General features: G+C 37.5%; 5 protein-coding genes, 1 long non-coding RNA gene and 1 pseudogene across 8 annotated transcripts; 5 read left to right on the top strand and 2 right to left on the bottom strand.

Annotated features, from left to right (window-relative positions):
- The first annotated feature begins 8,811 nt into the window (after nt 1-8,811).
- Nucleotides 8,812-12,626, top strand: LOC145477817 (melanocortin receptor 5-like). Of its 3 annotated transcripts, none has more exons than XM_081455660.1 (2): nt 8,812-9,118; nt 10,905-12,626. In XM_081455660.1, the coding sequence occupies exon 2, from the start codon at nt 11,005-11,007 to the stop codon at nt 11,926-11,928; it is 924 nt and encodes a 307-aa protein (XP_081311786.1). In that variant the 5' UTR covers nt 8,812-9,118; nt 10,905-11,004; the 3' UTR covers nt 11,929-12,626. The 3 variants fall into 3 exon arrangements, with proteins under 3 accessions (XP_081311786.1, XP_081311784.1, XP_081311785.1); XM_081455658.1 differs by lacking the exon at nt 8,812-9,118 and adding an exon at nt 9,941-10,282; XM_081455659.1 differs by lacking the exon at nt 8,812-9,118 and adding an exon at nt 9,942-9,977.
- Nucleotides 12,627-25,901: 13,275 nt separating this feature from the next.
- LOC145477816 (melanocortin receptor 4-like) lies at nt 25,902-28,319 on the top strand. The gene has a single exon (XM_081455657.1). The coding sequence runs from the start codon at nt 26,637-26,639 to the stop codon at nt 27,594-27,596; it is 960 nt and encodes a 319-aa protein (XP_081311783.1). The 5' UTR covers nt 25,902-26,636; the 3' UTR covers nt 27,597-28,319.
- A 7-nt stretch (nt 28,320-28,326) lies between these two features.
- Nucleotides 28,327-33,607, bottom strand: LOC145477812 (carbohydrate sulfotransferase 11-like). Its single transcript, XM_081455653.1, has 3 exons — nt 33,290-33,607; nt 32,124-32,191; nt 28,327-29,865 (listed from the first exon to the last, which is right to left on the bottom strand). The coding sequence occupies exons 1-3, from the start codon at nt 33,399-33,401 to the stop codon at nt 29,041-29,043; spliced, it is 1,005 nt and encodes a 334-aa protein (XP_081311779.1). The 5' UTR covers nt 33,402-33,607; the 3' UTR covers nt 28,327-29,040.
- Nucleotides 33,608-36,439: 2,832 nt separating this feature from the next.
- LOC145467558 (3-galactosyl-N-acetylglucosaminide 4-alpha-L-fucosyltransferase FUT3-like) lies at nt 36,440-37,491 on the bottom strand (annotated as a pseudogene).
- A 1,065-nt stretch (nt 37,492-38,556) lies between these two features.
- LOC145467575 (uncharacterized) lies at nt 38,557-44,328 on the top strand. Its single transcript, XM_081451145.1, has 9 exons — nt 38,557-38,573; nt 40,609-40,705; nt 41,382-41,451; nt 41,561-41,587; nt 41,955-41,998; nt 42,173-42,229; nt 42,464-42,517; nt 43,291-43,498; nt 43,590-44,328. Exons 1-9 carry the CDS (start codon nt 38,557-38,559, stop codon nt 44,213-44,215), a joined length of 1,200 nt encoding a protein of 399 aa, XP_081307271.1. The 3' UTR covers nt 44,216-44,328.
- Nucleotides 44,329-46,272: 1,944 nt separating this feature from the next.
- Nucleotides 46,273-46,851, top strand: LOC145477831 (uncharacterized). Its single transcript, XR_014048151.1, has 2 exons — nt 46,273-46,385; nt 46,480-46,851. It is a non-coding gene; the product is annotated as an uncharacterized LOC145477831 (long non-coding RNA).
- Nucleotides 46,852-58,616: 11,765 nt separating this feature from the next.
- On the top strand, nt 58,617-64,756 carry LOC145477822 (uncharacterized). The gene is made up of 2 exons (XM_081455666.1): nt 58,617-60,195; nt 60,343-64,756. Exons 1-2 carry the CDS (start codon nt 59,952-59,954, stop codon nt 60,804-60,806), a joined length of 708 nt encoding a protein of 235 aa, XP_081311792.1. The 5' UTR covers nt 58,617-59,951; the 3' UTR covers nt 60,807-64,756.
- Nucleotides 64,757-71,741: the final 6,985 nt, after the last annotated feature.

Raw genomic sequence — 71,741 nt, forward strand, 5'->3', positions numbered from 1 at the left:
TGCCTTTGCTACAGGACGTGGTCGACGGCCAACAAGCTACCGTTAAATGAAAAGAAGACTAAGGCTTTGGTTATCACTGGAAAGCGCCTATCAAGCACGATGGATTTTATACCAGAATTCTTTATCGGGGACACTAAGCTAACCAATGTTTCCAGTGCAAAATTGTTGGGGTTAGAGATCGATAACGCTTTATCATTCTCAAGCCAAGTGGATAATTTATCAATAAACTGTCCCAACGTGTTGGGATATCAAGGAAGATCAGGAGTATACTGCCATTCAGGCAACGAATGATGTACTATAACAGTATGATAAAGCCTCTGTTTGATTACGCGAACGGCATTTGGACTACGTGTGACAAGGACAACTTAATTAAGTTGACATAGCATGCGTTGAGCTACAGAAAGCCCGCGAAAAATTAAGCCTCGTTTTGGTGAAGTTTCCATCTTGCACGACTCAGTCGTCGCCGTCGTCGTGCATACGCGCCCACGAGCAATACCGCTAGCCATGATGACCATGAGAAAATCCATTCATGGGTTTCCTTTTCTTTCCTATATGAGTACGGGGCTCCGCTTGGCCGGAGCTCCGATAAAAATTCCCTGACATCGTTTTTTTTGCGTGATTATCGGGCAACATTCTCTCCAGATTTTAGCTAACTTGCCGGAAACGAACTCAGAATGTGCACTTCACTCGCTGAAATTTTCGTTTCGAGATATGAAGGAGAATATACTTTGGGGCATTCTTCCGGTGAAAAAAGGTCATGTTTCACGGAGCTAGATAGTTCTTATCAACTCAGCGAAAAACTAATTGTTGTAGTAGAATTCTTCAACTAAAAGTCTTTGAAATAACGTTTTCAACTAAGTCCAGCTCTACATAATAAATAACATTTAACTTTACTCTTTCGAAAAGTCCTGCGCGGATTGAATTGTTGTTTGAAATTTACTTGCAGCTGTGTACACGCGTTTGTTCGTGAATCATTGTTTTGTTTTTAAGTCGCACAATGTTCAATTTACCATTTTAATTTCTTTAATGCTTTTGGAAATTAAATCATCCCACAGTATTCCTAAAAAACGAGAAAGCGTTGCTACTGTGTCGACAACCAACAGCCACTGCACACAAATTAAACGGCTAATAGTGCACGATAAACTCAGCCTATCAGATTGCAGCATTTGCATCAGTACACTAGTAGAATTCTACTAATGCATGTAAAATGTACACAGGCCTGTTTTGATCACGTTTAAGTCTGGCTGATGCAAGTGGGATATGATTTCTTTGTAGCTCGGCTAAGAATTGTTTACCGGTAAGTATAGGCAGTTGTTGTGTTGTTAATTTTTGGCTAGTGGAACCGTTTTTATCGATTTCAGATGATTTTAACGGCCTGGCTGAATTATATGTTGACGCTCGAAAAGCAATATAAAAAGGGATACTAAATGAAAAAGTTGCGGTTGGTATTTCTGAGATTGAAACTTGCAGTTGTTAATTTGTATGAGTTTTATAACTGCTTCTCAGTGCGGTTGATAGCAGTGTGAAGTATAATCAAAGGTTATTGCAATGTGTTCGACGCTATCAATTAACCGAAATGATTTTAACGTTCAAGAATGTGTTTGGGAAAAATAAATAAGGACAGTTTAGATTTAATTCAATCATGAAGGCTATAGTTTTCTGTGAATGATGTTTCCTTGTGTTATTGTCAAAAAGACAAGCAATAGTATGCTTGTGTATATAAAATGAAAGGTTACGTTTATTTGCGAAAGTACAGTGTTTACCAAAAGGGTCAGTGGTATGTTGCCATGGTGAAAAACATGGCTGCACAAAATTCTTTACTGTCATTGAGAAGTCTATGCCCTACACGCTCTCCGCATATTGAACACAAAACTTCACAAAATTATTACGAAATTAAACTAGGGTGCAATTTTTCTCTTCTGAATCAGGTGTAGTCATAACATAACGTAGCAATAACATAACAATGTTTTCAATGACGTTTTAACCTAATTTAAAATACGCCAAGTCATCCAAATATTACATTTCAAGCGTTGTGAGGCGATAATCACTCGGATAAACTTCCCCAGCAATTGTGCCATTCTAAAACGAGAAATGCAAAACAACAGTCGTAAAATACTTCCTCTTAAAAGTTTTTTGATTTTATTTCTCATCTTCCGTTGCGCCGGGTGAGGAATGGGGGTGCTTTCGTTTTCGACCCAAAATTCCGAATTGAATTTCTGGACATTTCCCGGGATCCCCCTTAAAAGCTGGGCCAAGCTCTGATTTATTGAAAACATTTTCACTTTAAATTCTTGAGATAAAGATCTAGTAGGACAGAAATTACTGAAAAACCTTTTGATCAAAGTTACCGTGGCCGAATAAAGGTTTCTAAAGATAAGAAAAATACCGCTGCATGTGATTTTTTTGCGTTTAATTTTGCGTGACTATATCGAGTAAATTCAAGATTTGAAAACCGAAAAGATTCTCTGTCTATTCAGTTAAACGGCAGATTCATGATTTCCTCTTTAACAATATGCACGCAAAAATTTCAGCCTACTGATTGGTCGAGAGCTTGTCAATTAATCCCAAACAGTGCAGATAATTGAAATTGTGCGCAGAAAGTAGAAATGAATTTGCATTTATCTTATTAACAAGTAATAAATTTTTTTTTCTCCACTTTGGAGAAAAATCTTCTCCAAAATCTTGTAAATCTTTCAAAGATTACAAATTGCACTCGCCCTTCAGGCTCGTACAAATGTTTTAGTCTTTGAAAAATTTACTCGTGCTTATGTATTCCAAATTGCATTCGAAATCATTTGATTACCAACACAGATCCAAAGACCGGAATATTCCGTTGCTTACAATCATGTCACTGACAAGGTAATTGACCACTGAGACTAACAATGCCACTAGAAATCGGAAAACTCAAACAAACCAACAATCAATTTAGTTAAAAAGAATTTGAATAGGCGAAAATTTCAAAACAGCCTTTTTTCCGGAGATGCCACTAATCTGCTGTTTTAACAGGTGAAAAGTTGTCGATACAATGTTTCTCCATCGACTGTAGTTGGATCCAATCAAAATTATGGTCCATAATGGTGGCATTGCTGATTACTGCATTATACTACCGACTACAATTTAATAAAAATCATTTCCTGTGAATAGGAAAAGAAACCGCCCAATGTGGAGATAATTGGATCAAATGAAAAATTTTCCGAAGGTTGCCAAAACTGGACGAGCAGGCCGAGAATAAAAGGCATTTCAAATTTATTTATTTCCAAATTGCCCTTAAATACTTATCAAGATTAATAATTAAGTTGGATAGTTCTGCAAAATTAACAAGTAATTGTGACATGCGATTTTGGGCTAACAATTATAGTTATATCTAAAAATAATGGTTGAAATAGGACCTAAAAGATCTGGCTGTGTATATATGCTGCATTTATTAGATAGGAACAAATGCTTAACCGGAAAAAACACCACTCGTAAAATCCATTCCAAACTACTTTCGAGACCCGAGAGACGTAATTCCCACATCCTCAATGCACAAGTGAGGATATTGATGACGTCATCTTCCGCTTTTTCAAGCTTGTTTGTGCAAACAGTCAGTTTGTTTATATAATAAAATGAAAATTTCACGGCGGCTTGAGGATATGAACTTTATTTTCTAGTGTTTAAAACAATATTTTATTCAATCGCTGTGCTCGTTCGTAAAATATTGTTTTTATCACTCGAAAATAACATTTATATCTTTGTGCTGCCTTGTAATATTCTCACTCATATTAAACCACTGTGTCCAAGGGAATATAATATTTCGACTTTTTCACTAATCGCGATAAAATCTGCATCAAACCAGCCTTAACGAAGGAAAATAATACCGGATAAGGGATTTAACGTTGTCAAGATTTGTCAAATAACGACCAGGATTATAATTCTCTACATGTGCATGTATACAGACAAGCATAAGGCTAATTTATGTTGTAATTAATTTCTTTCGCATCTTTTCCTTTCCCCAAATAATTAGGGCTCGAATAGCTTTGCTATTTCCTTCGTCATTCAAATTCAGTAAATGTATTGGAAATTCGTTTTAGATTTTCCAAGTATTAGGTTCGGGAGACTGAGTAACCACTGGTCCTACGCTTTCATTCAATTATTTTATCTATTTTATGCTATGCTTCTTCCACTGAAGGAACTGTACATCACAAGATCTTTGATAATTCATCAGAGACTTATTATAAAATTTTAGCATAACTTCAAGTAAACTTAATATAAAGTCACCAGACTTGAAAAGTTAATAGCGGACAGAAGTCCAACTTTTTTCACAACAAAATCTAAAGTGCGTGTCATATGATGACGTCATAAACGATGACGTCACATCATATTCTTTATTTTAAACTCGTAAATTCCAACATTTTCTACTGTTTTCGAAAGATAGAAACAAGAGTAGTTGAGAACTGAAAACCGTTTGTTGAAATCTTAAATATTAGTATAGATAATCATACGGTTTCGAGTTCAATTTGGAATTAATTTGCACGAGTGAGCTTTTTAAAAAACTCACAAGTGCAAATTAATTCCAAATTGAACGAGAAAAACGGTATGATTACTTATTAATAATATAAACATGAAAAAATTCGCGTGGAGGAAATGCCAGAAAGTCTTTCTTGAAACCATTTTTTCTCATTCGAGAAAACTTTTTTCAATTAAATTTTCCGCACTAAATTTTCGTCATCATTTTATGTGATATCATTGGCTTAGAAAATTTCCTATTTTCTTTTCGTCAATCACAATCTAGAATTGCGATGCTTAATTTGCACTGGTGTTACACTTTTTGCACTGGTGTTACACTTGACCTGCACTGCTCTCAGCCAATCAGAATCGAGTAATTTTTTCATGTATATTATTAAAGGAGATATGACCATTAAAGTTTCAAAGAATGTTCAGGCCAAAAAAACTGGCCCTCCTAATAATAATTTTGAATTTTAAGTTCTGTTTTCGAATTTGCTACTTAATTGCAGATGAATTGCCTTGGATGAGCAGAACAGGAATATTTAAAAAAAAAGTGAATCAAAGCTATTCAAGCAAGAAAAACATATCTTATGATCGGTTATTCAAGAGATCAAGTTATCCTTTTAAAAGCGAAAACAAAAAAAATCCAAAACGATACGATTTTTAGGGACACTAAGTTCTTTATTTTACCGAATTTGTAGCATTTTTCAATGAAAACTGGAGAAAATAAACCAATAGGACTGATTTTAAATAAACAATATAGTTCCAGGTGGGCACTGAAATATCTTTAATTGTTATAAATCCAAAAAATATTTCTCATATTGAGAAACGGTTTTCTGTACATTATGCCACTGGTCATGCCCGTTCGAATGATGTATTTTGTGGTATGAAATTATAAACTTCAAAGATCACGTGTATGTGACGTCATCAAATATGACGTCATAATTTGACATTTTGGCGCATTTTTTAAAACTGCTATGATCAAGACAGGTACATGAATCTGTGTACATGAAGTATGGGTTATTGACTAAGTGTGAGATCAAGATGGCTGAATATTGGCCAAGTTCTGTTTTTTGCGTGTATATGGATCAAGACGGAGTCGAGGTCCATAAACTAGCAAAAAAAGAACGAGGCCAATATCCAGCCATCTTGACCGAACAAGCTTGGTCAATAAAGGATTTATTATATGGCTTTCGGGAAACTTTTTTGCAGGACGCGGCGGGTAGTCCCGAGCGGGCAAGATAGCTCAATCTTGCCCGCTCGGGTAGCCAATTACAGTGCAGGATTTGATTCATCTTGCCCGCTCACGGAGCTAGCCATATAATAATTTGTATTTTTAACCTGATATCATTTATACAGGGCCCCTATGAATACCAGCCTTTCAGCTGAACGGGCTACCTTGTTTAAATAAAGTTTTACTTGTACTTTTTCAAGGGTGCGAGAAAGTTTGGCGAAAAACGAAGCAAAGTTAGTGTTCTTAGACGTACTTAGCGTTTTAAGGGGCGTAAATCCCCAGTGTGAGGTGCTACGAAAGTTTAATGAATCAAATGAAACCGCTTTAATGTATGAGCCAAGTGCCAAACCGTTACGAGCCGAAAACTTGAGCTCTATTTTTATTTTGATTCCCTTGCTTCAAGCGTATTGATTGCGTATGAAGATTTGATGGATTTTAGAGAAACTTAGCTCAAGCGTTCCTCGTTTACCAATGCGCCAATCTGTGTGAGACTCTTTTGATATTCTTAATACTACTTCTTTTACACTTCCTAAAGCGAGGAATGTTGGAAAATATTCTACTCGCCAAGTTCAAAATGGATTTTCTCAGCAACCAATAAAAATATCGAAAAAGCCTGACACACTTTTATATTCCATCACGTACTGATTAACATTACGCGCTTTTCACTTTTTGGAATAACCTGTCTGAAAACAGCTGTATATTTTATTCCATGTATGCAGCGTCCACAATTTCCTTTAGGCGGACTTGCATCAATATCGTTAGAAGAAAAACATATATTAAAAAAAAAAAATGCTAACTTGCGAGCTATTCAAAAGAGTTAACCGAGGAGAAATCAAAAGTATATCATTGTGAAGGTGAGGAGCTCTTTTTTTAAGTAATCGAGATAAAATTGTAGCCAATCTCTATACGGCAATAATATTATCGATTATAATCCATCGAATATTTTCACTTGCGCGCGATTGGTTTAAACGCATCACGTGACTGAATATTCCCAAGCTAAAACTGAGGAACTTAGAGATATTTCCAAAACCGCGATTGTTGCGAAAAATATTTGAAGAATAATGAACACAATGGCCTCCATTTGGGGCAAAAGTATATTCAGATATTTGTCCTTGGACATTATCTGTTCCTCAAAGTTCACAGTTCTCCGATAACCATAAAAGGAAAATGACGCCGCGCTATTGTCTACCTAAAATTCAAACCCAAAGTTTGATACGCTCGAGCTACGCTCTTGGAAAACTGTAAGCTTCCCGGAACAGATAATGTCGGCAGACAAATATCCGAACATATCTTCGCGCCAAATGGAGGCTATTGTTTGTTTTTCATGAAAAACTGATATTCTTGTCTGTAAAAAAAAGTGATATTGAATACGCTTTTTTCGGGTTTAGCATATGATACATTCAATAGAATTCAATAATGTTTTGAAGATTTTCTATAAATAATCCATTTATTGCGTTTGTAACGTACAGCGAGCTAATATACAGCTAGCTGAATCGAAATGCATCGAGGACCAGCTACCAGAACGGATTGAAATATATTAGCCTACTGCAATGTTCCAACTTTTTTAAACTCATTGTTAACCAATGTTCGAATACTCGCCAAATAGCTACGCCTAGCTAGTTCACAGGCATGCTACTTCAACTGAAGGAAACAAAAACTTCAACTAAACATATTAGGCTTAAAAATCCCATCAGCTGGCGGGAGGCAGACCAGTCAGCTATTGGTTACAACACGGAAGCTACCGCAAGCTATTATGCTTGTGGTACCGGCTATAGCTAATTATAATTTTAATCGACCCAAAATTTTCAGTTGTTTGGGAGTCCATCTTAATTTATAATAATTCTCCATTTTTGTTGGCTTATATTGTAAATTCGTTTTACATTGTCGAGTGTTTTAGCTCTGGAGATTGGGTAACCACTACCTACGTTTACTACAGTAAATAATTTTATCGATACTATCCTGCTTACAACACTACTGGAGGGGCTGCACCGCCATTAGTCGGCGCAAGGTATTTTATAATTCATCAGAGACTAATTATAGAAATCCTGATTGTTAGTTCGTCACGCAGGGGAACATCGGCTGTCTTCGTGCTTTTAACTTTTTTACTCCTTTTCACGGCTCAGAAAGAAAAATTTCCGCATAAATAATTAATTTCCTTTTACATGCGCCACACTGTGTGAGACTCTTTTGATATTCCTAACACTGCTCCTTTTACACTTCCTCAAGCGGGGAAGATTGGCAAATATTCTATTCGCTAAGTTCAAAATAGATTTCCTCAGCAACCAATAAGAATATCGAAAAAGCCTGCCTGCTGATTGACATTGTGCAGTTTGTTTGATCGTACGTGCTCACAAAATAGCAGGTAGTTCAGTTTAGCAAACATAGTCAGTTTGCTTTTGAAAACTTACGCACATAGACTGACTCTACATTTTATTAGCTCTATGGTGATATGTACTTTATCTATGATTTTAGTATAATCAACGCGCATACGAATGATTTTTCCGAGGGAGACACTCCTGAAGGTCTAAAGTAACTTCACATGTTTGCCAGTAACTCAGAAATAGCTCTGAATCGATAAATGTTATTGTGAAAGCTTTCAAATTTAAATATATTATTACACCGCAGCTGGGAAGCTGTTTAACTACGGAACATATAGCCATAACCCGGGTTGAATCACGTTTTGTCAATACAACACCAACATCGGAGCTCATATCAGTTTCCGTTTAAAAATAAGAAAATGACGTTATCAAGTCATTCTGCCATGATCGCGCTAAAAGCAGAAAATTTATGAAATATGCACGGACTTCCCTTTTCAACCTGCTGAACGAAAAAACAAACGCAATAATGGAACAATAGTTCAGAGGCTCAATGTCAAATAATTAAGATGTATAGCTTTTCTGTTTGTTATACAGAACAACAGTTTAGTAAAGATTTTCTCTGTTTAGTACTCAACTGTTTAGACAAAGATTATCCCACGAAAGCCTAAACGCGTGTGCGACAATCTCGACTGGCATCATGGGTAGTGATTGTTTATCGTTGCTTGCACGTTTGAAGTTCTCGGAAATTCGGCAAGAGGGAAGGGGAGGGGGGGGGGGGGGGCGGGGGCATGAATACACGTTTTTGTGGTGTTTCCTTCTATCACGCTGAAATACCTTGAGCGTCAGTCAATCACCATTACCCATAACAATGTTGGGCATTGACTCGTACGCTTATACGCTTTTAATCCACGGGACCTGTCTTAAAACAGCTGTGTACTTAGTAGTTCAGCGTCTAAAATTTCCTCTAGGCGGACGTGCATCCATTTCTTAAGAAGAAATAATATATATTTAAAATACTGCAAGCTGTCAAACTCTTCCAAAGACTTACCCGAAGAGGAATCAACAGTAGGCCATTGTAAAGGTGAGAAGCTCTTCTTTTAAGTAATCGCGATAACATTGTAGCCAATCTATGCGTCAAAAATACTATCGAATTTAATCTTCTCAATACACCTGCAACTTCTAATAAGTAAAATGTTGAATTTGGCCTATGTCTCTCCAGCCTATCATATCTTTTAACGCAGCGAACATTTCAAGTTAGACCAATGCTCGAATGCTCGCCAAATAGCTACTCGAACAATTACTTAGCAATTTTTCGAGTTGTATGTGTGAGGGCAAATTTCACTCATTCGCTCCTTTCTTCCCCCCTTCTCTGCTTGCTCCATTTCCTGTGAGACGTTTTTAAATGCGCTAAGCAGAGTGCAAAAGTTGAAGTTCAAATGATTCGCTTTTGAAGGAGGCAACTTTATTAGCCTTTATATCACTTAGTTTTTTATTTAGATGCAACTTCAGTTGAAAAGTAAGGTTGCTGACAATTACCCGAAATAACCATAAGGCCGGTTAAAACTACCAGGTCGTCAGTTTACAAATTGACTATCAGATTCTAATTTTGGTCGGACGCACACAAAACAAACAAAATATAAAATATATCAGAAAGAAAAGAAAAAGAGAGGCGAAAACCATACAAGTTAAAAGAGGAGAAATATCAGATAAATACATTTATGAGATAGTGAGACGTTGAAAAACTGTGATATTATCTCATTTTGTAATATTTAAAGAATTGAATATTAGCTTTGGCGAAAGCTCTGTTTCAGTTTATCGTGAAACTGACAGGTGCTTTAATATATCAGAATCAATAGCATTGCGGATATTAAATTTTCCATTATTAGTTCTGGCTTTGGGAAGATTAAGACGGTTGTAACTTGCTGCAGAAGGACTTGAAGGTAAAAGGTGGCAATTCAGATCGAAGTTGTCGGGTTGGGTGGAGATAACATTACTCACCAAGGATTCGCCTTAAAGGCGATGTTTTTCTTCAAGAAGCTGAATAGCTGAACAGCTCGATTAAACAGGGACCACAGGCTACTATACAAATATGGACTCACATAATTCGGTTGAAAGGGAAAATTTTCATGGTTCTTTCTTTGCACTGAGTAAACCTACATAGGATATAGATAAAATAAAACAGGGCAAAACGAAAGAATTTATGACCGGCAAAAACCGTTGGTTGCTTTTACTATATTGACAGGAGGTGATACTGTTTTACCTGCACTATAGTATTTCTGTTCGCTTTACATACTCCTGCGTAATTAAAGCTAGGACTTGATAGCCTCAGTATACCTTGATGGCTTGCCTTCTTAATGTTATGTGTAGTTTCTATTTTTTAGTCGACTACATGTTGTATAAAAAAAATTACGACGTTTCCTGAAAAAAATTAGGATGCTTTCTTACGTAAAATTGCAAAGAAAATACGGACTTGGCGTGACTTGCTACTTAACACACGCGGCCGAAATAGCATATTATAATTTGGCGACAACAGGCAATCTATTGCGTGTGATCGATCCCCGCAAACTAAATTGTGGTTTTTCAATTTCTCCAAAGATGCCCCAAATTTTACCTGGCAACACCAGATTTGGTAACACCAAATTTTATCCTGTGACAGACATCAAATTCGGCAATATCAGACTTAGTCTAGCGACATCATCAAATTGCATCTAAAATTCCGAAAATTTCGAAATATGGAAACAGATGCTTAAAATAAGAAAAACTTACCAACATAAATTAAAGTAAAATCACGTTTGCGAAAGCTAGTCGAAAAGATCCCCAACCCAGGCCACCTTAATGACTGTGATTGTTCAATTTTTTATCAACAGGAAGCTCGTTTGAACACTGTTACAACCCAAGCCGTGAAGCGATAGAAGAGGCTATTTTCCTGAAAAGCCTGAGATTGGACCAAATATTATCAAGAATAAAATGGCAAACTTAACAGGAAAGTTAAACCACACCACAATTCAAGAATGGTCTTGCGCGACACGTCGTTATGGAATTGATGAAAAAATATTTATTGTAACGTTAAATATTCTTCTATCTCCCACTGCATTTCTGGGGAATATCCTGATCGTTGCTGCTCTTCAAAAGGTGTCCACTTCCCTTCACTTACCATCCAGACTTCTGTTTCGTTGCCTTGCGGTCACCGATCTCTGTGTGGGACTTACTGCACAGCCTTTAATCGTCAGCTATTTAATGTCTGCAGACAATTCCAAACGTTGTTACTATCTTAGGATCCTTTTCTATACAATAGGTGGATATTTTTCTGCTGTGTCGTGCTTAACATTGGCAGCAATAAGTATAGATAGACTGCTCGCTCTGTTGTTTGGCCTAAGATACAGACAGGTTGTGACTTTGAGAAGGGCACGGGTTGTTGTGATGGTTTGTTGGTTTTGCTGCGGCTCTGTTGTAGTCGTATTTATTTATAGCGAACACATCGCTCAAGCCTTCACATCTTTAATCCTGTTACTGTGTGTCGCAGCCTCAACCTTCTGTTACACGAAAATTTATCTCAAACTTCGACATCAACAAAATCAAGTACAGGACTTTGTTCATCGAGGACGAACGAAAAAAGGAGGCACACCACTGAATATAGCTCGATATAAAAAGACTGTGTCCAGTGCATTGTGGTTGCAGATGACATTAGTTGTTTGTTATCTTCCATTTGGCATAGCCGTTACCATATTTGCCATTACTGGATTGTCTACGCCATCTTTTGACTTCACTTGGGATGTATCGTTATCTTGTCTTTTGTTTAACTCAACTTTGAACCCATTTCTGTATTGCTGGAAGATGAAGGAAGTAAGACAATCAGTGAGGAACACTATAAAAAATATCTGCTGCTCGTGAAGTTAACTGCGGTCTGATACTGAATCAAAAGCAGTTTATAATCGAACCTTTCTTTATGGACACCTCCATAATGGGACAGCTCTATACAGTTCGTTTGTTCCCATGAAAACCAGAATTCAGACTCAGAGCCTCTGTATAGCAGGGTTAAAAAATACATTGAAATGTAGCTGACAAAAAATGTTAACCTACTACTACAGGAGCAACAAGTTAATGAGCCAGTGGCAATGCAAACGTCGGGTTTGCATGCAGTTGTTTGACGATTCAGTAAGGCCATTTCCAAGAATGTTGACCGGATTTCTCCCACCACATCATGTCAACCCATTGAAACCTCTTTATCACAAACGCAAAACTGGGCAGAACTCAAGTAATGTCGTAATTATGAAGGTTTTGGTATTTAAGAGATATATGATCTATGAACGGTGGTTCCTCTGGCACTAAGTAAACAGTAGTCCAAGTATCGTTATGTGAGAACCAGCACTCTGAGGGCAGCTGAAAGGTCATCAGAATTGATGAAATGATCGACTTGGGTACATAACAGTTTGCATACATCACGATATTGTCATTTTAAAAAGGTATAGCCATCAGTTACGAGAATAAAGGAGGAAAGACAATAAGATTTTACAATTGGAAGTTGGCTGCAAAAATAGTAATATTCAGAAGAATTTTCCCAGACATTTGTTTCGAAAACGTAACTAAATTTGCACACTTGAAAGGTTGTAAAGCTAAGTGATGTTCTGAATTTACATTGTATTTGGAATTTATATGTCGTGTTAGTACATGATCAATCATTGAAGTTAAGCATGGAAGAATAAAAAAGTTGTAACAAATGCATGTAAGGATTCAAATCACGCTGGTCTTTGATTTCTTATTGCTAGTTTTTACTGTCATGCCATTAAAAATAAAAGAAGTAACCGCTCAATAAATGAAGTCAAGATTTAGATTTGTGCTTGTTTTGCTATACGCGCCTTATTTGGCAAAATCATTTTCAACTAAATTCATAGAGCTTGGTATGGGGAGGCCATGTTGGTGTATCTTGGAGGGGCACAAATATGGCGGCCGTGAAGTAACAGAAAATACGTTTTGCCATTTAAACGAAAAGTTATCACTCTAGAGCTCCTAATGCAAGGGCCGTTCATTTAGAAAAAACGTGGACGATAGGTCATCTTTGACATACGCCACAGCCGTCCGGGTCTCCATTTTCCGCAACGCAGAAACTTGGAAATATTCAAACGTGCTCTATTAGGAAACGAGGAGCCCTGTCAAGCTGAAACTTTATAAAACCTCAAGTTCTTATTAATTAGAGGGTCGTTATGTCTAAAGAAACTAAACCTTTGTTGATTTTTGACTGTGGAATATGACAACGTCCCATGAAAACCGGGAACTGGCCGCAGTACAAGTAAAAGCCAGTTTACAGGGCTTTTTCTAGACCATCACCCACCCCAGGTGATAGTTGTTTTTTCGTTCAATAGTGCCTCCATGTCCTTGGTATCCCTTGTTTGTCCCGGGTCTAGAGGGTGGAGATTTCCATTGAAAGGTGCATTATTTCAATAAACTTAAACGAAAAAATACTAATCAAAGGCCTTAACATTTCAGGCTTTGATTTCAGAACTGCTAAAGTTGTGTGCATAACTGCGACAATTAATATGTCTTCATAAAATTACTGACTTGCAGTTCGCGACGCACAGGTGCCACGGAAGGTGACCGTATGGAGCTTAATTTAAGTTAAGCTAAGTTACTTTTTACCCGGCCGGCGTGCAATCGCTGGGTACGATATTAAAACAAGAAGTAAAAGTAATAATATAACAAGTATATAACTGGATATTTATTTTTCTTCACGTTTTTTGTGTCATATGATTACTCTTCAAGTGTTTACTAACGTTATTGGCAGACATTATGTTCATCGTAATAATCTATCAAATATTTCATTTGCACGCGATTGCTCTAAACGCGTGACGTAGTAGAGCGTGTCTCAGAGAAAACTAGGGAATATCCACGTGACTTTCCCAAATTCCGAGTGTTGCGAAAAATATTTGAAGGGAAATAAGCACAATAGCCCCCATTTGACTTTAAAAATGTGTTCGGATATTTCTCCTTGGACATTATCTGAAAGCTTACAGTTTTCCGAGAGCTTTGCTCTCGGAAAACTGTTCGCTTCTCGAAACTGATCATGCCCAAGAGCGAATATGCGACCATCGTTTTGCCCCAAATGGAAGTTACTGTTTATTGAAGCTTACTGCTTGTCATGTTCCAGTAACGCAGAGAACATTCTGAATAAGACGAATATTCGAGTGTTCGCCAAATAGCTTTTTTAGTGGTTATTTCAGTGTTACTATTCACCTCTGAGCAAACGGAGAGTAACAAAATGGCTTCCCGTTTCCCTTCGGTTACCGAGAAGCAAATTTTATTGAGAACGAGGCAGCTGTTCCGAACAATAAAAAAATGGCCGCAATTAAAGTTTGGTTTGACTGTATTTAATGGTTGGTTGCTTAATCTCTCAGAACTCAAATTTTAAGGCATAAAAAGGTACAATGCCTTGTTTACGTGAATTTATATGAGTAAAAGAAATTAAACGTTTACTGTTTTGCGGCATGGTTTTAACAGCAAGAAAAAAAAGAAAACAACTGGGTCATTTTTTTTTAGCTTTATCGAAACAACGTCGAAACACATATCCAACAAAAAGTAATCTTAAAATATTACGGATTGTCAGTTCGTCGGGTACTGGACTGCTGGCTGAAGCAGGGATTATAAGGCTATACTATTCAGACTAGAATGGATTGGGGGACCAGGCTAGGCATGAGTGCGGCACTCGCACTTGACTGACCCTAAGAGAAAAGACCGGCTGCCAGCTGCCTAGCTGGATACAGGTGCCAAGGAAGTTAAATTTAATAGACTTGTCGTCATTTATTTGGTTGTTTTGCCATGTTGAATATCAGAAGGAGTCACAACAAGGCTTATCTCTCCCGTGAGGAGTTTAACTGAAGTCACTGTTCTTCCCAGCGTCCAGTCTCTGGATATATAATTCAACAAGAACAACAAGAACAACAAGAACAACAAGAACAACAAAAAAAACAGGTAAACTTGGAATATTTTTCTCCAAGTTTTTTTTTTCTGTCTAATTACTACATTATAATATATTTAGAAATAAGATGCACCACGGACTTTAATGTAATTGATAGGTAAAGTGGGCATTAATTGTCGCTGAGAAAAAAGCCTGACTTAATTAGAGTGGTCGAACACAGTTTTTTGATACTTGTGTTTCATTCACCTTTTTTCTCTAATACCCTTGATTCTTTGGTCACCAAAAATGGCAACACGCAAGTTAACCAAACAAATTTCGTTTTCTTTTTTATATAAGCTGGCGTATGTGCTGTTGCCATGTCAACAGAAATAAAATATAAACAGGCCTTAAAAATTATAATGAGTAGTTCTGGAGAAATTAGCCTCTTCCATGCGTTCAGTTATTTGGGGCGCAACGGTAAAAACGGCGAGCGAAAAAACAGGAGAGAAGCGCGGCGAGAGAAAGCGATAAAACAAAAGGTTGTTCCTGTATACCAGAATCTGGTATACCCTCTGATTGGTTCATTTTGACAGGTTTTGCCGACACTCTAGCGTTACTGACGCACATGGGAAATGCGAGGTGGCAACGGTCAGTGTAAAATGGGGTTGACGGGCCTCCACGACTCCTACAGTTCGTGAGATTTGTACATTTGCCGCTCTCTTTTCGGTCTCTCGACCTTTCTTTACTTCACACGTGATCATGAAGGGTACTTTATATTGTGTTATTAAGGCCCGACTGTTTGCCTAGAACATTTTGCAAGTACAGTATATTGCTTCTTATCACGGATATCATATTTATCTTCGTCACATTTTTCTCGTACAAAATCGTCGATAAAGAACGCCGTGTTTTCCAGTAGATTCCTGTCGATTTCCAGAGTACGTGTTAGCAAGCGTCGCGGAAGGAGTATCTCCAGTCGGCGTTCTAATAAGGGGGTGAATAGGGGTATGCAAACCCGCCGCTCCGTGTCTTTTTTTCACCAAATCCGTTGATCCGCCAATATTTTTGTTCAAATCCGAAACCACAAACACATATGTAAACAGAAGTGTAAAAGGTCAAAGGTAAACTGGTAAATGTGAATGCCATTGTTGATTTCGCACAAATAGTAAAGAATAAGGCAGCATGCTTGATGACTATAACACAGTGAAATTCCAATAACAGTCTCACACCTGAGTTTAAATGAGCTCCGTTTGAAAAAAAGAAATAATTTGGATGAACTCATTAACATACCCACCAAGGCTGAAGAAAGATCTATGTTCCAAATTTCATTTAGGACCCAAGATCCGAACATCAAGGTAGGCACAATCCGGAATCCGGCCCAATATTCAGAGCTGATCCAAGATCCACTGTGTTTTCAAAATCCGCGAATCCGCTCGATTTACCCCCAAAATCCACAATCCGTGCGCTTTTTAATCTCTTTCTTCAATCCCCGAGAATAATTTCTCAACACATCTGCTGACAACTGAAAACCACAAGACGGCGTTCATGTTACTGGTCCCTGTAAGCGGTCTATAAGTGGGCGAAAGGACCTTTTTTAAGTTTGCCCACAGGCGTTCTTTCGCTTTCTCTCGCCGCGCTTCTCCCCTATTTTTTTTGCTGGCCGTTTTTCGCTTTGCGCCCGAACTAATTGAACGCCTGGAAGATGGTATCAAGAAATAGGCGTATTTCCGAGAGAACTATTCCGCATTCAATCGCAATTTTCTGACTTACTACGCATGCGCTGTATTTCACTGGGTTCTTCGTTAACAAAGAAAAATCTGGGAATTGTTGGGTTCTTTGCATCGTTACGTTTTCTAACATACCTTTTTAAGAAAAGACAAACAGTTATTAAATACACTGTGCTCAATAATGAACAAAAATAACACTTATAGCGCAGGCATTGAGCAAATAAACTGATCGCTGTATCAACACCATGTTTGTTTTTGTAATCCAAACATCCGGATATTTTTTGAATATTTGGAAGTTTCCGAGATATTTAGAAAATATTAAAATATTTAGAAAAGGCTAGGTGAACATTGGTCAATATTCACAGAGACGAAGTCGAGATGAATATTCACCAATGTTCACTGAGCCTGAGGCGAATAATTGTTTTAGTATAATTTTCAGAGGTGAATATCAAGGTCTACAAAATAACAGACTAAAACATAAAACACAGACGCAATTCTTAAAGGCCTTGAATACGAGTTTTTGAAAAGATTTTTGGTCCAAAGGCAACAGCGGTCATTTTGAAACTTCTCCATCCTTTCAAATATCCTGGACTTGGAGTGATGTCTTTTGAATAAATGATAACTTTATTCAGCAACTGTCCGCCATGTTTACTTGTCGAGATGGCAAAGATGGCGAGCTTAGTAACCAAGCTGTAGCGGGGTGAATATAACGTCATATGATGAGCTTTTCGGACCAATCACGACAGAATGTCGAATTCTTATATTCACCTCTGGAAATTCTACTTATTAGAAATATTCATAGGTTTTTTTGGCTGAGCCCTGTGTTTCCTCGCTATTCCCTTGAAATAATGCTCAGTTTTACGCCAGAAAATTTCGGCCTAAGTGATTCAAACTCGGTGTATTTTTAAGACAAAAATAAAAGATATTCTTATTCTTAGTCTTCGAGATATTTAAAACATTTGTTGTGATATTTAGGAGGTTTTTGGAGAATTTCCGGAAAGATATATCTAGGCCATTTTACGTGATGTTTGTGGAAAGGCTTAGCTGAATCACATTAAAACTGTGTTCGGCCACCTTAATACACCCTCGACTTAAGAAAATTGCGCCTTTATTAGAAGGATATATATTTTTCAGTTACAATTAAAACAGTCTTATAATAAACAAAGCTGAATAATTTAAACTTGTAAATAGTGAAGTCAAACGTCAGACGCTCGTGATCGGTAAAAATAACTAACAAAAACTTTCAAATTCAAATATCTTATGATACTGCAGCTGTTTGAAGCTGTTTAAGAAACATCGTCAAAACACCGGTTCACTTAAGTTTCGTCCATAGAAGACCAGCATAGGATCTCGGGTTTCTTTGCGTTCGTAAAGGTAAGAGTTCCCATTTGCAAATTAGAAAATGACATTATCAAGTCATTCTGCTAATGATTGCGTTGAAAGATAGAAATTTATGAAATGTGGACCTCTTCTTTTCCTCCTGCTGGTGAACGGAAAAAAAAAACCCCGAAAGATTATGAAACAACAATTAAAAGCCAATACTGGTGGTCCTGTTGATACAACTAAGCTGGCAGAGTCGCTATACCTATGACTAGCTTCAGCTTTTTTGCTTTACATGTGACAGTTTCAGTATGATTTGATTTCCGGGAATTGTAAGGAGACCGGATAAGCTAAATTTTCGCTAAAGTAAATAACAGAAAAACCGTCTCGATAGATCCGTCAACTGTTGGGTCAGTTATTTCTTGAAGGGGCTGTATTTATTGGAGATCGTTTATACTATTACAGTAGGGGTATGGTATGGTCCTTGCGAGCATTTGCGAGCATGCGAACAGTGCGTTTATTTTTCCAAGCACGAGCAGTGATCAAATTTGCCTTGCGAGCAGCGAGCACTTTAGAAAAAACCAGATGGTGAGCAGCGAGTGCTTTGGAAATTATTCTCTAGTCGGAATCTTTTTTCAGGAAACGTTGTTTTGCGCCAAGTAATCTGGCTGACACCTCCAAAACAGGAAAATAGGCGCAAAGCTACAGGCAACATATACGTGTTAAGAGTCCCTGTCCATAAAAATGGAAAATAACTCGGCAAGGGTCAAAAATTCGATTTCGCTCATATTTTCATGGTAGATAGGCTAGGGCATGACAAAAACTACTGGATAGTTTTTTTGCCAAAATATCCTTTTATTTCAAAGAAATATGCAAATTACCAAATTCCGTTAAAATCGTCATTTAACGCACCATTTTATTACAGAAGTTTGAGAGCCTCGCATGCAAAACCACATCATTCTTCCGTCTTTAAAACACTCAAATATTTTTGTGCAATGTTTAAATGTGTACTGTGTTGATTTTAGGGAATGTTGCGTTGTCTTTTTGGGTGCAAAATAATTAAATTTCGAAGACATGTATTTTATTCACTTAAAAGTACTTCGTGAATATAATTAATTTTCACTATGTGCGAAACCTTCAAATGGATCAAGCTTCTGGTGGTTGAATCGCAGAAGGATGGTCTACAGATTCCTGTAAAAATTTCTTTGGGCAAATGATTGTGAGCGACGCGAGAGCTTTTCAAAGTACGTCAAAAATGCAAATATTTGACCATCCGTCGTCAAATTTCAATTTCCGGGTTAGACGTATATTTTAGCATGCGCCGCATGATTTGACATATGTTAAATTGAAATAGACACAGAGCTGATAATTTCGAAATGTTCTAACCTCATTTGCTGTAAAAGGCAGGTGCAAAACGGATTTGACGTGTTTCTCTCACCATTCGTCGCACATAAAGCAGAAGTTTGCTTTTGTTTACATAACGTCCGATGTACATCGCCAACTGTGAACTTATTTAACGGTCGAATACCATGAATCTGTGACCCTCTTTCGACACATATGATCACCACTGCATCTAAGTCTAAAACGGCTGAGTCATTTGTAGATAGTTGCTTGCTTTGCACTACACCAAAATATTACGTTTGATCATCATGGTTTGATGGCTTGAATCCTTGTTTGCAGCGGTTCCTTGTTCGTCACGCAATGCTGTCATCCCCTTTTAGGGGGTAGCGGTAGGACAATTTCTATCCTAATACGTAAGGCTCCGTAAGGCTTGGAATCACTGGGAGCACACAATCGTGTTGAGTAGGAAGAGATTGAATTAAGAAATGAAAAGAATGAATAGTTTACCATTGCCCCTGTTGTTATCTTTTACTCTACCACCGCTACCTACATGCCCTGCGTAATACTGTAACGCTAAACTCATACCCAGGTCTTTTCGCGCTATGCAATTATTTTTGGTTTACATGTAATACAGTGGGCTACCCTTGGGGAAATGGGTGGTGACCGCTTAATGGGGGTAACCGCTTAAATAGAGGTTGGTGTACCTTGAATATTTAATTTGTCACTGTCGGGCTATAAATTACTTGGTGAACATTCAAGACAATCATGATAGACGTGTGTCTGAATTATCACTCGTCATGCACCTTCAATTTCAGACTCTTAACTGCCATCGCCGTTTCCAAAACAAAGTTCTTAAATTTTGGGTGGCCGCTTAATAGGGGTAAAGACAATAATGAAACCCTTATCGGAATGACCAAATGGTGGCCGCGGAGGTAACCGGTCAATAGGTGTTTTATTTATAATATTTTACTCACGATAATTTTGAACTGTATTGACAACAACATACCAATGCCTCGCCACTAAGCAAACAAAATACGCCAAATAAAATGGCATGGCCAGGGCTATTTACTCACGTAATTACTAATTAAATTTAGTCTGTTTTTCTCACGAATTAGACACGTTGTGATTTCCTATTTTTATTTCAGCTAGTTCTTGCTTCATTGATCTATAATTTGCTTATGGCGATTTTCTTAAAATTCTAGTGAGTACAGGCACTAGCTTTATCAGCTGTTGTCTGAAACGTCAGAACGTACAACAAACATGATGTGGAACGACGCCTCGTACACTATAGAACGCGATTATATAAATATACACATATTATTATATATGTGAACAAACAGATGAACAATGATTAAATTGTTTCAGTTATCCCGAGAGTACTCTATACAAAATAGATCAAAATGTGCAGCATATGCCGTGACAGCATTGCGTGACGAACAAATCACGGCTGTAAGATTGTGCTGCGCCGACACGCTTATCAGCAATGGTCAGCAATCGATCAAACGCAATATTTTGGCGAAGCGTAAAGCAAGCAACTATCTACAAACGACTCAGCCGTTTTAGACTTAGATGCAGTGATGTTCATAAGCGCAGAAAGATGGTCACAGATTCATAGTATTCGACCAATAATAGGTTGACAGTAGGCGATGTACATCGGACGTTAACCTTGTGTAAACAAAAGCGAACTTCTGCTTTATGTGCGACGAATGGTGAGAGATCGACTAGAAACACGTCAAATCGGCTTTGGACCTGCCTTTTACAACAAATAAGGTTAGAACATTTCGAAATAATCAGCTCTGTGTCCATTTCAACTTATTATAGGTCAAGTCGTGTGGCACATGCTAAAATATACGTCTAACCCGTAAATTGAAATTTGACGACGATGGTCAAATATTTGCATTTTTGACGTACTTTGAAAAGCTCTCGCGTCGCTCACAATCATTTGCCCAAAGAAATTTTTACAGGAATCTGTAGACCATCCTTCTGCAATTCAACCACCAGAAGCTTGATCCATTTGAAGGTTTCGCACATAGTGAAAATTAATTATATTCAAGAAGTACTTTTAAGTGAATGAAATACATGTCTTCGAAATTTAATTATTTTGCACCCAAAAAGACAACGCAACATTCCCTAAAATCAACCCAGTACACATTTAAACATTGCACAAAAATATTTGAGTGTTTTAAAGACGAAAGAATGATGTGGTTTTGCATGCGAGGCTCTCAAACTTGCTTAATAAAATGGTGCGTCAAATGACGATTTCAATGGAATTTGGTAATTTGCATATTTCTTTGAAATAAAAGGATATTTTACCAAAAAAACTATCCAGTAGTTTTTGTCATGCCCTAGCCTGTCTACCATAAGAATATTAGCGAAATCGAATTTTCGACCCTTGCCGCGAAATTAAGAATTTGTCTGATTTTTACAGGCAGGCACTCTTAAGATCTTATGCGGTTCAACCAATCCTAGCAGTCACAGCCAATTATACCTTGCTTGATGCTGTTTGATGCCAAATTACGTCACGTATCTTCACATGAGTCAGTGGGTGGACGCTCAAGGAGATCTTACAAGCACGTAGGGTAACTCCAGCACTAGAGTTACCCTACCAAGAGGTTCAAAGACAGCCTGCAATTACAAGCGAAATTTTTCCTGTAGGATTTACCCTATTACCCGAGACAACCTTGGAAGGTCACACTTGACACTCTTTTTTTTTTTTTTTATAGGAATATTGTTTTTTCCGACCAAGGCGGAATATTCTTATTTTTCTGTCGATTTTTGACTGAAAATGTATTTTTTGCGTATGGCATTTCTGTTTTCGAATGGGTCTAGGGTCTAGACTGCGAGTAATTTTGGAGCCAGCCTGCAGGCATCAGAGCATCGAACATACGGCTAGTGCTGTTTATGTTGCTTTTTGGCTAGTTTTGCCGTTTAGAGAAGGAGGGATTTTATACGTAGCTTTTATTAACCAAGCAGGAGGTCTGTATGGGAAAATCTTGACCGAGGTCGTGGGTACAGACCGAACGTAAACGTAGTGAGGTCTGTACACACGACCGAGGTCAAGATTCTCCTACACAGACCGACTAAGCTCAGTTAATAAGATGTTTACTATATGGCAAACAAGAACTGTTTAATTCGTTTCATGTAACTGTGGCTTATACTAGCTGACTGACCGAACGGCGATGAGCTGAACTTAAATCTGCCAAAGTTTGCTCGTTCTCTTAACTGTTTTCTTCTCATCAGGCTTTTCGGCACTTCACTAATATTTTAGGCAAAAAATTTCGATACTCTTATATTTTAGTTTGCAGCTTGTTCACCGCAAAATGTAACCGGTCTAGATGCCGGTCTAGATGGGAAAATCTAGACCGCGGTCAAAATCCATTTCAGCCAATCAGATTCGTAAATTCAGTAGTTCCCAGTCCTTATGAGACACAACCATATAATAAGGTTTAGTTAAAAACATATAATTGTGTTGTATTTACAGATTTCCGACAAAAAAAAAAAAGAAAAAGAAAAATGATATTCCTGTCAAAATCTCAGCCTCGGGTTTATTCTTAAAATATTCTTAAAATTTCGCAAATTTGAGCCTCGATATTCTTGGAAAACATATTCTTATAAAAGAGGAGAGAGTCGTTAACCTGATAAACAACACACGCAACCGATAATAATTTTATTGCCAAAATCTGTTCCACTTGAATTACGTGGTTTATCAGTTCTACTGAAATCGCTTCAATTTCTAAGCTCAATTTAAATCCCAGACAGTTATTTTTTCTTTAGTTTGGGATTAATTTGACAGCAAAACTATAAACACTTCTGCAATCGACTATTTTAGCGACGATAGCGACTATTTCGGTCGCAAAAAGCTGTTATTCGAGACATTTTCAATCCAAAGCAAAACTAAAACAATATGTTGATTAATACAATGTTTCTTAAGTCAGATTTGTTTGGTTTCTGGTATCTTATCATATTTTGATTCTTGGAGTCCCGAAAAAAGTTTTCCCGGGTAGGCGACTTGTCCCCCGTTTAAAAGGCAGGTAAGGTAACCCTGGCGCTAGGGTAACCCCACCTGCCTTGTAAACACGTCCATGACAAAAAGAGTGCTAGGGTAAACCTCTTGGTAGGGTAACTCTATAATGAGCGACGAAAGTAGTTGAAACACTTTTAGAAAATGGCGCTTTACGATTTTTAAGCACTTATTCCACTTTATTTGCATCTAGCGTTAACTCTCTGATGTAGTAGTGACATGGAAGATATGTTTTTTGGTTATATAATTCTTAGTAAATGTAAACAATGTGGCATTTAGTCTAACAAGCATTACGGGTTTCGGTTTCGATGATCGGCAAACTGGTTTGCCACTGATTGACTGAAAAAGATTCAACGCAATGAAACTTTCTGGATCTAACCAATTGCAGCCATACAGCTCTGACAAGCTCTGAAGGTCGAATAGTAATAATAATCTTGCATACGGCCAGCGCGCCTGAAATTTGAATTGACCAATCAGAATTCAGCAGGTAGGAAAAACTTTAATGTCCTGACGCCAATGTAAGTTAACAGGAAAGCTAAAATCAGGCAACTTTTCTCTGAAGATGGTATTGAATATTCACGAAAAGGGATTTACAATTCCAAAAACCACATCAGATTGTAAAAAGTGAAAAATATGAAACAGTTTTGTGTCTCCAAGCTTCTTATTTGGCGCCAAAAATGGGTCGCCGGCGTCCGGCGTGGCAACTCGCTCGTAGTTCGTCGAGTGTCGCCAGGTAGGATCATAGTTGTGTTATTTTGAAAAAATATGCCGTTCCTCGTCAAATTAAACGCGGAATTCTCCAGCTAACTATTAGAAGAGGCCAAAGCAACTTTAGCATTGTCTTTATTTTTGTTAGCTGCGAAGAACAAGGCTATTATTGTTTATTGTGTCGTTTCGGTAGGACAGCTCAGTTTGACTGCAGCTCACGGTACTGCGGGCGCAGCTGCTGTATGCTTGGTGTTACTTTCTATCATTGCGTATGCCTTTCGCGAATAATTCTTACACGTTCCAACAAAACGAGGAAGCATGCTTCCAGAAACATGCATATTTTCTCAATGTTTCCCAGTTTTGCCATGGGGGTAACATTGTTTCCGGCGTCAATTTTTGTTTCCAAGATGCAAATTATGCTTACGCTACACGGCAGAGAACTTTCACGAGAATCCGAGTATGCGAGCAATTGCAAAAATGTTTCGAGCACGAGCAAGCGAGCACTCATCTACTTTTTACGAGCAATTCGAGCAAAGGCCAAATGTTGCGAGCACTCTTAAATTGAATGGGACCATTCGATACCCCTTACATACTTCTAACTTACAGTTGAGCAGGAACGAGGTTGTAGTCAGTTCTCTTGAACGGGAGAAAAAACAAAAATAACCTGAAATCCAGCGGCGAAATAAGAAAGAAAGGTGCGGCATTGCTTTGCATTTATAATAAAACGATACTTCTTCCATGTCATGAAAGCTTAGTCCTTAGCCTTTGCCGCAAGTAGTATTGGTTTACTTCATGAGCAAATTTAGACAATGACTCAGCGGAAGTTTACTAATCATAAAGTCCTCACCATCAATAAGGCCTTTCCACAAATATCGCGTAAAGTCGCCTGAATATCTTTCCGAAAATTCTCAAAAATATCCCTAAATATCACATCAAACGTTCCAAATATCTCAAAAACCCTCTAAATATCTCTTATTTTTGTCGTAAAAATAGGCCAATTTTGAATCACTTAGGCAGAAATTTTCAAAATTTTCTTGCAGTATAGTAGTGAGTGTTGAGAAAGAAGCTTTAGGCGCTTCGATGTTACCAGTATCTGTCATTTTCGAAAATTACTCTCTCAGCGCTTTTAGCAATATGGAATACATTTTTCGAGCAGACAATAATTGCTGAACTCGAGTGTTTGTGTCGTAAAACTGAGTATTGTTTCAAGGGGAAAGCAAGGAAAACACAGGACTCAGCCAAAAAAAAAAAAAACAAATAAAATTTCTAAACATCCCTTAAATCTCTAAATATCTTAATATTTTCTAAATATCTCGAAGATTTCTAAATATTCCAAAAAATATCCGGATCTTTGTGGAAAGGCCTTCTGTCAACCGTTTACCCGAGACAGATGCAGCTGCGGGAGCGAACTAAAGATGTGTTTTGAATATTTTTCATTCATTGTAAAACTTTAAATAAATACTTTTCCGCTTTTGATAGCTTATTGCTTCTCGAAATATTACAGTTCAAGATAACATCAGTTTCAAATTAAAGCAAGACAATAAATTAGTGCATAGCAAATCTTCTTGATGTTTTGTTCAATGTCTGTCGACAGTTTCGCAGGAACTAAAATTCAAAAGAATGTTAAAAATACAAACATTTAAAGAGCTAGTAAAACTTAGTAACTGGTGAAATTTGTGGCTCTTTGGGCGAAATATTCGAGGAGAAATTGACTTTCAAAAACTGCAAAATGTCTGGGTGGCAAAAGCGCTAATGAGCTCATACATTCTTGGTAAAATTTTGAGTTTTTAAACCCGCATCGCACAAAAATATTCAATACATCGGGCTCAAATTCCTTGGGACAGTTAACAATGCTGTGCCCTTGCAATATTCAGAACTAATATTTTGTCGCTCCATCAGAAACTGTATCGCTGTGCTAATGAAGTAACCATTGTAAACAAAGATTCTCTTATTCTATGATAGATGGTGAGTAGCATAGCAGTGTGCCCTTGTTAACAAAATGACGGCCACTTCTTGGCGTTTTCGAAGTGTTTGTGAGGAGGAATTAGATGAAGGTTTGGACGATCAGTAGATTTATACTAAAACTTATAGATTATTCGCTCTCAGTTTCTATGCGTGATAGCCATAACGTGATAGAAATCTCGAGCTCTTAATCTAATTGTTTAATAGAAACACGACTGGAAGTTTGGGATAACGAGAAATGCTGTGGGAACACGAGCCGACAGGCAAATTGTCTTTCGACAGCTTTCTCGAGTTCTCCCAAACTTCCACGAGGGTTTATATTAAACAATTAGATTATGACCTCGAGATTTTAACATCGTGATAACAGTCAAAAGGGCCACTAATAGATATTCGTTACACGGATGATCATGAGCAGAACAGAAAAGGAATGACTCTACTGAGCTAGGCAGATAAATCTTCGGTGTTCCGCTTGTGTTCAAAAGTCCGAAGGAGCAATTCCCTACCTTCAATTATAGTGATATTTCTTACCAAAAGTATCACGCTTACTTCTTTGTCGTAGACTCCAGCAACAAAGCAACGTACGGAACAGGCTGTCAGGCTAGCTTCGTTCAGGCCCTCTAACGGGACAAGAAGTATGACTGGAGGTAGTGTAATTGGGAAGATGGCAAACTTAACCGAAAATGGAAACTATACTACAGTTCAAGCGTTACATTGTGTGCCGAGACGTTATGGACTATATGAAAAAACATTTATTTTAGCGGCAAATATTCCATTATCAGTCACTGCATTTCTGGGGAATATTCTGATCATTGCTGCTCTTCAAAAGGTGTCCATGCCATCTCTTCATTCAGCATCAAGAATTCTGTTTCGTTCCCTGGCGATCACCGATCTCTGCGTGGGACTAATAACACAACCTCTGTTTGTCAGTTATTTAATTTCTATAGAACACTCCGAACGTTGTCACTATCTTAGAATCCTTTTATTTACAATAGGTGTACTATTTTCTGCTGTGTCATGCTTAACATTGGCAGCAATTAGTGCAGATAGACTGCTCGCTCTGTCGTTAGGGTTGAGATACAGGCATGTGGTGACTTTGTGGCGAGTACGGGTAATTGTTGTTATTTGTTGGCTTTATTGTGGCTCTGCTGCAGTTATATTTATTTATAATGAACATGCCCAGGAGGCCCTTACCTCTTTAATGGTATTACTCTGTGTTCTAACCTCAACCTTCTGTTACACGAAAATCTATCTTAAGCTTCGACATCACCAAGCTCAAGTACAAAGCCATGTTTCCCAAGGACAAACGAACGGCGGATGCATACCACTGAACATAGCGCGATACAAAAATACAGTGTCCAGTGCATTGTGGGTGCAATTGACATTAGTTGTTTGTTATCTTCCATTTGGTATAGCCGTTGCTATATTTGTCATCACTGGATTGTCTACGCCATCTTTTGACTTCGCTTGGGATGTATCGTTTTCTTTTCTTATGTTAAACTCAACTTTGAACCCATTCCTGTATTGCTGGAAGATGAAGGGAGTAAGAAAAGCAGTAAAGGACACGGTAAAAAAGATCTACTGCTCGTCAAGTTAACTGAGATCTGGTACTGAATCTAAGGGAGCGGCTGCAGCCGAACCTTTCCTAACTGAGAAGGTAGACAGTTCGCTTGTTTCCACGGAAACGAGAATTCACATTATCCTCACCTCCTGTTACCGTACGCCCCTTTGGTATCTGTATAAATTAAAGAGGGACTGATTATAAAGACTAAGCCTCTGTATAGCAAGCTTTACCTGTCCAATACGTATATTCATGCATGAAAATTGAACTTACAAAGAAGGTTAGCGAGCGAAGAATCCTATTGGCATCTTTATTAATTATCTAGCAGCTAATGTAAATTCTGAGTAAATTTTTTATGTTCTATAATTTAGTGTGTCCACAATTAGTGCCTATCGCGCTAGATGTATTTGACATGTAATTAAAGTTATTTATTTATGTTCCAAATCAGAAGTTTCCGTTTAGAGAAATACAATAAAATGTTTAATATGGAAATACGCTTAGCTTTGTTTGTGTCCAATCGTTTCAGCGGCTTCAAGTAAATAGGTCTTACCTGTCTCTTCTGAATATTGGGAGTTTCGTTTTTGTTATGTTAGGAGTTCAAATTTCCCGCGGGTCGCCAGGTTTATTTATTTTTGCAATCTTGATTGGAACTTATGAAGCCACTGCGCTGTTGGACGTTTACAAAATACAGCAGTGTGTAAATTTAAAGAGATAAAAGAGCATCTAATCGTTTCTAAGTCATATTCCAGCGGCTATGTTCAATTGTTTGGATCTCTTCAGAGGGTGTCGTCTCGTCCCTAGTTATGACGCCTCTGTACGCCCTAGGCACTCTTAACATAGAACATTAATTACTCCCAGCAAAGTATAGTGACGCATATATGAAGTACAGACTGGAACCAATAATGAACACGAGGACAAATTTGAAAATTACCAAACTATTTTGTCATTTATATCTGTACTTAAAATTCTTTTATATTTATTTATCTTTCTTGCAATTTCTTCGTGATTACAACAAATATTCGCAGAATGGAAAATTTCATAAACCTACTTGGCAGTAGTTAATTACAAAGTAGTTGCTTCATTGATTTCTTGGCACTAACTACGTTTCAGCTCCCTTTCCTTTAATTTTTTTTTTAACATTTTTTAAACGTATTAATCTTTCAACCTTCATGGTACATAAATTTCCTACATATATATTAATAAAACGATGTGAAATTGAATTTTGAACTTGTTATATAGGTTACTGACTACTTTTGTACTTCGGACCCGTCGACACTACGCCGGAGAAATTTGAAAACACAACAATCACCGGTCATTCCTTTCTGGTGCACAGGCCAATTTTAAGCTTAGCAAATTTAAGTTACATTACAGTTGCTAAACAGATAAATGCGTTATTTTGAGACGATGCCTCCTGGAAGTAAAAAAAAAGATCCTTTAAACATTGTTGTTACTTCACAAAAAAAATAAAAGTAGCTTCTCACTAATTGGCCTCGTTTTCAAAAAGAGTCTTAAGAGGCCCTGGGAACTTGTAGTCAAACATTTCCAAGGTGGGCCTATATAAGTCAGCTAACTTGTTGATCCATTTTAAGGGAAGCTTCGAGTAGTAACCGAGCATAGATGTAGCTGTACTGGAGATATTTTTCTCTTGAGCCTTAAAACGTTTTGCTTGATCAGGAGATAACTTTGCTGCTTTTTTGAAATCTTCAATATCTTGATTAAAGGTTTCATAATGACCAATGAAGTCGTACTTCATTGCACACATGCCACAAGTATGCAAGTAGTTGTCCCAATGCCAGTCCATTATCGGACTGCTCTCATTGCTTCCCTTGGTCACTAAATATTCTATAAATTCCTTGAAAGTGATGTCATCGAGCTTTTCACGCGCATGCTCAGTTGCGTTGGGCCGGAAGTGCTTGAGAATCTCTCGTCCATGAAGTTTCAACATTCGATGGTCAATGCCCCGGATGTACACAAACTTGTCCTTGTATGCGGAGAGAAGTCGCTCGAAGGGCTCCCGAACAAATGTAAACTTGAAATAGTTTTTCAGCATGTGTTCCCGGTGGTCTTGAGGGTAGTCCAGAAGAGTCTCATGGGGTGGTCCATCTGTAAAACGAAGCAGCATTGCTCTCCATTGCCTGGATCCGACTTTTGGCGTAACACAGTAGAGCATATTTAGAGATTCGATCACGTCGATGTGACGTGGGACTGGCATGGTATTGTGCCCAGTCTTTCTACAGAACTCCTCAATCAGCCGTTTGCGTGCGTTCTGTCTAGCTTCCATTGAAGAGTGAAAGGGGTTTAATTCCTTTAATAAAAACAATTGAACAAACAAAAAACAAAACAGAGACCGTGGTTTGCAATGAGGTGATGTCTCAACAACAAGAAATAAAAGGGCAACCTTAAGGATTATTTCGTTTCTCCTTAATTGTCTTGGTCTGCAAGAGATAGAGCCCAATCGGTGAAACTAACCTAAATTACTGACAAGTTCCGTAGCTGCAAATATTTCAGCACACTATCTAACGAATAAGTCGAATAATGATAAGAGGGTTTCAATGAGGTTGTGCATCTTATGGTTAACCTGTTGATATTTTGGCTTTTTTTTACGGCTAATGGTTAATTTAGTTTCCTTATGGTTAGCAGAAAGCTTAGGAATAAATTACAATTATTTTCTAAAGTCAAAAATTAACTTTCCTTGTTTAAAACAGGTAAAAATTTTATTTTGATTATCCTAAAACATATTTAAGGACTAAGAACCATTCTGGGAGGGAAAAAGGTACATATTATTTTAAGAATTGCAGAATAATATGGTTTAATATAGTTTACCAGCCAAAACACAAGACACTAAAAGGTGTTGACAAGAGATCTTGAAACTTAAACGTTCGTTGCTAAATTTTTGACAGTCAATATTTTTTTATGGCTTAAGGTTCAAATTTTGCAATTTTTACGGCTAATGACGAAGTTTTTGGCCCGTTTTATGGCTAACAGCTAACCCCGTTGAGACCCTGATAAGTCATCGGCGGGAAGGCTGCACAGAGTGGCTATCGGACTCTATGGTATCTGAGGCCTCCCAGCGGATCTGATCTGATGTTAGATTTCTATGAACATTTAAAGTCATTTAAGGTCAACATTAAAAAAAAAAAAAGAAAGAAACGAAACCGAGGATTAGTAAATGAGGCTTCTTTCCTGAGCGTGATAACAATGGGGTGACAACAGCCGCTTTAAAAGTTTTGCTCGAACTAGTATATCTTTGTATGGTACGATAGTGGGATCTTTAAATATTTCGCTAAGCAATGGTTGATTTTGCATTAAATGAAGTTAAACGAGGGTGACAGGCCGTACATGGCTGGACTCCTACACTTCTTGACATTGGTATTTTTGCCGGTTTTTTTTTTTTTTTTTTTCGGTCTCGCGACCTTTTCTGCTCCACACTTGTTTCCGAAGGGCACTAAATGCTGCGTAGTTTTAGGAGGACACGAGAGTAGAGCCGTTAGAGGTCATAGGTCTGTGTGGCTTCCGCTGTTACTCGCGTGTAATTTGTAGAGTTTAACACCTGTTTTTTTCCACGTGCTAGTTTTTTTCCGGCTCATTTATATTGCAAGATATATCCGACCCTCGTTTAACACCGGCGTTGCTAAGCGAAAGATTCAAAGATCCCCGTATCGTACCATACAAAAAGGGGCAGATCCTTAAAGATATTCTAGTTCGAGCAAAACTTTCAAAGCGGCTATTACACGTGGATAGGAGTTGTGTGGGCCTCTCACCCCACTGTTATCACAAAAGTGGAATTATTCGAAAAAGTTTGCACACCGCAATTCTTTGAAGTACGCGCTGTCCTTGAAATTCTAAACCTCATACAATAAAATCTAAACGGTCGGTCCAAACAAATGCAGTGGATTAATGATGAAAAAGCTCAATGTTTCCAATGGTTACGGATTGTCAAAAATAGGAAATTGCTGAAAATTTGGTTAATTTGTATCACAAAGGGTTTCTTTGTAAACAGTATTTGTGATTTCACTGTCATATTAGAGGTTTTCTGATCTGAGATTTCGTATAACTAAAGATTGAATACGTCCTGACAGAATTCTTTTAAACATAAGTTTCTAAAACTTGACATTTAAAATCTCCGACAATTTTTCGGCTTCATTAGAGACCTTTAGATACACGTTGATCGCAAACGTCTAACGGCGATTTGAGGTTAGACGTTTTCCCGCCGTTCGAACATAAATCGATTTAGATTGGAGTAGACTGGAGCGAATAGAAATCGTCCTGTCAATGCATTAGAAATTGTCAAAATGACGCCAATTTTGAAGAAAGAAAATAGTAAGTTTTCTAGCATGTACAGCTTTCTAAAGAAATAAAGCATCAGAAAAAAACATATTCAACTTAAGCAGCCGCCATAGTGGATTTCCACTTGGGATCAGTAGTGCCTCTCTACAAACCACAACAAAAGGCTGGGCAAAAGGTTTGGCGGTTGCCAAAAAAGTAGATTTAAAAGTCTCTATTCTTTGACGTTAACGTGGTTTGGCATCGGTCTTAAAGTTCAAAGTAAAGAGGGTGACATACCTGCGAATCGGATCCCTCTTTTCTAAGCACAGGATCATAATTTCCTCCTTGGTCAAGATTCAGGCTTACTAAAGAGAAAAAAAAAAAACGACTACTGTTTCAATAAGAAAGTGGCTTGATAACGTCTTTCGCAACCACCCTTTGACTTCCCTTCTAGGGGGAGATTACAGAATTGCTCTCTAAAACGATCTCACTGGTCCGATCACAACGGTTTGTATGGCTTTTATAAACAATGGTGTAAATTCAAATAAGACGCAAAAAAATCGCCCAAGTACCTTTCCGGAGAAAAAAATCCGCAAAAAGTTAAAGGACGCAGTCGAAACAATTGGTGGTGTCTAAATAGGCGAATCTCCCTGACGTTGTTTACATTTTAATTTCCTCATCAACACACGACTTTGCACAGAGAAGGCATCACGCTAGACGCAAATTGACTAAAAAAATTTAAAGAGCGTGTGAAACTTAGTAATTGGTAAAAGTTTTGGCTCTTTGGGTAAAATATTTACGGAAAAATTGGCTTTAAAAAACTACATAATTTCTGGGTAACAAAAGCGCTAATGAGCTCGTAAATTCTTATCAAAATTTTGAGGTTTTAAACCCGTTTCGCAGAAAAATTATTCCACACGTCGAGCTTAAATTCTTTGAGAAAGTTGATCGTATCATCCCCTTTTAATATTCAGAACTAATGTTTTTTTAGCTCCATCAAAATCTGTATCGCATATGTTAATGAGGCAAATATTGTAAACAAAGATTCTCCTATATCCTCTCAAGACTAAAGTTTGTGTGATATGATATTCTCTTACTGTTGTGAAATTTCTACCGTGGGATGTGCTCATTTTGTAACTACATGTAAGATTAAATTATACCATTCTGATACTCGAAGTCGAAGCTCTATCATATCTTTGGTGTTTTTCGAACCTTCGACCTAAGATATCAGTTTGTATGCACACAAACAGTTGGCGGGTTGCCACTACCTTACAAGCACAATTTCTCCCTACGTGTAACAAGATGTCACTGTTGTAGTGATGATGTTTCTCGTACAATCTCTTTCATTTCTTTTTTATATTCACTGTGTTGTTGCATTGATAAAGAACCTCAATACATGAAAATTCAAAGGAAAATAAATTACCAGTGTTCGAGGCGCCCAAGACAGATAAAAAGTAACTTACTTGGTAGCATCTTAATATTGTCTTGTACACCATTTCTTCCGTATTCCCTGTACATCCAGGTTACCGCAACAAGTGCAAGAGCCAGCCCTATGATCTTAAATTTCGTCTTCATCGTAACCACGATGGAGAATAAGTGATACTGCGTCGAATTTAATTAAAAGTTAGCCACGTTCAGAATCATTCTTCGAACGTATCAGTTTTGCACCATGGAAACGAATTTGGGGGAAATGAGCACGGTGAATTTGAATTTTGAATTGGTTGTATACACGCAAACGTACAGTAAACCGTCTTTATCACCAATTTTTTATTCTTTTAAACTTTTCCTCGCCTTTAGCCCATGCCGTCATGATCACGTTATCTGCGGATAGCCACCAACAAAAAATGACGTGTTGGTGGGCATTTAAGTCTAACAATAATTTTGCTGTCATTTGCTGCAAATAATATCATGCATATGCGCATGCGTGATTAGTGCCCACTACTGCACAAAAATTATCTTCAGTTTATAGCGTATTCCAAATTAAAATAAAAATTTGCACTGGCTCGAACAAACAGGAAGAAAAAATACTGCAACGACTGAATAATAAAATAAATGTTTAACTCGGTTGTCGCAAAATGTTGAGAATTTTGTGTCTTGCAGATCAATTATTCGCCTCAGCCGAGCCTTCGACTTCAGTTCGGCAAATAATAACTGTTTTGATTGCTCCTCACTGAAAAAAATCATGATTTTTCAACCTTGAATGATAAAAATTCCCAGCTATCCTTCACAATTTAATCTTGCCGAAACAAGGTGTCCAAAACCGCATGCGTACAAGTATGAATTTGATATATATTTGCCTGTCAGTTTTCTCGTTATGATCCAATAGTTTGATTTGACATGTTTGATGGTGACCCCACTTGTTTGCTAGAGAGACAGGTAGACGACAATAGAAACAAATCGTTTGGGATAAATGGCCACAAATGTGACGAGTTTAATTGAAACTAAGGTTACAAACAAAGATTAAAATCTCTTCAGGAAAGGTGGGGTTAAAACTTTCGCCACAAGCCACAACAATGTGGCAACCCCACCAAGACGCTGGCGGAACTCTCGAAAGAAAAGGCACAGCGAACAGTGGCGCCACAACCCCGGACTGACCAGCGTCACCGAACGAAAATTACAGGGCGACGTGCATATCAGGTCGCAAAATTTAAAGTTACCAAAACTTGGGTAGTATTAATAGCTGGTTTTCATGTGACGTCACTAAAATTCAAACAACAAAACTATTGATCTTCCTGAGATTTTACTTTAATGATGTATAAGAGCAGCTGAAAATTAATATTCATACAAATTTTCGCTCCGAATGGGTTCTTGGTTTTGTGATACACTACGCTTGAATTTCTAAGCTTTTGCGTGACGCGGCATTTACCTGACGGCCTAGAGAGCTGTCACGATGGTTAAAAAAGTGATATATTTCGGGGAACTTGGCTATCTGAACAGTTCATGTCTTAGAAAAAGTGTTATTTTGAAGTTTTAAAGTTTCTCGAGGGATAAATTTGCGCTTTTGTAGCAAAACTCAGTGACAGATGTTTCTGGTGGTTTCCGGCCGCCATGTTGGTGTCCACACGGATAAGCACCAGCATGGCGTCTCCATACAAATCTCTGTAAATTTGGGTAAAAAATTTCTTCGCATATCTCGCATAAGAAAAATTGCTGTGACCAGAATTTTGGCGAGAGTCTTTGCATATTTACCTTCTTTTATTTCCCAGATTCTGGACTTTATCTATTGACCGGTTTTGTTTTTTTTTATTTTGATCTATTTTGAATTGCGTGACACTGAAAACCAGCGATAGCCCGGAAACAGCCCTTGTCTGACACAACCGGGCAACAATATGGAATAAAGCCAACCATAAGTCAACGATGACGCAGATCTTATACTAAGGAGATCTGGCGAATACAAACGCTGGCAATGCCCTAATAAAGTATTACCATCAAGTTAGAGAGTAAATGAACGGCAATGAAGAAGCAGTCCAATACCTGACCTTCGACATTGACCCGACTAACATTGTAACAATAATGTCACTAACTAACTGAACAGGCTAAGACAATTGGGGATAGACTCGCGATATGCTAAAGAGTGACTTAATATTACCCAAAGAAGCGAGCAAGCACTGTGCTGAACAGATACACTAGAAGGAAGTCAGTCAATGAAGAAACAGTCCTATACCTGACCCAAGATGGTATGGCCAACGTTTCTTTATGGTAATTAATTTAAACAGTCATTTCGAAGAGAGAGAAAAAAAACACAAAACAGCCATTTGAGAAACTGAATTTGATCTTAACTGTAAAAAAGTAGTCCCCCTTTACATAAACGGATCGTTACGTAACTTCAAGTGACAATACTAGTTAATTCCTTCCTTTCCTCAATCAATCAATCAATCAATCAATCAATTTATCAATCAATCAGTCAATCAATCAGTCAATCTTATCAATCAATCAATCAATCAATCAACCGATCGATTGATCGATCGATCAATCAATCAACTTTATTTTAGGAGGGTCACAGATAAAAGTTTCTGCAACTATTGAACCTGTGGGCATCTGAATAAAAAACATAAAAAATCAATAAAAAACCTAATTCTTTAAAACTTAATTAAAAATCTCATAATCTACTATAAGATCATTACCATACTCAAATTTGAAATTAGCCGGCAAAAGCCCTGTGTACTGTCTTAATCCTGCAATGTTAATCCACCATACCATCGTCATACTGCGGATTTATATATGACCAAATGTAAGTGTGATGAATACCTTAATTATGGTGCCTTTTCTTTGGTTCGCTTTAGTGGAATATTAATTGGTCGTCAACATACCATGGCTCAGTGGGATAAGTCGTTTTAGCGAACCAAAAGAGCAAGGTTGCATGTGATTACATTCCCTGGTGTCTTAATTGTTAGGAATCGCATATTCTTTGTTAAACCGCGCATTTGCAGGCTAAAAAGAAGCCCTTGCGGTCTACACCAGATCCACTAACTTTGGTGCATGAACATTATTTTAAAACATGATTAATTTGCTTGTCTATTCAAGGCATTTTATTCGTCCGTCCGTCTCTCGGACCATGATCGTTTGTTAATCTTTACCGCTGTTATAGATGATAAAAATTACAATTTTCTTTGTCAGCCCCTATTAATGATGTCCAAAATACGCTCTTTGTCAATTCCACATGATCCTTTTACACCCCAGAAATCTGAAATTTTATGATAAGTTTTGACAGGTCTTGTAGAGTCGTGGAGGGCCTGGCACAACTGACATAACCAAAACTTGTACTTGACAACCTTGTATTTGGTTTTCCATTTAAAGTATTGATTATTCCGTGTCGTTCTTATACAGATACTTCAGATAATCTGCAAGGTCTCTAACAGAATCAAAATCAGCTGCGTTAATAAAAGAACCAGGAACTACCAGTTCGGGTCTATAATAAGCACCTCCAAGAACTATGGGGACCAATCCTTGCTCAAGTGAATTTCTCCAATACTTCTCTGTTATGTAATCAAGACATAAACTATTTCCAATTGCGAGGTAGAACTTATGACACTGAAACTGTTCCAAACAGCCATTCCCCATGTTGTGAGGACAGCGCGAGGTATTGTTTGTTTCGAGTAGAGTAGCACATTTTCCAAACACACTTACTCTCACGTGCTTCATGAGTGACCGGACAAATGCATATCTATGTCCACCACAATGTTGACTAGTACCGAAAACTGCCATTTTATCCTTCCCTCGCGCGTAGTTTATGCTGTTGCCAATCTGCACGTCGACAACACCGTCTGTTTTCGTCCTCTGACTGATAGCAATCTTGCCAGCGTCATCCGCTAGTCTCTCCACCAACTGGTTTATTTTGGATTTTCAAGGAAGCATAGTATCCATAAGGAACAAATAAGTCCGAATCTCGCCGATACGTTGCCGTCCAGTTTATATACAGTCCATTATATCTTGGTCCTATTGACAACACCCCAGGACTCTCCTTTGAGTACAAGACCCATCTCTGTACCGGCAGCCTGTTTCTTGTTAATTGTTCGATATCAAGCCTAGGAGAAAACGCTACGGCGTGGAAAAGGACCGCATCGCTAACGTTCAGTAGACTTCTGTCAAAAGTGATCTGACATCTGGATTCTTCACACGGAGTACCGTCCCAATCTGCACTTGAAATTTGTAGCTTTTCGCTTCTTCAGCATTTTTTGGACCCCACGGTTCGTAAGGGAACGGAGTGTACACCGAAATCAGCTTTGTTTGTATTAGCTGAGACAATTCAGAGCTTGTATCATGGATAATCATCATGCATATAATGGAAAACTCGATGGAACACCAGGGTGACGACGATCGTACATAAGACATATCGGATGTTTCTCTTGTGTCTTCTTGTCAGCTGGAAGAAGCAGCGGGAAACCACCCTCAATTTCGCTCTGAATGCGTCCATTCTTGCAGGTGCAGTTTTAATGGCGCCGTCTTCTCTACCACTACCACAAGGAACTGAAGAAATAACTTGTTATCACAGAACTGCCCCTAGCGAAAAACATGTTCCACTGTGCTGATGGCCAATAGTCCAGTTTCGAGTTCAATTATGAGTACAATTATGTGTTTTTAACTAAACCGTTTAATTTTCTTCTTTTCTCTTTCTAGCCAAAAAAACAACAACAACAACAGCACTAGCCGTATGTTAGATGCTAAAAATATTTCTTCAAGAAGTTATGCCGTGCGTCAGGCTGGCTCCAAAATCACTTTAATACCATCAAGACACCAGACACCAAATCAGTACATTATTCGAAAACAGAAATGATATTTCTCTTCAGTCTAAGAATATTCGCAAAAATATTTTCAGCATAAAATCGGCAGAAAAAAATAAGCATATTCAGCCTCGGCCGGAACAACAATATTCTTGTAAAAAAAGAGTGTGTTCGTTTATTTGTGTCACAATATTTTCAGAGTATTCCAGCGAAGAGCGTTAGATAATTAACAGAGGACCTAGAAGAAATTCGTTTGAGTTAACTGATCTGCCCTCAGTGATATCAGATATCTACCCTGGTGACAACGTAAACGGCATATTACATCTTCTTTGTAATTTCAAGTAAGAAAATATTTAAAAAGGCAATTCATTTGAATGCTAGCTATTGAAAACAACAGCTACCCAAGTTAATCACGAGCTTGTTACTAACCACACGTGAAGTTTATAAAGTTTGTCAGGTCAACTTACTAGCTTGAGGCAAACTTTGATCTTCTTTATTGCGGCTGTAAGATGGCATATGAGTTCAGGTACAGCAACAAATCATCACACGAATGAATTCCACACCTTGTCAATAGACAACGCCATTTTGAATACAATAGCTTTCATCTTATTTAGGGCTGAATTTTAGAAAGCTGCAATCATCGCAACCACACATGTTATGAAATGGCAAAAAGTGCAAAATAAAGTGCAGCTTTCTCTTAGATTAAAGTTGACGTTACTTGTGCTTACTACAAAGTTACTTTTAGAATTCGGTAAGTCAAATTTGATCGAATCTTAAGTTGGAGAAATTGATATCCATTTATATGATGCTCGGAAAATTCTTGACTTTGCATAACAACCAAACTGTTGTTAACCAAGAAAGCGTAGCGGAGAACGAAATAATGGAGATTTTAAATAACTACGTCTGCGACGCCGAGGAAACAGTCTGTTAATAAAATGAATTGATATCTGTTTTACCTTCGAATATAGTGAAGCTAATTAGTTTGTTTCGCTTTTCTAAAACTCGAAACTGAATGCGAAATATAGCGTAAAGTTCGGAACGTGAATTTTGAAAATTATGCGTCGTGGTCCAGACAACACAGAATTTGTTCATTTCAAGCCTTTTTTTTTTGCTGCGGACGGTAAAGAAATGTACCAACAATTATAACGCACGCGCACAACCATTGTATATGGCCATTGGAACTTTTTTTTATGCACATGTTATTAGAGTTTTCCGCTCTCCAAGTTTGCTTTTAATGTCAGTTGTTTAAAGAGATGTGTTGTTTTCAATAACCGAATTAAACCAGTTAAGCGATCTGGATTAAATTTGTATTAAATTTGCCAGCTGATTTATGATTTGAGATAAGTCTCCACCAAACTCTATTAACCGAACTTCTATTATACCTGAACTCGAACACAAAGAAACAGTTTCGATAAATAACTTTGACTGAGTCGGCAAGGTGTATGGCATTCTCGTACCCAGAGACCTCGCTCCTTTTGGTCAACACCAAGAATCGCAACCTCCGGGAAGGTCCAATTATCTGATAATGCGCAGAGTAATCGTTTCGTATTCTCAGCCAATCAGATTTGTCAGACTTGACTCTGAGCATGCACAGAGTGACGGGAAGTCCGTGAATCGCGTACTTCCGTTGTTGGATTTGGCCAGAGGTCGCGATTCTTGGTGTTGACCAAAAGGAGCGCGGCCTCTGAGGACGAGAATAGGTATAGGGTAATTATCTTATGAAAACGCGTTTCACAGCTTTGTTAACTTTTAATATTTAATCAACAGTAAGGAAACAAGGCTACAATGTTTGCGTATATTTCTGCAGTACATTTAACACTGGACGAAAAAATGGATTTACCAGGGTAACCAAACTAGAGCAAAAAGTGTAGCAAATGCCACATTTGCACAAATTTGCTCAAATCTGCTCAGGAGCAAGATTGATATTTCACTAGATTTACCACCCGTAGCAATGACGGTAAATGCCACATTTGCTCAGGATTTGCGCCTTTGCAGGATTTGTGAGATCTTCATTTATAAATGAAGATCTCGCCAACAAAATTTGTGTATTTAAAGACAATATATCGATAATCTCGTCTTTTGAGTTGTCTCAAGCTAGTAGTTATCTTATTTTTAAGTTCAATCAAACTAACTTTACTCTTCACTGATTTCACTCAATCTGGTATGGAAGCCCTCGTTCCTCTTAGCCAGCAGCCGAGAAAGAAGAATTCTTAAGCGTGCGCCGTAACAAACCAAGAGTTCCTGTAGGGTACAAGATTACATTTGATATTACTGGCCTAAAATAAGCATGCGCGTTTTAAAAGAAATAAGAAATAACTTGCTATGGAGCCTACAAATACATCATTTTTAATGCGACAGTCAACAATGTTGCACACTGAAGCCATTTCATTCACTAACGATGTACTTGTGACTTTCGCGTACTCACTAATTATAATACGTACATTAGGCCTAGGCCTATACATTACTATTACGGAAAGCCTAGAAACAAGATTGTTGGAAGTTCGCAGTCACTGCGTGGTTCCATTCTATGAGGTTTAACTGTAGAACTCGTTTTTAAACAGGAGAATCGCGGGAATTATCGACACACCGATTTGCGGAAGAAAGAGTCATAGCGAATCACACCACTCACACGTTGACACCTGTAAGCGTGACCTGTTGGTAACGCAATTCAATTGTCACCAGCTAGTCACGGAACTGTCATGTCTGAAACCAAATAAACGATGGACGGTGGATTTTTATTTGAACACGTTTTTGTCGACTCTTGTTTCTCAGTGAATTTTATTTGCCGAAAATTTCAGAAACTCAATGCCTTTTGAAAATTCCAAATCATGTATCAGCGAATAGATTTCAAATATGGGAAACACAATTTCAAAGAATTAAAAACTGATTGATGGTCGATTTCCTGAAACAACTTGGCAACTAAATTATCATTAAAAAGCAAGTCTAGCTATTTGCTCGTGCCGTTTTTTCCCGTTTTGCTATAGAATAAATAATACTTCTGAATAAAAAGTTTGTAATTATTTATTGACCAGTTCATTTACTGAAGAGGAACCTTGGTGAAAAAGAGGAAGTTAAAATGTTTCGCTTGCTTACTTTGTTCGTTTTAGTGTTCATCTTACGTTCTTTTGCAAGCATTCAAAACAAATCGACTGACAAGGCAAGTTCAAAGTTGAAGGCAAATATTCTGCTCGTGAATGAATTGTTCTCATAACTGTAAACTGTTTGCGCCAATTTGCTCAATTGAACATTTCCACGCGGGTTGTACGAAACTGGTCGAACTTCGGTTTTGCAGCGCCATCTTTCTCGATATTGATGCGTTGGGTTTGTTTTCTAGGTGTCTGCGAACGGAACACAGCAAAACCAGTGTAAAGAGTCGTCCTCGAAAGAGTGCTGCACTCGTGACGGTGAAAACAGAAAATAAATAATTCTTTTACAAATCTCAAACGGGTAACATGCCTTAACCGCTCACTGTATTTCCGGAGTAATTTTGCTTTTGTCGTTCTTCATTTTTAGGTAGAGACGGTAGGGATGGACAAAATGGTAAGAAACAGCTATTTATCAGTTCGATTTCACTCTACTTGAAGGAAAAATACCGGTAATTGTCGAAAGGCCAGTCACCAACAAAGTCTTTGTAGAGACTACTTTCGCTCGTAACCATCAAGCACGACAACCAAACTACTTAAACGATTCAATATAAATTACTGCCATAAGTTGTCCTCAAGTTCGACCAACAATTATATTTTTACCAGATTTTCACTATGGACATCACAATAGTTGAGTTTTCTTGAGTACTGATGTTTACCGAGAAACGTTTCTGAAATGATTGCAGGACTATGAATTGTCTCATCTAAGATTACAAAATTACAAAGAGCTAGACGAGATCGCTTTTCTATTCTCTTGATTCTAGGGAAAGATGGCCGTGACGGACGCGACGGGTCAAGCGGAGTGAAGGTTGGTGAAAAAATAAAACTCGCTTTTGAATAATTTTTGATTTGTTTTCTTCTCTCGTTAGCATGATAGTTCTGATCATTATCTATTAAGGGATTTTAGACAGAATTCCTTTAAGAAATCCGCAGAAAGCAATGTAGAATATTCTAGTTATTGAAAAAATTTTGTTTCTCTTAGGGAGAGAAAGGCGAACAAGGAATTTGTCAAGGAAATACTGGACTAAATGGCGCAAAGGTGTGTAAAGTTGTTGTTATTTCACCAGCAGCTCTTTTGTTCTAAAATTTCCGCGTGATATTTTACGAGATTGATTCGGTTTTTGATTTATTACTTCTCTTTATTATAATTAGGGCAAGAAAGGTGAACAAGGAAAGAGTGGAATAAATGGCACAAAGGTGTGTTAATGCATATTCCAGTTTTGCAACATGGTTTCAGTTTTTGATTATTTCTTTTTTTTTTTTTTTTTTTTAGGGTGACAAAGGTGAGAGTGGCCTACGAGGAAATGACGGTACAAACGGTACAAAGGTCGGTGAATCTCTTGTTACTATAAACAAATCGCTTTGTTACAGTTTAATTATAGTCTTTTTTCACTTCATTATATAAGGCCGTAAAAGGTGAACTAGGAAAAACGTGAGTAAATGGCGCAAAGGGGTGTATATTTGTTGCTCTTTTTTTTTTTTTTTTTTACCAGGAACGCTTTTGTACTTAAAATTCTATTAAATATTTCACAAGATAGTCCAAGCTTTAAATCAATTACTTCTGTTTATTAGGGCGACAAAGGAAAACAAGGACTTCGAGGAAATGACGGAACAAACGGTGCAAAGGTTGATGAAGTTTTTGTTCAGTATTAAAAATTCGTTTAGTCCAAGTTTAATTTTAATCTTTTTCGTATTGCGCAAAATAATTCCGTTCACTGATGGCTTACGATAGCATGAAAAAGAGTATAGCATTTTATTAGTTTAAACTTTTTGAAAAGTGAACAGGCAAGCAAAACTTTACGATGACAAAATCACAAGGAACACTGGCAGTACACCACTTTGCAAGACCAATTCATGTACTTTTACATGGGGGTATTTCTATAGTATGTAGAGACACTTTACCCTCGGAGTATGAACAAGTAAAGATTATCTTTGTATCAAAAGCTTACCTCCGAACTCGGAAGTCGAACTCAATTTCCTTCACTTTGTCTGAAAGATTCGAAAAATTCAACAAAATGATATAATATGCTAGATATTTTCTTGAAAAATAACTTTTTTAAAATTTTTTTTGTTTTTTTGTTTTTTTGTTTTTTTTTTCAGGGTAAAAAAGGTGAACCCGGCACGTCAGCAAAATCCACAAATGGTACAGTGCAGTTTACTGAGACTGCTGAAAACTGTACTCCTCATACTGCTGGCACCGTTCGTTACAATACTTCCCAGAAGGCCTTGGAACTCTGTGACGGAAGCGCATGGTTGCCATTGTTGACTAGAGAGACAGGCCGTCACTGTCTGGATATTTTAAATTCAGGTGAATAACATAAAGGAAATAAGCAGATAAGGTCTGCTAGAAGTAAAAACTCTTTTATCTTTACAGTAATCAAAATTTATTTTCCCTTCAGGTCAAAGTCGTGGCAACGGACTCTACTGGATCGATCCAAATGGTGGCTCAACACATGACTCGTTCCAAGCTTTTTGCGACATGGAAACTGAGGGTGGGGGTTGGACTCTAGTTACTACAAAGGTCTCCCCAAGCTTCCTCTTTATCAAAACTGCATTCTCAACATTGGCTGCCAAAACTAAAAACGCAGATGCTGCCAGTCATATCCATCCTGACATGGGGGACTGGAGAGAAGTTTTGTTCCGATTTGCTGACGTCAATACCATCCGGGTTATTTACCACAGAAAGGCAGGCACACCACAACACGGGAAAACAACGTTCGAAAATTTCCTAATGGGGAAAAGTACTTTGTCCGACACGAAAGTATATGGATTTTACAAGCACAGCTCAGCGGATCAAAATAAGAGAAATCCTTTCACCGGCTTTGCCACAATAAACAGATTGGCTATCCATTCAAATCAAGGGGTTGCAGAATTTTTTGCTGATAGCGACAAGTGGCTTAACATGTGGAATAGTGCTGACAGCTCAAACAACTACGTCACTTCCGACGACAGCCGAGCGCGTGGCACCAAGTGCATCGCGGGCTACTGTTACCTCAACAAACCAATCTGGGTGATGGTGCGATAAAAACAAACTTTAAAACAAAGACGCTTTTGAGTTAAATTAAGGTGTAGGGATATAATAAAACTATGAACTGATATATTACTGAATAGAAGTGAATGTAAATGTTACTCTGGAATAAACATTACGAGCTTGTGAAACATTTGAATGAAACATTGTTAATTTTAAGGGATGCTTAAAAGTTTTTAACTGGACGAAATAAATGCTCATTCAGCAGTCTTTTTCTCACTCCTTGTTTATTTCCCTTCAGGATGAAAACTGTTAGGCATTTTAAGGGATATTGGATCGTCAAAGTGCTGCCGAATTTAATTTTTCATTTTTTCTTCCAAGGCGAAACGTTACTAAAATATGCAATATTACAGAAACGCAGAATATTGAAGGAACATCAATTTTATTAAAACACTTTTAACAAAGGAAAATATACGCCTTGTAAAAACTTGAAAGCATTTTCGCCAGCTAATTTATGATTTGAAATAAGCCTTCATCAAATGTGTATTATACCTGCCGTCAAAGTTTTTGAGACAACTGAGTGTCAGTAAGTTTAATTTGGAAGTCAGTCTCGTGCCCAATCGTCTTTTGTGTAAAATTTGTAAACCGCTTCAGTAGTTTAAAGATGATAACGGTTCTCGACATAAGTCAACCTTCAATAGTCAGACATTTTATAAGATTTATGAGCAGCGAAGTCACGATCTCAACGAGTTAACAGACACATGACAAAAAATTATTAGAAATCACTTTTGGTCTAGCCGCAAACATCACGTAAAATCGCCTTAATATCTTTCCTGAAGTTCTCAAAAATGTTTCTGTAGTAAATATTTTGAAAGCCCTATTTAAAATTGTTTTTATTATTTGTCTTAACTTACAAATATTTTGACCAATTAGTTAGCCAAACTATTCACTTCTGGAAACTGAATATCTACATAGAAGAGGTTAATCTTCTTCATAGAAACAAGTAGAATAGAAAGAGAGATTTTAAAACATTTCTTTAGTTCTAGCCGACCTCCATTTTGGAAAATGGCTGCCTTCTCTGGGGTATAGTTTTCAGGTGGGAAACCGCTGACTTGGATTAGTGCTCGTAGCGAGCTGAGTAATTTTCTTGGACATTCTATATTGAAAAACGCAAAGTTCAGAAGAACAAAACAAACTGTAAATATACCCAACTATCCTCAAATTTTCTAAATATCCCGGAGACTTCTAAATACCTCAAAAAATACCCGGCATGTGTTGCTAGTAAATTGTCATAGTAAAGGTACACCACAGGTAGACCTATATTAATATAGTCAATGCGATCAAAGAAGCAGCTCGCCCGACCCCTTCCTGCTTTCGCTGCCAGAATACGGAAATAGCTCTTTGTTCGGAAACGCTTGCTCTGTAAATTTGTGTGAAACATTATGACGAATATGTAAAGTTCGTGATAAAATACAGACCTATTTACCTGCTATACTATCGCATTTTTTACTGCACCTACTAAATGTTTCCCTATTCATTGTTTAATTTTCTGTTGCGAGACAGTTAAAAAGATCCATTGTTAGATACTAGAGAATCACGATCCTTTCTTTCTCCAAGCGCTCTATTCATTTTCACAACAATAATATGTCACTTTTGCTCTGGCTTTGGAATTCAATTCTCACACGGACGATGGAAATTGAATGCAAATAAAAATTCTTGACCTCATACTTCCGTGCGGACCATGCGTATCATCTCCCGCCCTATCGCAGGGGATTAGGCTGAGGGCGGGACAAGACTGACATTTCAGGTTATCAAAATGGAAATTTCAATAAAAACAAAAATGCAAAAATGTGATGAAACGCGGATGTTTTCTTAGATTCATTGTGTTGCCATTTAAGGGGGGTCAATAACGTTATTGCATTATTGTATTGATGAAAGGAAAACTAATTTGCCTACGGAATGAGTCAGCAAATTGCCATCGTTTCAATTATTCTCTGGTCATATGATCGTCATATGACAGTTCGAGAGAACATTTCCACCAATCAGCAAAGTTGCGGCTCGCTTAAAGCTGCCAGTTTGCAAATTTCTGACACACGCTTGCGCTGGGTGTTTGTTATTGTAGTTCTCATCAGTGTGCATTGCATAACGATGGCTACGAAGTGTGTACTTGAGCAAGGCGATAACTACGCAGTAACTTTCTCTAGAGTCAGTAATTGGGCGAGAGAAGGTAATTAATTGCTCCAGGAAAGAAACGTTGCCTAAGACTGATTTTAAACTTTCGTCTAAGACGGTTTATTCATCATGAGTGTTTGCAATTTCAGCTTTGAAACCCGGTATTACCGACGAAGTTGCAGTGGTGGCCTTTTCCAGAAAGCTGTTGGAACTTTGGGAGCAAAGCCCCAAACCACCAGCTGTTCGTATGGTGTTCAGGAAAGGTGAAGACGAGAAGATCGTGGTGGTCACAGAAGATGAAGGGGGGAAGAAAACCGAGAAGACTTATCATAAAATGACATTTCTTATGCCGTAATTCGTTTCGTTATGATGTCGTTTAAATGTTTCTCTACTTGGATGAGAAATCAGTTATGATACTTGTAATTAATGTGGTATTCCATTCAGGAGAGGTATCACGTGGAATAGACCATGATTTGTATCGTTTTGAATACATGGTGCAAGCACAGCAGCTGCAGTATCTGACGCACATAAAATGAATGCAAATTCTGGCATGAGAGCTTGTTGCATGTTCCTCAGGAATTCCAATTGACAAACTGGGATAGCTCGCAGGCGCGAAAAAAAGTAAATATATAAATAAAACAAATAAAAATAAATAAGTAAATAAATAGTTAAATGAATGAATGAATGAATGAATGAATGAATAAAACATTGACATTTTAACACGCTACCCTCAGGTAGTATTAGAACCGATCCCGTACGCTATCTATTTAAACAATAGAGTGTTTCTGTCGAGGAACTATCGGCTGATAGTTGCCCCGCGGAAATTTGATGTTCTTAAAACAAATATGCTAGTTTTAAGAACATCAAATTTCCAAGAGGCAACTATCAGACCGATAGTTCCGAGACATAAACACTCTATTGTCTTTATTGTTCACCACTAAATTTTCTTCCACACGCCAGTTCAAAATTCATATTGTATTATTTTCAACTCTTTTAGATGAAAGCCGTGAAAGCCAAATGTAAAATTTTAAAAAGAAAACAAACAAAAACCCTCTTAATACAAATTCAACTGTTTATTTTCTATAGGCCCTCTTGTTTACAGAAATATTTTCACGGACGAGTACTATCCATCCGGGTATTTCCCTCGGACGGGCACTATGGGCTGATAGTGTCTCTCCGCGGATGAACACTATCGCGTCACGTGATCAATTTAAACCAATAAAAATCGGAGAAAATTTAGTGGTAAACTATAATGGGTCATAGAGGGTTTTGCGAGGCACGGTATAACTTCTTGGCTTCGGATGGTGTTCATTTGAACAGCAGGGGGCGTTATAAACTTTAGCGCAGTCTTCGAGGTGCAATATTTAAGTCGTTGAGATTTTTTGCTGGTGATGTCACCCGGTAGTGTTGTCCGTTAAGTCAGAAATATTTTGTTCTTTTTGCCTGTTCCTTTGATGTTATTGTAGAAAAGTCTTGGTTGTGTCAGCCTTTGATTATATGTTTTATCGTCACCCCTTGCGCGCTTTGTGCGCAAGATCGCGACTGTACACTCCTTCCATTTCTCGGTTTCTGTAGGCACTGTAGTTTTAAATACACTGAGTTTGAATAAGCATCCACAATGTAAAGAGCTAGTGTAAAGCTTTAATTTACACGACATTGGCTGCAAACTCTTTTCATACATACAGCTGGATATCATTCTTTTCTTCAGCAAACTAGTGCGAAACCTTATGGAGCTATTGATATAGTAATTCCGAAAAATGTATCGCAGTAAAAGACATTTTAACGTAATCATGTATACAGTGAAAATTCAAATGTACAACCGTCGAACATTTGCAACTGAAGATGACATAGGAATGTCGAAACATGTTTTGTAAAATGAAAAATGTTGTTTCCTTTTCAAAAGACATTCTTATCGCACAAGTGCTCAAGAATAATGATGTCTATTTAACAATTATTCCACGGGCGTGCTTTGGATATGAGTTGGTTTTAATCATCTCATATCTAACAAGCACTAGTGGAATAAATGTTTTATTAAAAACGCCCCAAAATATAGAAAACGGAAGTAAGATAACAGTTACCAACCCATAAAATTACCCTAACGCTTACCATTTTTGTAGAGCATGGTTTAATGGCTCATATACCATAATGGCTATGCCAATCACACTCTTCGAGTGCATTATCCAATGATCCAGATTTTATTAATCGAACTTAACTCCTGCTATTCCAAACTGTTTTTTCCTGGCCTTAAGGGTGCGAATTATAATTCGCGGGGTACACCAACATTTCCTCAACCAAGAGAATGTAAGGCAAATTAGCCTTACATGAATGAGTTGGCTCCACGAGCTTTGCTTTTTCTCCTGCGCTTTCTTTCGAATCACGCTCAACGAACTAAAAAGCAAAAGAGATGATCTCCTGTAAACAGGACTTTCAGAATATGCGTCTCTTTGCCTTCTGAAGACTTTGGCAAGATTCTGAACTCTCCGTAGAGTTCCTGGGGCCAACGTAAGACGCCTTTTCAAGTTTATAGCAGACCATATAAAGCGTCCCACCATCTTAACAGAATGCCTCAAAATTGCGCAGGTACCATTTGTAGACCTTGACTGTAGTGAGTTGTTCAAACCGTGGAGAACAGTGGTGTGGTGCAACCCGGTGCATAGTTTGGCGGAGAGAGGTACTTTAAGACTAAATATCTCAAGACAAATGGACTGAGGCCACAGTTGAAATCCCAGCCACACTCGAATGATTTAAGGTGGCTCGAAACAGTTTCCAGCACTTTCCAAAAAGTAGATTTTGATGGGTCAATGTAACCACTCATATCGGTTGATGCCAAACTCATGGTATCAAAATAACTGCCCAACCATTAGCGATCATGTTGCTGGTAATATTGTGGCACAATAGTTTACCATAGCAGCAATATGACCGGAAATCCCCCCTTAATTTTAGTCTTAAGCTCTTATAACTCAAAAACGAGCTCGGTGACCCTCATTTTTTTATTATCGAATATTTTGATAAGCATGATAAGATACAACTTTTTGTAAAGTATAAATAAGTTCTATGGGGTAGGTTCAGAGCCACCTTAACATATCGAAACTTTTAAGGTGGCTCTGAACCTACTCCACAGAATTTTTTAACTCTGCAAAAAGTTGCATCCTATCATGTTAATCACAATTCGATAATAAAAAAGTGGGGTCACCAAGCTCGTTTTGGAGTTATAAGGGCTTAAAGCTAAACTAAAGGGTGGTTTTAGCAGGTCATATTGTTGCTATGGTAACCTGTTATTAAAGAAAAGATGACCGCAACTGGCTTACCAATGATTGGGCATCATTTGTTGAACAGTGTTAGTATTCATCCTTCAGAGTGTAGCTGTTAGAAAAGTGCTGGAAACTTTTGCCAGCCTCTTTGTTTACTGCAGTTACCCATTGGCCCATCCTTTTTTCCACGTGCTTTCCAATGCAGGTAACTTTTAAAATCTCTTTGATGTTTAGTGAACAGATTCGAGGCTTTCAGTAAACGCACCCTAGGCTTTGCAATTGTTGGTGGTCCTTTTTTGCGCCGTCAACCATTGAGCTGTGACTCGCGGTCGGTCTCGTTTTCTTTAGAGCTCTAAATGAAAGGAATTTATCATGACCAACGTTCTCGTTGAGACGGGAACTATAATTTGACAAGAAACATTTTTTTTTAATGTTAGGTCGTTTGCTAGTTGATAGCTTCTAGTTTTGCAATTTGATAAAGTGCGCTTCTTCATAAACTGGAACCAGTTCTTTTGAAGCCGCACGCCTTTCACTCATATTTTTGGTTGCCGCTCTTAAGCTTTTCAATACTGAACTCCTGAACGTCCTATTTTATACACGACGCTTTGTTTCAACTTCGGTTCAGCTCAAACTTGTAAGAGCTTTGTTTGTGTGAAGCACTCGAAAATTATAACCTCTGGACAACCTGCACTGAATGAGTTCTGACTGACTCATTCCACTCAAGTCTAGCACTAACTAGCTTATAAGTATAGCCATGAGATGGTGAATTTTTCCTGTTCATGAAAGCATGAATGCGATTTAACCTTCGCAAACGGTTAAGTGTATACATTTACCCCTCGAAAAAAGTATTAACATCGTTAAAATTAAATTGAAAATATTTCAAATATTTCAATAGTATATTTCAATAATAGGATATTTCAATATTTTCTTATAAGTCGTGCTTCAGTCCAGTAGTGGCCTATCCCGATGTTTTGGATGTTTTTCTAGTCCATAGCAGGTTGCCCTCAGCATTTTTGTCAGGTTGCCCCAACACGTCTCTAGTATCCATTTATACACCTGGGTGGAGAGAGGCACTGTGAGAGTAAAGTGTCTTGCTCAAGAACGCAACACAGTGACCCCGGCCAGGGCACGAGCCTAAAACGCTCAATCCGTATTCAAACGCGCTTCCCTATTGTGTGCACGGATCTACACATGATTCGACCATGCTGAAAAGAAGCTCTTTAGTAACAAATAGGTTGCAATTTTTCAGCAAACTGTTATTGACCGGTATATGCCACTGAAGGCAACATGAATTTTTCATTGTCTCTGTTCATGGTAAGAGAATTGCCTGATGGATTTTTTCTTTCTCTTTTGTTTCATACTTTGCTTAAAAATCTTTGCTCTTGACTTCGATACCGGCAGTTAATTTTGCTTACTAAAGCAAATCCAAATTATATTGCTCTGTTAAATGCAGTCGTATCATTTTCAGGCACCTTTCCTTTTTTCAGCCTCGACTAAACCAAACCATGTACCAGTGGTATTTGATATTACATTCCACCTGTCAAATGGAATTTGTTTATGAAAAGTAAATATTCTAAGTGAAAGTGCATGCGAGCCTAATTGAGTGAAATACTTGGAAAACAGGTTATTGATTGTTTTTTTTTTTTTTTTTATGGATGACTTGGCCCAAGGAATGGATTCCTTTTGGGCGCGGTTTATAACTGGACGAATTTTCAGTTTTATCAGTCATTCTAATCTGTTTTACTGTAATGAATACGACGATTGGACAAGCAATCATTTCTACTTGATTTCAGAACTTATTTCACGTACCTGCATCTATTCACTTTTAAAACTGATATTTACTGTTTTATCTCCACTTTTCATTTTTAAAAAGCACTTGAAAATTATAACCTCTGGACAACTTGTGAAAAAGAGTTCTGATTGACTCATTCCACTTAACCCCAGCACTAACTAACTTATAAATATAGCAATGAGATTTTTAGTTCTTTCTGTTCATGAATGCATGTATGCCATAAAACCCCTGTAAATTGTTAAGTATACACATTTATCCCTTGTTAAAAGGCGTGACCATAGTAAAACTAAGAACTGAAAATATGAATTTTTGAAAATGATATCCTCCTATAAACGTAATTTAATTTTATTTGAGTGTTAATTTTCCTATGAATTGTGGTTTGTTTTTTCACTAGTGTCCTATCCCGATTTGCGCAGCTGGATGTTTTTCTAGTCCATAACAGGTTACCCTCTGCATTTTTGTCAGGTTGCCCTGACACTTGACTGGTATCTATTCATACACCTGGGTGGAGAGAGGCACCTTTGAGAACAAAGTGTCTTGCATAAGAACACAAGGCAATGTCCCCGGTCATGGAACGAACCCGGACCGCTTGATCTGTATGGCAACACGCTTCGCTATTTAATTTGCACATGGATATAAACACGATTCGTCCGGTTCCCATGATGAAAATGAGGCTCTTTAGTAGTGGAATTGTTTGGTAAGAATGTCATTGACCGGTATGCCTCTGAAGACAACATGAATTTTTCATTGTCTTTCAGTTCACTGTGGGTGATTTGCCTAATGAATTTTTCCTTTCCTTTTTATTTTATATTTCGCCTCAAAATCTTTGCTGTTGATGAAAATACCCGTACGCGAAGTTAACTTTTTTTTTGTTTTGTTTTTTTTTGCTACAGTGGATCCCATTACAATCGAATCGTTTTCAGGCACCTTTCCTTTCTTCAGCTTCGACTAAACCAAACCAGGTACCAGTGGTACTTGATATCACATTCCACCTGTCAAGTGGAATTCGTTTATGAAAAGTAAATATTTTAAGTGAAAGTGCATTCGAGACTAATTGAGTGAAATACTTGGAAAATAGGTTATTGATTGTTTTCTTTTTTTACGTATGACTTGACCCAAGAAAATGGATTCCTCTTGGGCTCGGTAATTAACCATGCTAACTGGGTGAATTTTCAATTTTATGAGTCATTCCAAACACTGAATATAACGATTGGGAAAGCCATCATGTCTAATGGTTTTCAGAACTTATCTCACGTTCCTATGCATTTATCTACTTCTAACAACTAAAACCTTTCGTTACTTTTTATGTCTTCACTTTTCATTTTCGATAATATGGTATGTTAATTGTGCACTGGCTTTTTATATGTAGGTCTGAGTTGTTTTTGACTTAGGTCAGGTGAAGGAAAGATTTGAAATTTATTTACAAATAAACCAACGCAGTGTCATTCCTAGCCTTGGAACTTAACTGATGTTGGTCTAAAGTTTGTAAGAGTGGTTACCTGCTAGTTAGAAATGGCATCGAAGTGTGTGCGGAGAAGCAGACGAGGTTTTGTAGCAAAATATGTTCTGAAAAAAGATATTTCGATGATACTTCGTTTTCAATCTGAACTTCGTCAAGTTTTAATATAGGTGCTTACAAACATGCCCCAAAAATAGAACATACGGGGGATAAAGGTTTGCCCCGCTCCTAATAATAAATAATGGTAATAGGACTGAGTGGAGTCCAATTCGGTCTGTAATCATACGAGTGATTAACAAAATCGGACGACCGCGAAGCATAACAATTACAATTTCCCACAAAAGTAAAAGTTTCATTTGATAAAGAGCTTTTTATTGTCATTTTAAATAACATAATTATAAAATATGGAGAACAGCTCGCAAAATGGCTGTTAAGTCTCTTTCAAAACAGTCACCAGAGACTAAACCTCCACAGTTTTACAAAGTCAGTCTCAGTCAGTGGTTACTATAGTGATTATAATCAATGTTGTGATTGGTGGATTTAGTGGAGAGGACTTAAAATGATTGGCTTATGTAACTGTCCGATTACAGGTATCCGATTACAGCTAACTGTCCGATTAATTAGAGCAAAATAGAGCAGTTTATGCACCAATCACATTTGAGGAAATTGTAATTATTATGATTATAGTAATAATAATAATAATAATAATAATAATAATCAGTAAAAATAATAATAACAATCAGTAAAAATAATAAACATAATAATAATAATGGTAATGATGATAATGATGATGATGATGATGATGATGATGATGATAAAAATCTTATATGAGGAAGCGCCCGTCACGTAAACACGTGATTTTCAGAGAGGACTTCCATGAAGTAAAGAGTACGAAACAAATGTGCGAAAAAAAAGAAACAAAATAAAATTAATAAAACGGTACAAGATTAATAGAGATTTAAAAATTTACATATTCACAGAGAGCTTAAAAGAAGTAAATAGCTTTTTGAAAGTTGTTAACATTTACGTTTTTCTTGAATGCTCTTGTTAATTTTTTTTTTTCGAAAACTGAAATCAGTTGGAAAACCTGGTTACGCTACATAACGTTGGACAGGCTGAAACTTTCCATTGGAATCGACCAGTCACTATGGTAACGGATTGCTTCTGTCGGTCAACTACAATTTAATTTCAGTGCAGATCATATATCCTATTTCTAAAATCATTCCTTAGCGTTATAAATCCGTACACGTACATAAAACAAATGATAATGCGGCCGGTGCATAAAGTTGAAAACAAAATATCATGCGACATCAACTGATGAAAAAGGAACTTTGGATCAAGGCGGACCCGATCATACTCGGCGCTGACTCAAGGCTAAACAAATGATATCAACGTCAGGAGTACAACACTGGGACTCTTCTGTTTAAAAAAATATGATGTCACAATCTTTATTTTGCTCGCAAAATCTTTGTTCCGTTGAACACGGTAATAAACATCGAGTGAGGTGTGGCTGTCACAGATAAGTCTCGATTTTGATAGATCGTGATAATTCGTGTTGCACATGAAAACGGTTGGGTCAACCTTTTTCATGTAAAAACTGAGATGTATGACTACATTCAGATATTATCTGATCGAAGCATAGACCCATACCTTCAATAATTATTGTTTGTTGTTATCATATCAAAACCGGTGGAAAAGAGTTTCTAATTATCAGGCGTTGTCAGTTACTGCCAAATCTCTTTTAATCCGTATTTTCTCCAAACGCTCCACTTGGTTATCACAACCATGAATAATCAGGTGCCGATTTTGCTCTGGCTCTTCGTTGTATCTATTTTAAACTTTATTAAGGCTTGGAAAATTATCTCGTTTGTGGCTACCTCATCTTCGGAAGGTAATTCCATGTATTCACTATTTCGGCTATATATTTGAAAGCGGACATTGGAAATTGAATATAAAATAAAATCGCTACTTCAATGCAATCTACCCGAGATATAAATAAAGTTTCTCAACTGATAGTCGAGATTGAGCAGTTTCCTGTTACAGATACATTTGTTGAACCTAATCAGCGATCATATCAAGTGCAATCAGAGTTCAGTTGCAGTCAGGAAATCCAGTGAAGGCTTTTCTGATTATATACAATCTGTTCATTTTCGCGTTAAGAACTATATTTTTAAATGAACATATGCCACCTCCAATCGTATTAAGTGAACTTTTGAACGATTCAACATTGTAAATTATGAAACCTTACAAATACAATTTGGCATCTTGAAAAGGAAAAGTCAATTATTGACTGTTGATGAGAAAAAAGGCATAAATTCATGCTGCGTCATTAGCATCGATGAAAGCAAGAAATGAAAGCGACCTTACAATACCAGCCTCTTTGTCAGCAATTGATCGTTAAATCGACCAAAACAAACATGACATAGCAAAACCGGTTTTGCAGTGGCAAAGGATGACTGGGAAGGGCGATCAAAATTTCATTTCTCCGAACGCTATTTTCAAGTAGAGCCATGAGAACACATATATCATCAACTATTGGATATTATACTACTCTAGCCAATATTCTCAGAAATAGCTTTAGAAGAAATGCATCACAGAGAGAGTTAGCGCTGGACTGGGCAAATTTTCACCTTAATTTATACATCACCAACCTTAGCAAACGCTCTGCAAAGAATGTTAGAGGTTTTGGTCATATTTCAATTAATATTTCACTAAGGACTGCTTACCAAAACGTAACAGAATTGGTATTTATTTAATTTCTTCTCGGGCTCAAGCGCGCAGTTTAAAAAGTTTGTTTGTATCATTGCTCTGGGCACCTCAACTTTAGTTCTTTTGTTTAAGGCCTTCTAAGCATAAGAATAGCACTTGAGTTGCCTTAGACGTGTTTAGATCTTTTGTCGCCTCTTTGGTCACCCATTCACCACGGCGATTAATTTCTCTTAAGCGATGTTGGCTTTTGATTCGCATTGGATGGGAGGAGCTAACAAAGTGGTCTGCATCCTGTTATGTGTTTATTGAAATCCTTTCTTTAAGTCTCTAAGTGCTATAAAAATTCATACTACTGAACCTTAAAGCGACTGGAGCAGACAGCGGTCGAGACGAAGAAGTAGAAAATTGCTTTTAACTTTCGATATGAGTGGGGGTTAACCATGGTTCGTTTCTAGTACCAACATGGAATTGCGAGCCATCGTCAGAAGATTTAGATTGGGAATATATGAGACACGGATTAATAAAAACACTACGTGATGAGCCGTTAGCTGCCTAATGGCGCTAGGAAACATATAAACGAAACTCCTAATTGCCTTGACATTGTTCGTCTAACGTTCTTAATGGAATCTTAATCGTATATTCACTAAAAGTATTACTCGGTGAAAGAGTACTGTAAACAAAAACCCTCAATAACAATAAACGCTAGGATTCCAAGTAGAAAAACCCGCAAGAATATCATCAAGCATTAAAATGCTTTCTCTTTCATATGGAAGGGCCAATATATGCCTTGTTTTGACTCTACGTTCGATTTGCCTCATGTCATCACATATTCATGGTTTGCCTCGGGGGCCTTTCTCAACTCCAAACAAAGACCTACCAAACAAAGACGAGGACAAAACGATCGAAATAAAGCCTGCTGAGTGTTAATTGCTTTCCATTTTAAGCTTGAATGTTGACGAAATTTGACTGTGTATGTTAGATAATTTGAATACTTGCCTTTGTTGTCCAATTTAGAGCAACTATAAACAAACGAAACCTGACTTTTCACTTTGATTTTGTCCTCTGTCTCTTCATTTCTTTTTCCTTCTGTGATTGCGTGAGGACAGCAGCTGAAAGGGCCACCAACTTTCACCACTTTACAAATCACCTCTTTTAAAATATTAATATCGTGAAAGGTTTTCAACAATACTTGTCAAAACAAGCCCTCCAGGCAAGACAAGGCCATGCTCAGGTTTTGACTTGACTGAAATTTATGTATCGCCTTGGCTTATTGTAAAATGGATGAAATATGGCACACTATAGTTTTATGAGTGCACGTTCGGCTATTGGGCCATTCGAAATCCCCAGGATTAAGAATACACTTGCTGTAAATTGCTATTAATTGAAGAGTTTAGTCAATTGCAAAAGAGTTGAAGCGAACAATTGCTTCCGTAGCTAAGAAATAACACGTTTTTATGTGGCACGCTGAGGCCGGCTGAGCTATAGGCATCAAGCACAAAAGGGCGACACTTTGCTCAAAGTGTTTGTTCGGTAAAACGCCAAGAATCAAAATATAGATTGCTCAGTGGATGTAGGCTTTGTCCCAGCTTGCCAAAAAAAACCAGGCGATTTATTTTGTGTTTAGTTATATTTGGGGTGGAGCGCAAGGCAATATTAAAGGATAGGAGTTTTAAACGCCAGGCGATAAAACCAATGTTGTTATCTTTTGTGTGCTATAGAAAGTTGGCGCCTGGGCTCTGTCGGTCATGACGGCTGATTTGCAATAAAATTATTCGAAATGATAAAAATGTGTCGAGCAAGCCATTAATCATAACGTCCAGACATTTGCATGTGTCACCACGTCGAGTATGCGAAATAACAAGTTATGTCTTCCTCTCGTTCAAATCTCTTCTATCAAAATAAGGAGATTTCTCTACAGACACGAATTAAAATCTGTCACTTGCTGTGATATGAACGCCAGCAAAGCTAAAACCACTTTTATTTTCAATTTAAAAAACTTAAAGCGAAGACACAACTTCAATTCATTTCCGTTCAAAATTCTTAACAAGACTGGCATTATAAATTTCGCTAAAAGTTCGTAGATCTTGTCCAAAGATTGGTATGTCTAAAGCATTTGGCGAGATCCTGACTTTAATAAGAAACATAAAAACCGCCATTTCTGTCCAGCTCTTCTTTTAAAGTGGGTAAAAGGAACAAACTTTCATCACTGAAAGGCATAGTCAAACGTCATTTGCAATTAATCTGATTGCTGTAAAAGCCCACAAAAGAGTCGTAAACTGACCGTAAACTGACCGTAAAACCAACCGTTTACAGCACCTTGTTCAGACCACTAAAAACCTATTAACTGATGTATTTGTTGATATTCATTTTAGCCCCTCCTTTTGTAAATATATTTCTCGATAGTCCAAATTGACTGAGATGAGACAAGGAAATATTTATTCGGTAACAAGACGTCCTCTGGGCAGAAGTTTTTATTGGCATTCTCGCGGCCTTAGACGCGACTGAATACATGTTGCTAGCGCAAATGCTTGTACAATGTCAATTTGCGAGCTTTTTGAAAGGAATTGTTTTTGAAGCTTAAGTCGATTCATGTCTAATGGTTTCGGATTTAGGAGGCAGAAGCTTTGAATGAATATCCAAACAAATTTGCAAATTATGAAATGTCACTTTCTATCCAAGTCCTCGGAAATTTTATTCATTTGTCTGATGAAACCTTCAAGGTGTATTTTCGTTTTAAATCAATTTCCTTTCTTCTTTGGTGTCACGAAATGTTATAAATGACGGAAAATTCGCGAATGGCCTGCTAAGTGTTAGCTGATTGCGCGTTGATAGATTTTGAAACAAAAGCGAAGTCGATTTCGAAGTATTTCACTAAGCATGGCGTGAGATTATCCTCCTTTTAAGAAAGTACATTTTTAATACAGCCTTATGTGACTATAAATATCATCGAGCGATAGCCACTCTAAGACTCGACCTAAATGGTCTTAAGATTATTTTCCATTGTTTACCCTTTCATTTATCTATGAAAAGGAAAGAATTACATAATAATATTGGATTTTCTCAAGCGCGGATCGGGTTTTTATTACTCAAATACTGTTAAAGGGATTGTCATTTATTCCTTTCGCTATTGAAAGCCATTGAATTTCCACGTTCAAGGGTTAAAGAAAGGGATTAACTACAGGCTGTAAAACGGTGCAAACGACTTCGAACTATCGTTGAGAAATGAATTTCCTTAGCCTCTGTTGAAATCGCTCATATTTTTTCTATTTTAAGTTTGGCAGGTTGGAGCATTGATCAGCGTCAGCTTTGAATTGCTGTTTGAGATCTTCAATCTTCAATTCATCAATCATGTCACTTCTTCTGTCAAGAAATAAAGACTTAATATCTCTTAGGCGAAACAAGTTGCTCCAAAATACAATCACCAATTGCGTTTCACTTCATTAGCATCTCATGAAATTTTCCAGCTGTGTTCACTTAGGCCAATCATCCAGTCATCAAAATCGTTTGAGTGGAAACAACCTCAAATGGCAGAAAACCATTAGCAGTCCTTCATAAGATTCTTTTCTCGACGCTCTTTATCACCTCCTTTCACTCTTATCGCCTGAAACTCTCGTTAAAAGCTCCCTGATGCTCTTAATTATTTTATGCCTTATCGCTCGCATCTTTTCAACAGAACGCGTTATGTAAATTTAAACTGCCAAGCCGCACGTTGCGGCATTATTTAACACGAGCCAGAATTCGCTGATGGACTCTTGAAGCTTTCTAAAAAAAGCATCTTGTAGCGTTGTTTGCGTTTTGAGTTTTGGAGGAAGTCTGATACACTGCTCTGGGGCGTGATGACTGAATGTTTGTTTTCAGTAGGCGTGAAGCCAATCAAATCCTTAACCGCACGACTAAACGCTGCGTTTATGACATGGAGCAACAAATGGTCCACTTTAACTAAGAATACCTTTAAAAGAAAAGCTTTTCATGATTGTAGTTCGACACCAAGGAGGTAATTGACGAATTGTTATCCCTCAGCCAATTGAAAAAGACAAAACATGAACGCTTTTAGAATGACAACGTGTCTTGAACTAATTGATAGCGGCCAAAAGCCAATCACAAACAACGCTTATCAGTTTTCCTGGGTTTTTGTATAGGAGGGGGAGGAGGTGATTATTCGTGCTTTCTCGTGGTTCCATTAGTCCTCACCTCTAACCAATCACAGACGCGCATTTACATGTCAGCCGTTTAACAAGTTTGACGTTTTTATTCCCGATCATTATCACTGACTTAAATTGTCGCCTCGCATGCCCCAATGCATTCAGCCCGACACAAACGATCTTTGTTTGCCATTTCTTAAGCTACAGAAATTACTACAACTTCAGTCTCAAATAAGATTCGCTGAGACCTCTTTACGCGCAGCTAGGCATGGAGGAGAAAGCGAGATCGAACCCCTTCTCGATTTCCAATATCCTCAACAACGGCAGCTCAAGAGAGACTAGCAGGAAAGACACGGATAACACAAGTGACGCGGGAGGAACTATAGATAGACAGCGCTCAGAATTTACAAGAAAACAAGGTTGCGAAATCTACCGGCCTGATGCAAGCCCCTTAGAGCTCGACAGAAGAGTAGAATATGACTTTGAAGACTGGAGTAGAACGTCTGTTGAAGGTTAGTACCTCACAACATGTGCGCTTCCGGTTACTGAGTTGTAAATGGTATAATATAAAGCAAAAGGAGTCGCGCTGTTGTGCTCAAACCAAGATGGGCCAAATTTTCTATCCACCGTCTAAAATATTTAACACTTGTCTCTCACAGACTCCATAGAAAAAGACGATCAATCGCCGGAGGACGACAGGAAAGATGTCAACAAGAAACGAAGGAAGAAGAAAACAAGAACGGTGTTCTCTCGAAGTCAGGTCTATCAACTGGAGTCTACTTTCGACATGAAGAGGTATCTCTCCTCGTCCGAACGCGCCGGTTTGGCAGCGCAACTTCACCTGACAGAGACACAAGTTAAGATTTGGTTCCAAAACCGACGGAACAAGTGGAAAAGACAACTGGCTGCCGAGATGGAGGCCGCCAGCTTAGCTCAGGCTAGTCACCAGAGAATGGTACGGGTTCCAATTCTGTACAGAGAACAGAGCCGTCCTAGCGAAATAACCCCTCATGCTCCTTATTCGTTTTATCATCCATCGTACCCCGGAATGCAGTACCCACAACACTACTCGCAATTTTTGCCTCCTCATCTAAGAGTGCCGCCGATGTCGTCCCTGTTATAACAACGAGTTGCTGGAGAGAAGAACAATGACGTAGTCGTGACTACTCGCTTTCCACAGCCAAATAAACACTCAACCGTGGACTTAAAAAAGCCTCGTGCTAACATTTTAGAGCTCAAAACATTTTACCTCAAAATCTAGACAAGTCAAATATCTAACGGGAATCACTTGTTTTGATACCTGAAAGTAATATCAGTCGTAACTCTAGGATATCTAACGGGAATGTGTTCAGTGACCAAAATGTGACAGTGGCGTGATGATGGCCGACGTTTGGTAAGGAAATTTTGAGCATTAGTATTTCCCATTCCTTGCCTACTTTAGTAGTACGTCTTTACATACTCACAAGCTGGGATGGTTGATTTAGGTTGTAAAGGACTCTGCAGTGTTTACAGTTGTTATTTACACCTATTTATACAACACTGAAATCGATTAGGGCTAAGAGATGAACCACTTTATATGCTGCACGTAATATTTAACCCTAAGTTACGATCGAGCGACCTCTATATTTTATTTTCGATCATCTGTGTGGGGATGAAATTTTGCAAAGTGAAACCCGATTTTCATAAATTTGTTCGAATTCGTCGTATTCCCAAAACTTCCAGTGTAATTACGAGGTGAAACAAGAGATGAAGAGGAACCATTAACGAAAGACAGCTTTCAACTGAAGATGCTTGTATGATTGATTATGCCAAACTCACGAGGATAAAAAGAAAAACGATTAGTGAATTTAGAGTTTTTGGTCCAAATTGTAAAATATGTCTTAAACTGTAGTCAAATATTTACAATAAAAGAAAGAGTTTGTAAATTACACGCCACAACAGAGTGCCCTGCCTTTCAAACGCTGCCAATTTAAAACAAGTATCACGGTCGTTCATAGCTTTGTTTTTTCTCAAAAGATATCATTTCTCAATATAAATTAATCATATTCAATGAAAGCCGGAGCGCGAGAAAATGTCATGGCTGTCGAGGAAAGGTTTCTGGCTGCTCACTTAAAAGGAAGCTACTTGATGAACGATCTCGACACCTCGAAAGTGTTAATGAATTACTTCACCCCCCAGTAAAACTTAATTATTCCTTTTATTGGGCTTTCGAAAGGTGAGAAAATGGTGTTGAGGCACTATTCACAAAGGAGTTATGGATTTTCCATGACAAAGAGCGTAGTACTGATTCGTAATCGTTATCAGGAATTTGTGAAAAGGCCGGAGAGCTTTTCGCTCATTAATGTTTTTATCTTCAGATAAAAGAGAAAAAAGCCTTTATCAGGCTAGCTAAAGAGTGAGCGAAGGTTGAGCGACAATATATCTTAGGATAACGGCACTCTTATAATTTCCCGATTAAAACAAATAATACAGTTTATTGAGTTTTGGACCCAGTGAAGGGGCTACCTCAGACGAGAAATGGTTTAAGGCTGAATTTCCGTTCGGTTTGGCAAACGTGAGCCCAATTTTCACGCGTCTTTGTCACATTATATTAACATCACTGAATTCACATTTAAAAGCGATTTACTTTTCGAAACCGCATGGCATTTTAAACAGGTGAACCTTAGCTGTAAGAAAGTCACTGGTACCGGAGTGGGTCACGGTAGTGTTTAGTCAGAACTGACGCATTGGTTGGAATATACGAACAAATTTATACAGGGGAGCTAAATAAATAAAGAAAAAATATATGGGTGCCGACACAAATTGTAAATCTTGGATGGAAAACTCGAAAATGGAATTGTGAAAAACAGGGAAATTTGTCTATCAGGCAATCTCATGCAATGAACAAAGACAATTAAATATTCATGGTAAAAGTGATGTTTAAGACAAAATTTTAATGGTATCATTATTCACTTGGGCAAGATCCAAGCTCACGGCATCAACCTAACAGTCTGCAAGCCTGCAGTGCTGAAGCAACGAGACGAGGTTATGCGGCGGCAGTGCAAAGTTAAAAGTTTGTTTGCTCGTGTTATAACAATTCAAGTGTTCACGCGAGGCGGATATTGGACCGTTTTGCCCTCAATGGAAGCCATGAATAAATAACAACCGCAATTTGGCATTGAACTACTTGCTTATCGTTAGTGAAACAGGAAATTTTAGGTTAATGGAAAACATTTGCCTGTGCCAAGATATTTTTTAAAACCAGTGGAGTACACATTTGAGTGCTAAGATTAGTTCAGGCGATAAGTTGGTAACCCGCTGCCTGTGTTAAACGAATTGCTTTTAGTGTCGATTAAACGCAGACTAAATGAGGATGCTTGCACGTGTTATAAATCCACTACCAAACGGTCGAAAGCCTGCTTTTGTAAGGGAAGAGCTACCAGGGTAAGCGAGACGATAGGCAGTCATTAAGATACAAAAGAACAACCAACAATGGAAGTGGCGCGTGAAATAAAGACATCAAATTTGTTGACTTAAACTTCTTTGCAATTCGACAACAAAGACATTGAGCGATGTGTTGCCAAACACAGTAAAATTAATAAGATGGGGCTAGTTTAGAAGTTAACAAAATTCCCAAAGCAGTCAGTTTGAATTATGTTCGCTGCGTCAAAATAAAATGCAGAGGGCTGGATTGTTTATAATTAACGAATTGAAGACATTTTAAAACCTCCATGATTATTTTAAAACTTATTGATGTCAGCAGCTGCTCAGTATTCATAACTCAATCTTTTCGCAAAAACTAATTTCATTGACATGCAAACACGTGAAACGCTGCCAACTTTTAGACATAATGGCCAATTTTGCGTTCATGTGTCGAGGTTGGCGAAATTAAAAGGTTGAATTATAGGAGGAAGTGTAACAAGACAAAGAAAAGTGGGATATATCACTGACCTTGAAAGCGATGCGAACTTTTATCGCACTCTTAATAGTAGTAATATCTACGTGCTTATTATAACCACTTCTATTGTTTCACCTCTCGTTTTCTTAATTTAATACGTTATCTGAACATTTTCAGTTTTGTTTACAAGCGCAAACATCACGAAACCTATTAGCTGAAATTTGGAGTAAACGCAAGACTAGCCGTCGAGGAAATGGGGCAACAGTTTTCAGTAACTTGATGCTATAGTGTTGCGTAAATGGCTAAAAAGTAGAAAAATGATTAATTTTATTGAATTTAAATTATCCCTTTTCAATTTTTTGTGGTCATTTACCAGCGGGGAAGCATACTGATAAGCCTGATAACAAAGCGATAAAGCATACGTAAGAGCAAAGCAATCAAATTTATATATTTATGGTTGCCTGGTGCAACCCTAAAAAAGAAAACACCAGTTTGAACGAGTAAGAAGAGACAAATACACAGCTTTTCTGAAAATCGTGATTTTCCGCTCTGGGGTTTCCAATTGTCTTTGTTGAATAGAATTTGAAGAGTACGTGAGACATAAATTTGAACAAGAGGAGTCTGTCTACAGCTACGTTGTTGCTATGCTATGAAAATAAGGCGTGTAAGTAATAAATAGATAATGGTTGACAGCTACCCCCAAATTCGTCTGTTCAGTAAAAAGTGGATGATTGTCTGATTAAAATATTGTCATTTCTCAGAGTCCTTTTTGTTATTGACTCGGGAAACGAGGAATATTTCCTTAAAGAGGTTGAAAGAGTCATTATCATGATTAAAACTTCCCACCAAGAAATCGGGCATATATATTCCGTAATGCACGTCTTCCGGTATATGCGGACGATACCAAGGGATAACTCCCTGAAGTGCTGGTTGATCAAGATAAGCTGATTCTCTATTACCAGACTTATTGTTCTGTAGAACTAATAGTGGGATTGCAGGCGGTCTTTTTCCGTTCATAATGGTATGTTAAATCATATCTTCCCTTTTCGTCGGACCTTTAGAATCTGCCTTGGATAATTAGGAGGTCTGAAAGCAAAATGCCCTCCAGTTGAGTTCAGATTATAGCCAATTGGAAATCATTTTATTTTCAGTTTCTATGTCGTTTCTGGGTGAACATCGTCACAACTGAGCACCAAATGTAAAACGAAATTATAAGTGAGACTTATTCCAAATACTCATATAGTGAAATAAACGCGTATTAAACGACTAAACTGAGCCCAGAATTAAGCTTCTTCAGGAAAGATTTAATCTTGGCAGAAGGAAGGAGATATTGTAATTTGTTGTTTTAAAGTTAATAGCCGAAAATAGAATTCAAATTACTTGCTTTTAACTCGCGAAGGAAACAGATATTTGCCATTTCAATGTTTATTGATAATGGTATTTTTCTCAGTCTGTCAGAGATGAAGGCATTTTTGCTCAAGCTGTTAAAAAAATGATGCACTGTAATAATATAATCTAGGAAGCTATCTTTACAAAGGATTACATATCACAAGAAATTTCAAAGAAATGCTGCTTAAACTTGAAAGATCCTCGACAAGAATTTTAATTCATTTCCTTCCTGATAGTCGTTAATCATTCTTAATTCTTATAATGGCTCCTTCCAAGTTGTCAAAATCTCAAATAAAACCATTATCGTCGATCTCTTACGGAAGGTCTCACTGAATATGTTTTTGAAGCTGTTTAAAATTCATTCATTTTTAAGCAGCTAGTTTTGTAAGCCAGTCGGTGAAGTAGGTGGCACTTAAATTAAGTTGTTTCTCTTGCAGAAATGTCAGCAAATAAAAGCTTTTCACATTGTTCTGTTTGTAACTTATTTCCAGTATAACTAGTACTTTGTATCGCTGAAACAGTTAAAGTTTGTGTGCTCCGAATACTCAGTTGCTTGACAAAGAACATTTCGGTCAGCTTTAATTTTTAAAAGTATGATTTTTGTCCTGGTGAAAAGTGATTTGAAAATTGAAAATAATCGATGATTATCCGTGAGGCTAGAATCAACTCTTTTGGTTTGCCATGCATGGACAGTGATTTTGTTGCCGTCACCCTCGGTTAAGCGATAAGTAACGATAAATAATGTGCTGTATGAACTGTGTGAGCGTCGCTGTTCTCTGAACCATAACTCTAAATTCTCCGACTTCGTGGCCACCTTCTACGAGTATTAACTCGGCGCACGCATTAAAAACAGAACGTGCTTAGTAGACCGTCAGAGCACTGTCTAAAACACCAGCATAAGTTGGCTTCAAGTTTGTGGACTTTCGAAACAAATATTTTATTATATAGACACAAGTGTTTTACTGGAAAATGCGCCATTCATAAAATTCATACGAAACCACATCCGGGACTCGAGTGGCGTATTTTTCATATCCTCACTAGTAAAGACATCGATGATTTCACTGATATCAATTTTGTCTCTTAAATTGTTCTTAAATTCGTTGGTGTATCATCGAAACATCTTCGTGTCTTCCTCGAAAGTCTTCGGCAATCTTCGGTAATCTTCAGCAATTTTTGGAAATTTTCGGAAAATTTTGGGCAAAGTTCGTGTGACCTTCGGACAAGTTTGGCGACTCTTCGGAAAACTTCGGAAAGTGGTCGGAAATCTTCGGAAAATCGTCAAAAACGCCGTCTTCAGTATGTCTATATAATACAAAGAACATTACACGTTAGCTGGAAGATATGAATTTGATGTTCTCGTGGCAAGAATATGAAATTCATATCTTCTCGTCACCGCGTAATATCCTCTATGTATTAATGAAACAGATCAATTGCACATTCTTGCAAGTCTTGTTTACAGAAAAGGGATAGAACGCGAGCATATTCATTGCATAACTCTTCCAGTTTTCTTTTAACCAGGATTGAGGAAATGGCCGGAAACTGACCTTAGCCAGGGAGATGTTTATTACAGTAGGAAGATGTGACATGTAATAAATCTTAGTCTAAAGAGATGCTTATGCTGGTTTAAAAATTAAAACCGTGATTATCATTTTTTATGTTTACCTTAATTTATCTCTGGACATATTCACTTGTCCGGAGAAGACTCGAATTTGACATGATAGAAACTCCGTTTCAAGAAGAGCAAAAGTACTATCATGTTATCCCAAGATTTTAAAGAAAAAATGTGCGTGAAAATTCTTAGCAAATTGGAATCTCATTCTTTTAGCGATCGGGGTAAACAATAAACAAGGGAAACTCACTTTTGCTCGCATTTGATGTAGTACATGTGTCACACAAGAGAATGTCAATTGACCTTGGCGAAAGTCACGGACACGACTACGTCCGTCTACCGCACCAATACTGGCTTCCTCTTTAGCACTTCAAAAAATCTGTTTGTTCTGAGGAGAGGACTTTTAGTGCAATAGATTCTTGTTTCGTTATCAATTTAACAAGCATTGAAATTATTTTATGTGTTAATATAACGTACTGATCTCGTCAACTGACTCTTTTTGAATCGTTTTTGAGTCGTAATCAAAATATCGGCCTAACATGATATCCAACGCGAAGTTTTCCAACTGGGCTGAAGAAATAGCATTGTGTTTCACTGAATAATGATGTTTTTCAAGGCAAATGCAGAGGTGAGACTTAAAAGGGCGTGGGCTGATCTGTGACACTGAAGAATTTTGTATTTTCAAAGTCCAATATTTAACATCATTTGTAAATAACAGCTGAAGATATATTTTTTCCACTTTTCCATGATGTTTTTACTGTTGTTTTCGACGTCAACGTTGCCAGTCCAAGTGAGATAGAATTCCTTTGCCTTGTAATTATCAAAAGGATCTTGCTGCCTCAGGACGCTTTTCTAAACAAAATTAAAATTAACATTGTCATGAAGACAACCAATAGACAAATACATAAAAGGAAAAATGGTAACTGCTCGGGTGAAGGTTATTAATTTTAGTAGAACTTTACATTATTAAGGCTGGCTGAAACGACAAAATGTTTGATAGCCACAGTTTTGTTCCAAATCACCCAAAACACAACGACCGTTTCATAAGCCATTTAAGAAAAATACTTAAATCTTCCTTTAGCTTGTATAGGACACTACTTTAAATCTGGAGCTCTTTTCACATAGTTGTATTATGTAGGCGGTCTGTTTATTCCGTTGCCGTGCTGTGAACTATTCATGTAACTGTAAATGTTACTTATTTCCAGACCCAGAGCAATGTTTTCCTAGAAACAAGGAGATAGAAGCAAGTTTGAAATTCGTTTCTAAAAAGATGCCGAGATGCTGAAAGTTTGGGAAAATTCGAAACAGCTTTTGAAACACTCCCCTAGGGGTCGTGTAATGTTTAATGCTTCCGCTCTCTCAAACGTCCACTTTTAGAATCACGAGAAAATTTTTCCTTTTTTTCAGCTTGATGTTAAGGATTGTGATAAAAAAATATCTCTGCCTTATTTTCATTACAATGCGAACTTTATTCAATGCGGACCGTCCTCACGAACTCTTTAGACCGAGACGTTCATTGTTTATGACGTACGGTCCATGAAGATGTACCTTTGTTTAATTTTTTTTTTTTTTTGCAATGTTTCTTATAAGGAGTGATACGAAGCCCCTCCACGAGGAACAGATATTTTGGCAATCACGATCTAGTCCAATTTTCAAATTGTTTTATTTATCGTAGCGTGTCGTGCGGTAGAGAAGTCAACTTCTTCATGTTCGTGACCTTGGTAATATACACTTTTGCTGACTCACGAAGGGACAGCATTGTAAAGTGTCGATCTCCACTAGAAATATCTTTAATTTCTGACCATATATTTTTATTATTTCACTTAGTTATAAACGGATAGCTTTAATTTGCTGCCAATACGATTTCTTCAAAAATGAAACTTTAACTCTTTATATGAACCTGAGAAGATAAGTATATATTATATGCAAATTGTGCAAGCTGTGAACAAATTGGAAATTATCTTCGGCAACAACTTCTAATTGAAGTAGATCAAATATTGCATTTAAGTCCTCCAACAGATAACTTGGCAGTTAAGTTAAGAAGAATGCAATATACAATGAAATCCCAAGTAGAAACCATACATCACGCCAAAAATTTAGCTCACCATGCGTGTGGGACACTTTCTTCAAAGTAACTAGATGTATCGAGTTAATAATATTTGCCATCTTTATATTTCCTTCAAATCGAAGGAAACTTTGAAAAACAACGAACTTGCACATTTTGTTACCATTCCTACCATTGATCCCTCACCCAATATTAGAGAGTTTTAGAATTTTAAATTCATTCGTCATATACTGTAAAGATTGCCCATTCTTGGTTTGCACTGTGCGGGCGCCCATTATTGGCAGGCATCAGCTCTCTTCATGATTACTTTTTGACTTTTATTTTCAATATACGTCACTAAAATTCAACGGTGATGCAAGGAAATTCATCTCGGGCAGAAACTACGTTTTGCCCAAAATTGGCTCAAATCAACGTTGGATTATATATTACGATGTAAATAACAAAGGAAATATCCGTTAAAAGGGCTTTCACTTTATTCGGGTTTCACATCAGGGCGATATGGTCCTCTTCCTCATTAAATGGTGAGTTCTGACCGCGTTTGCCATATCCGCTCAGCACATGCGCAGTTACAGAAGCTAGATTAACACATATTCACGAAAACAAACCCGTGTTATGATCTGCGGAACTCGTTATATCTAGGTTACATAGATAAAATAGACTTCTTCTGGGTATCTGCACTAAAAAACAGTCAATAAATCCTGTTAACACGGTTTGTAGTTAATTGGCGCAACGTCTCTCCTAAGTGATTTTAAATTGGCAGGCATATTTTGCGTTGAGAACAGATGGATGTTTGCGCGGGTACCGGATTCAACGGATCGGGTTTCGTCACAACACAACTGAGAGAAATGAACTCCTGTATCAAAACAAAGAGTGGGCCATAACTGGGTAAAATTATTCATTTGCGTATGGCTGTGCATATGATGTCTTTTTACGGCGGCAAAATGCAAGAAAAACCTTTTGAATACCTAGAAATCGGACAAAAGCTAGAGTTGAGAAAAAGGAAAAACATTCATTAGGCAATGAACAATGGAAATAAAATATTAATCCTGTTGTGAAGTTTCAGACAAGGTGTCACATCATCGGGAAAAGTTCCAAATGTTCAGCCTTCAGCTTAATTAACGATATCGATTATCCGGCAGAAAAACCTTCCAGCAATCCAAAAAAGCTTAGAAAAACAGGAAGTTTAGCCGTGCATATGGTTTAAAAGTTGTGGAAGAGTTCAGTTAACGCTCACGTGTTGAAATTATCAAACGCTTGAAAATCATTTGGTATACTTGTCTCTTTAAGGGAGAAGCTACTGACAGGCGAATCGAGGCAATTGCCTCTGTGCAAAGGTGTATTTCACTGTGCCTTAAGAGGCTATGCATTCTTTCTGATGTTAACTCGGTAAGAAGTTTTGTCTTGCTACGGCTGTGCACTTAACTGTTTGTTTGTTAATAAAACTGAGAGAACAAAAAGAACAAAAACATTTTCTGTTTATTTGTTAACCAGGAATTTTAAGGGATGGATTATTTACGATCAATTAAGAATGTTTATACACGATTTTAGTTCATCGTTTCCAATTTGCAATCTTGCTTGGAGTGTGAAAGAAGCGACTTGACCAGTGCATGTCATGTGCCTTTTCTGACTTCTTAAAAGTTCCTACGTCGTCTGTCAATCTATTAACATTTTATCTAAAGTTAACAAGTCTACTGCTAAACTATTTATATAAGTGAAAATAAGTGCTTGTCCATTTAACTTACAGCATTTAAACCTTTTACCAACTTTTAAGATATCAGAATCCAAGTTATTTAAAATAGCATTTTATTAGTTCACTTAGGCCCCGTCAACACTATGCCGGAGAAATTTGAAAGCGGAAGTATCCCTCTAAAAAGGCATCAAATGTCTTCCGTCCACACCACGCCGGAGAAATTTAAAAACGCAACGATCACTGGCCATTTTGGAGTTTTGCTTCGTTAAGGAAAACTCTGGCGGGGAAATCACATGATTGCCGTAATGTCATCGCTTTCGGAAAGCTTCGTTTTCAAAATGATTTCCGCCCAAACTAAAATGCAAAGCCGACGTTTCCAAATCCCTCCGTTTTGAAGAGCGTTTTCGAAAAGCTCCGTTTTCGCGACGGATTAGTATGGCCTAACCGTAGAATTAAATAAAGCTGCGTTTTCAAATTTCTCCTTCTTGATATATTATTAGATTCTCAAAACTATATATCATGGTATAATTAGTGGAAATAATTTTCATTTCGTTTCTGAGACGCGAAGCTTGAAAACGTGTCGATGTTGCAGCTGCAAAAATGTTGATTATGTTTATTGGAAAGCCAATTATTTTTTTCAACATTGTTTAATTTGTGTATGAAATAAAATGCTGTCCACAAATTTGAAAATAGATCTAAATTTCCCTCCTTTATTAGCGTATTGACAACCTGTGGAAAATTGGCCAAGAATAAAAACGACAATACAACGACGTTATCTAACATCTTCAAGACCAAATTTTCAGTTTCTACTTTATGCTGTTGGTTTAGTTCACAGCGTTATAACGCAACAATTTACTTTTCAAAAATACTTTATCTCAGATTTTCTACTATAGTATTACATGAAATATGGAGAACGTGTCCCAGTTTTCTGTTAATTCATAGCGAATTTAAATAAATGAATCAGTTTCTAAAATTTCTGGATTTTGAAACAAGGTGAAATTAAAAAACATAAATTTATTTTTAAATCGATTTCAAAATGCCTATTAATTTTCTGGTTAACTGTCAAAAGGAAGGTAGATAAGTGAAACCACTGTAAAATGTTATTTATAAAAATACAATAGAGAGCTTGGAACGTAAAATGTATGACAATAATTCAGTAGCCTGTTTTTGTCCTGCCTCTTTGACAGAACGAGTCTTTGCACGAAACCTTTCTTACGAAAATGTATTCCGCCTACAGGTTCATTTTCATGCAAATCAGTCTCATTTTCATATGACAGGTTTTGCACAAGGACTCGGTTTGAAACAGAGGCAAAAAAGGTAACTTGGCAATGGTCTATTAAATTATGAGCAATTAACGTCATTTCTGTTTGTGGAACGATTAAACGAGAATAAGTAAACCTAGCTAGTAAATTACGCTACTCAACAAGG

Source organism: Orbicella franksi, chromosome 2 (assembly GCF_964199315.1).
Source record: "Orbicella franksi chromosome 2, jaOrbFran1.1, whole genome shotgun sequence".
Classification (NCBI taxonomy): Eukaryota; Metazoa; Cnidaria; class Anthozoa; order Scleractinia; family Merulinidae; genus Orbicella; species Orbicella franksi.

Excerpts from the sequence above, each read along its gene's own strand:
- LOC145477817 (XM_081455660.1), top strand. The coding sequence starts at position 11,005 with ATGGCAAACTTAACAGGAAAGTTAAACCACACCACAATTCAAGAATGG.
- LOC145477816 (XM_081455657.1), top strand. The coding sequence starts at position 26,637 with ATGACTGGAGGTAGTGTAATTGGGAAGATGGCAAACTTAACCGAAAAT.
- LOC145477812 (XM_081455653.1), bottom strand. The coding sequence starts at position 33,401 with ATGAAGACGAAATTTAAGATCATAGGGCTGGCTCTTGCACTTGTTGCG. Across the intron at positions 32,192-33,289 it reads CAATATTAAGATGCTACCAA|TAAGCCTGAATCTTGACCAA; the intron begins GTAAGTTACTTT and ends TTTTCTCTTTAG. Across the intron at positions 29,866-32,123 it reads AAGAGGGATCCGATTCGCAG|GAATTAAACCCCTTTCACTC; the intron begins GTATGTCACCCT and ends TTTTTATTAAAG.
- LOC145467575 (XM_081451145.1), top strand. Across the intron at positions 40,706-41,381 it reads CCTGTAAGCGTGACCTGTTG|GTGTCTGCGAACGGAACACA; the intron begins GTAACGCAATTC and ends TTTGTTTTCTAG. Across the intron at positions 43,499-43,589 it reads TCTGGATATTTTAAATTCAG|GTCAAAGTCGTGGCAACGGA; the intron begins GTGAATAACATA and ends TTTTCCCTTCAG.
- LOC145477822 (XM_081455666.1), top strand. The coding sequence starts at position 59,952 with ATGGAGGAGAAAGCGAGATCGAACCCCTTCTCGATTTCCAATATCCTC. Across the intron at positions 60,196-60,342 it reads GAGTAGAACGTCTGTTGAAG|ACTCCATAGAAAAAGACGAT; the intron begins GTTAGTACCTCA and ends TGTCTCTCACAG.